Here is a 68,330-nt window from a genome sequence, read left to right as displayed (position 1 = left end):
GCCCCTTTTATCCTGGGTACCCCCCAATACCATCCCTTCTCCATGGGGACACCCCTCTTCTTTTTTTAAAAAAAATTTTTTTAGGCAATTGGGGTTAAGTAACTTGCCCAGGGTCACACAGCTAGTAAGTGTCAAGTGTTTGGTGTGGGGTCACATTTGAACTCAGGTCCTCCTGACTTCAGGGCTGGTGCTCTATCCACTGTGCCACCTAGCTGCCCCAGGACACCTCCTCTTCTTTTACTGACTCCTATGCCCACCTCACCTCCTAAATTCTCTCATCCTTTCCCTGAGGACTTTGCTAAGTTGTCCCCTTACCCCCAGGTTCCAGTCCGTTGCTTCTACCCTCACACTCATACAGTGCTGTAGGTCTCTCTCGGGACCTCTGTAATTTCTCCTTTGGATGAAAAGGGGAGAAAAATAGCAGGAAGCACATATCAGTTGCTAACTGCTTTGAGATCCTGGGTTGTTAGAAGGATCAAATGAGATAAAGTATTGATGTACATCTGGCAATTTGCAATGCTCAAAAAGCTATGTAAAAGTTTATTGTAGCTATTATCACTATTTTTTATTTATCCTCTTGGCCAGGGGCTGGGGTCCGCTAGAAAGTGAGAGGTGAGAAATTAGAGGATACTGGAGAGAGGTAACCTTGAAGTAGGGAGACATTGAGGGGAGAAGAATGGGGGCTGGGAGGAGACCATGGTAGAGGGGAAGGTTTGAAGGGGACAGGGAAGGAAAGAGGAGAGGGCAAGGAGGACATTAAGAAATGGGTAGAAGCTAGTAGGGAGACATTTGGAGAGAGGGAAGCGGTCTAAGATCTTGAGTCCTTTAGGGGCTCAAGAAGAGCCAGGACACAGAGGCCTCAGGTTTTAAGGGCTGATGCAGGCCTCTGGAGCAAGGGATCAAGGACAAGGGTGGAGGGATTTATGATGTTTTTATTGTGTCTCTAACTTTCAGAAAGTCAGGCAGGCTGTAGCGAAGGCCTGGGTCTCCCAGGGTGTGGAGCGAGGGGGGTGGGGGGGCCGTTGGGGGCGGGACCAGTGGCCAGACAATGGAGGTACTGTTGCCATCCAGGGAGCTGGCAGAAGCCAGGACTGCTCTGCTCCCAGGCTCAGCAGGCAAGATTTCCAGCCAGGATAGGCCCCCCTGGGCCTTCCCTGCTGGGGCACTGTGCCAACCTGGGGATCAGAGAGGAGAGAGGGTGTGCCCAAGCAGTGGGGGTTGGGATGGAAAAAGGGAGGAAGCTGGACCTGGCCCACTGAAGAAATACCTGAGCTATGGACTTCCAAAAGAAGTCTACTTCATTTGCATCTTACCCTACATTTTCTTTCCTTGATGCTCATTTAATGCCTAAATGCTTAGAAATCATTCTAGACTTTACCTCCTCCCTTTCTCTCCCCCAGTATCTTCCCCCCCCCCCCCCCTGTATTTTTTAGTCCTGCCCTTTCCCCCTCCCCTAGTGTCCCCTTAATCCTTGCCCCACTCTCCCAGCCCTTTCATCTCCCCCCACTGTCCTTAAAGTTCCTGCCTCTCATTTCCCCACTTCTCTTCCCCAAATAATTCAAGCTGAAATAGCTCCTAGTTGGGCTCCTCCCTGGCTGTAGGCCTGGCTTGGGGAAGTAGGAACCATGCCTGTGCTGTTCCTGTTGTTGAGGTCTGTGCCCAGCCTGCTGTTTGTCAGCCCTATCCAATTGAGACCCGTAATGACTTCTGCTTTCTAGGTCAATGCAGAGGGAGCTGGGAAGGAGGGGATGTGGGTCAAGCCAGCCAGAGGGCTGGGCTGGAAACATTCTGGGTCCCTGGACACTCTGTCTACCTCAATACAACTTGGTATTACCCTCCTTTCATGACTGTGAGCACCCTATGGTACCTGGAGGGAACAGCAAGTACTCACCTGGGGTGGCTGGACTGGTATCCAGCTGGCCTAGTATCAAGGGTAATCAATGACAGAGAAATGGAATTAGGAGCACCCACCAGAGTGGGGGGGGATGCTCACTCCCAGGGCCAACAGGACACATTCCCAGCATGCCAGACTACAGTGGAAACATGAATGGTTCTGGGGAGGACCTGGGTTCAAATTCTACCCTCTGACATTTATTACCTACGTGACCTTGGGCAAGTCATTTAATTTCTCTTGGTCTAGTTCCTTTATCTAGAAAATGAGGGGGTTGAACAAAATGCCTCTGAGGTGCCTTCCAACTCCATATCTATGATCATATGATGATAGGGCAGAGTATCCAGAGGCTCAGACCATTATTGGTCTCTTCTGCCAGGAAGAAAAAAAAAAAAAAAAAAAGAGGTGATTCTGGACCAGCACATGCCAAGCCTGGCAATGGGAACACTGAGAGGTTTCTGTGACACTGGCATATTGTCCTCTGGAAAAAAGCCCTTTTCCCAGGTACCCCTATGTCCTTGGGGAGGGGGGGACAGCTGGGCGTTTCCTCTGTGCCCACTGTCACTCTGGCTCCAGAACATGGCCCACTCTCCAGCTGAATCACAGGCCATATTGGCTGCTGGCTTCCTGGCCAGAGAACGTTGACTCAATACTCTGCCCATTTGGTCTTGCCTGAGCTCTGGCGCCTGGCACAAGGTATTTGGTGGGGAGCTTCTCGTTTGCCAAGATCCTGGGGGCCAGAAACTCTACCTCAGAGCTAACTATGGGCACAGCTGGTGCCAACCAGGCCTCACCCATCAGCCCCTGCCATGCTCTGTTCAGTTTGACTGCTGAAAGCTGACCTGACCCTTTCCATATAATGGGGCACAAGAAAAATTGGTGGCATCCTCCATCTCACAAGTTGGAATGCCATAGTTTCTCACAGCCCTAATTCAGGGGCAAATTCCTTGGTTCATCCTCCCATCTGGTCCTAAGTGACCACATGGGCATGGATGACCCACAATGCCCTCTCTGTGCCAGCTGTCCAGCGCATTGCTGAATCACACCTGCAGTCCATCAGCAACCTGAGTGAGAACCAGCCTTCTGATGAAGAAGAAGAAGAAGGTGAGCAGGGAAGCAGACGCTGTCAGGGAGAGGAGGAGGAAGAAGAAGAGGAGGAGGAAGAAGAGGAGGAAGATGACTCCAGCCAGGCAGAGGTTGTCAAGGGCAGAAATGAGCCTGGTGAGTCAGAAGGTCTGAGATCGTTGGGCCCCTGGGCAGCTTCTTTCTGGCTCCTAGTTTCTCTTACACTTATGAATTGTTTCAAAACTGTGGGAGGATAGCGTCACTGCCTGTGGGATATATTCCAGATCTAAACTCTTTTTTTTTTTTTAATTTGGTTAGGCGATAGGGTTAAGTGACTTGCCCAGGGTCAGACAGCTAATAAGTGTCAAGTGTTTCGTCTGAGGCCGGATTTGAACTCAGGTACTCCTGACTTCAGGGCTGGTGCTCTATCCACTGTACCACCTAGCTGCCCCCCCTTCTTGATTTAAGAGCTTAGATCTGGAGCAGCTAGGGAGCACCAACCCTGGATTCAGGAGGGCCTGAGTTCAAATCCAGCTTCAGACACATAACACTTACTAGCTGTATGACCCTAGGCAAGTCACTTAACCCTATCGCCTAACCAAATTAAAAAAAAAAAATCAAGAAAGGGAACTCAGTTCTAATTCTAATCCAGTTCATCCAGAAGATCTTCTCTAAGATATTTTCTGGCTCTAAATATCATGATCTCCTCTAAGACTAAGACAAGAAGAATAAGCTGCCACAGGGAGGTTTAAGGTTAGAATTAGAAAGGTCTTCCCTACAGGTAAAGGTAGGCCACACAGGATTGAGCGTTCTGGAGAGGTCCCTTCCCTGAGAGCCTCTACCCACAGAGGATGGATGCAGGTCAGTCTAGAAGCAAAGGTCAGGATGAGATGAGCTATCAAGCACCCTATGGTTCTGGGCTGGCCTCCTACGGCTTTTCTCTCAGGACCCCAAACTCAAAGGTGACTCAGGAATCTAACTCACTGCCCTGTGGTGAGGGGAACAATGCCCTCTAGTGTCTGGATGGAGAATTGAAGTATCTCCCAATCTCTTCCTCTCCTATGTTTAGGAATCAGTCAAACAACAAGCATTTATTAAGTGCCTACTTTGTGCCACTGTGCTAGACACAAATGCTGGAGAGACAAATATAAAGAATGTAACACTACATACTCACAAGGACCTTACAAGAAAGGGATGCTATGAGACAGAGGTGAGGAGGGAATATATTCCAGGTACGGGAGACAGCCAATGTGAAGGTCCAAGAAGACCCTAAGCATAGTCTATCAGAGATGGAAGTATGCTTAAAGATCATTTAATCCAATCCCCTAATTTAAAAGAAGTGGAAACCGGAGGCCTAAAAAGTGACAAGGCCATAGGGAATCACAGCTAGGTGCTTGTGTCTATGGATAGAAAGGCATCTAGATACAAGAAGATCCCTTAGAGGGGGTCCCAGACAAAGACAGATGCCACAGAAGGGTGCCCAGAGAGATCCCATAGAGGAATTCTTAACCTAGAGAGATCCCCTAGAGAGGAATTCCCAGATGTAAAGACCCTCCCCAACACACAAGAACCACACAAGGAGGTTACCCTAGACCCAGAAAGAGATCCCAATGGAAGGTCTTCCAGGCCCAGAGAAATACCTCAGAAAGAGTCCCTGGCCCCACAGAGGAATCCTGGACTGGAGATATGCCTTATACAGAAAGTTTCTTAGAACAGTGATATTATTCATTCTCTTAGCTCGTTGCCACATTCATAGTACCTAACCTCTATCCCTTCTGCTGCATTTTAAGCATTATTCCCATAGAGCTTGTCAAACAGAAAAGTAATATTAATAGCCAACATTTATACAGCACTTTAGGGCTTACATTCCCATTTGACTGTGGGAATGAAGAAGTGCTAATAATGTCCTGCCCCCAGGTAAGAAGGTAAACATTTGGTTCTTTGTCTCCTCTTCTTGTGGAAGGGGTGAGTAGGAAAGAGAATGTCTTATTCTGTATGCCAACTAATTGTCTAAACTCTTGCCCCCTAATTAATTGCTTGCATTCATGAGAGGAGAGGGAGAGAGAGAGTGTAGTGTATCCTCTCAAATAGGCAGAACTGGAAAGAGATGAATTATTTGTTTGGAGAGGGCTCTGTACTCTCTTCCCTCCCCCCAAAGACAACAGTGGAGAAAAAATGCAATATGGGATAGGGAGAGGAGTCTGCCTTTCCTCAGGGAAAGTTAGAAAATAGACAAGAAGGGGATCGATTTGTCAAGGAACAAAATACTAAACTGGACCAGCAGAGAGACTGAGACAAGGAGACAAAAGAAAAGAGAGACAGAGACAATGAGGGCACATATACACACACATATATATACACATATACATACACACACATACACACACACACACACACACACACACACACACACACACATATATACACACACACTGAGGAGACAGAATGGGCTGGAGAAAGATGCAGAGACAGGGTCAGATGGATAAACAGAACTACTTGTCTCTGTTCCTTCTTCCACTCTCCCACCTCAAATCCAATAGCTGTGCAGCCAACTTCTTGTGGCCAGGGCCTGGAAGGGCCTTGGGAGCGGCCACCCCCGCTGGATGAGCCCCAGAAGGACGGAACCTCTGAAGGCAAGGGAGAGGAAGAAGAAGCTGCGCAGAATGGTGAGAGACAGAGGGCACTGGAAGAGACAGCACAGGGGTAAAGCGCACAGCAAAGGGACCACGTCCAGTCTTGGGACTCAGGCACGAGGACTGGTTGAGGACCGGGACTGGGGTGGAGGGCCAGATGACACAGGGCAGGCTCAGAGAGAGGGCTGGATACTGAGCCAGTTCACTACTTATCTTGCAGAACCTGGTGAGGGGATCCAGCATCCTGGTCCTCCTGTCCCTGGCACATAGACACTCCTGAATGCTGTTTCCTCCTTCCACCAACAATCCTGGACCCCTGAAGAGGGAGGAAGATGGGGGAACAACACTGTTCCCCAGTCCCTACCCCCTACCTCTCACCTGCCAAGGCTGCAGCTTCTGATACCTAGGAGACCGAGGCTAGTCTATGTGTTTGCTTGTTTGCCTATCCCTTTGCTGATGCCCAGGGCCCCCAGACAATGCCCAATGCCCACCCTTACCATCTTTACTACTCCCCCACCCCCCCCCCCCCCCCTGCCCAGGTGAGGGTGAGTTAGTTTTGAGTCCCATTCCTGTCCTGGCCCATGCCTCATACTGGAGATTCCAAGGCACTGGACTCAATAATTGAACCTTCCACTATTTCTATTTCTTGGAGCCCCCTTCCTCTTAGGCATAGGAGACCCACAGGGCAGGACCCTAAGCCCAGGGGTGGGGAGAAGCAGGGGGAGATGAAAACTTCCCCATTTCTCTGGCTTCAGGAGCTCTCAGCATCTTTCCTCATGAAGGACCCCTTGTAGCCCTTTTCCCCTTATTTAGCTTTCCCTAGGGCATGGGGCCCAAGTGTCCCTCCTGCTTTTTGGAAATTGCCTCCATTCTTACCACTTTTGATGGGGAGCCTAGATGCCTGAGCCCCTGGGAGGCCTTTCTCTCACCCTGAGATGGGCTGGGAGGGGGATTGTGTTTGTTTTGTTTTGCTTCAATGCCAGGAATGCAACCTAGCCTATGTGTGTGGGGATATGTACTTGTTCTGGGTGGGGGGGGGACAAGGTTCCCCTCACCCTCAATCTGCCCTGTCACCCATGTTCCCTTTTCCCTACCTCTATCAATGGGCCTGCTCCCCCCCACCCCTTGCTGGAATAAAGCTTTGTAAATAACTATGCTCTGCTCACAGACTTTGTTTGGGAATAGATGGGGGCAGGGGTGGGGAATCTGTGGCCTCAAGGCCACATGTGGCCAAAGGCTTTGTTCTATAAAACTTGGACTCAGTCAAAAGGCCCCACCCAAGAACCTAGAAGGCCACATGTGGCCTCAAGGCCTCAGGTTTACCACCCCTGGGTTAAGTTATGGGGGAGTGGAAGAAGGCAGGCAGAGCTTAGCACATTGACAGCTGGGATACTGGACTTCAGGGATGAAGAGCAATTTGCCCAGTAACTCATCATAGTAAAGCTGATCCAGGTGTCAGGACCAGAGCTCTTTCCAATTCAAAATGTATTTGGGGGGTTGTGTAATGGGAATTCCTATTACAGAGGTAACATGTGGGAATTGCTGGGAGAGAAGTTCAAACTTTCTATTTCCTGCCTCCCTCCAAAGACCAACCAGAGAGATTAGAAGAATGGCCCTGGGTAGAAGAGTTCTCCTGGGTTATTCTCAGTTATCCACAGGCTCAGTGGATAACACTAGAGGGAAAGTCTCTCCTGTGTGCTCTTTATGCACAGCAATGTGCTATAGAGACATTTTCTCACAGTGGTCTGGCTAGGCAGGGAGATAACAGAAACAAGGCTGTTGAAAAGCACTTTTCTTTTTTTTCCGTGGAAGGAGACAGGAGCTTCCAATTTCACCCAGGCTAGAAGTGCAGCTGCCCTTCAAGACCCAATCCTAACTACTGATCAGCCAAGGAGCCCTGACCCACTCTGTTTCTATCCTGGGTCAGTTCACATCTCCTTAGGCAGATGTTACCTGCCTCCTTACTGGATTTAGTACAATCAACCGATCAGTTTTTAGCACAACACAGCTCAAAACTCCTGAGCTCAAGCGATCCACCAACCTTAGCCGTCCGGATAGCCCGGATCAGAGGTATGTGTGTGCTAACACACACTTTTAAAAAAAAGTTGTCTGTACCTAATGATGCCTCAGCTTCATCACCACTTACTCCTTCCTCTGCAGAAACTCTCCTTTCTAATGTCATGAATTACTTCTTCATTTCCAACTCTAATTCCCTGTTTTCAATCTTTACTCTTCTTGACCTTTCTGAAGGTTTTGATACTAATGTTGTTGTTGTTTTTCTTCTTCTTCAATCATAACTGACTCTCCATGACCCCATGGACTATAGCATGCCAATACTGTCCATGAGGTTTTTTTGGCAATGATAGTGGAGTGGCTTGCCATTTCCTTCTCCAGTGGATCAAGGCAAGGCAAACAGGGGTTAAGTGACTTGCCCAGGGTCATACAGTTATTAAGTGTCTGACTCCAGGCCCTCTATCCACTGAGCCACCTAGCTGCCTCCTTTTGATACTGATAACCACACACTATTACTTTTAGCTACTTTTTCCACACTTGGATTCAGAAACTTTACATTCTTATGGCCCTCTTCTGTTATCTCCCCTTATTTCATACATGAGTGTTCCCCCTCAAGGGTATGTTCTTGGCTCTTCTTTTCTCTCTCTGCTTTCTCTCCCTTGAAAATATCATTCATGCAGCTAGGTGGCGCAGTGGAGTCAGAAGGACCTGAATTCAAATCAGACCTGACACATAACACTCACTAGCAGTGTGACCCTGAGCAAGTCACTTAACCCCAATTGCCTCACAAAAAAAGAAAATCTCATCCATGTCCATAGCTATCATAGTGACGTTACTAAAGCAGAGGTCTGACCATGTCACCATCATTCCCATTCAGTAAACTCCAGTGGTTCCTTGTCACCTTCAGGATCAAATATAAAATCCTTTGTTTAGCTTTTACAACCCTTCATAAACTGGCCCCTTCCTATCTTCCCAGTCTTCTTACACTTTATTTCCATACACGTCCTCTACGACCCAGGGATGCTGCCCTCATTTGCTGTGCCTCATATAAGACATTTAATCTCTTGACTTGTGGCATTTTCAATGGCTGTCCCCTATGCCTAGAATATTCTCCTTCCTTACCTCTGCCTACTGGATGCCCTGGCTTCCTTCAAGTCTCAGCTAAAATCTCACCGTATACAAGAAATTATTCCTTATCCCCTTGAATGCTAGCACCTTCCTTCTGAGATTATCTCCCATTTACGTCATGCATATCTTGTTTATACACAGTTTTGATGTTGTTTCCCCCAACAGAATGTGAATTCCTTGAAGGAAGGGACTGTTTTGGCCATTCTTTGTATCCTCAGCACTTAGCACATTGCCAGGCACATAGGAGGTATTTAATAAATGCTTGTTGACTGACTGACTTAAACGATTATCTTCCCACAGGTGACTCCCAAATCTGTATCTTCAACTCTGACCTTTTTCCTAAGCTCCATATCTGTTTTTTCTAACAATCAACAGGATAGCTCTACATGAATTTCCTACTAGAAGCTCAAATTGAACATACCCCAACCCAAACTCATTATATTTGACTCCATGTCTAAAACCATGGGGTTATCTCTGATATCTCTCATATCCAATGAGTTACTAAGTCAATTCTACTTCTCAGTAAACCCCTGCCAGAATAATCTTTGTTATTCATAAAAAGTGCTCATGCTTACCCTCTTTGAAAAATCTTCACTGGATCCCTATTGCCTCCAGAGTGAAGTCTAGACTTCTTTGCATTCCAGGCATTCAAGGCATTTCACAATCAGGCTCATCTCATATTTTGCTGCTTAGTCATCTCCAACTCTTCTGTGACCCCATTTGGGGTTTTCTTGGCAAAGATACTGGAGTGGTTTGCCATTTCCTTCTCCAGCTCATTTCACAGATGAGGAACTAACGTAAACAGGGTTAAGTGACTTACCCACAGTCATACCAATAGTGTATCTCGTATTACTTTTACTCTTACAGAATTAAGTCAGACTATGTTTGGGACTATACAGAATGGTGCTTAAATTTAAAGATGGAAGGGATATAAAACATCATCTAGTCCAACCTTAATTTACAGATGAGAAAAATGAGGCCCAGAGAGCTTAAGTGATCCAAGGTCAGAAGTAGAAATAATAATAGCTAACATTTATATAGTGCTTACTATGTGCCAGGCAATCTGCTAAACCCTTTATAATTATTATCCCATTTGATCCTCACAACAACCCTGAGGAGATGCTGTTATTATCATCCTCATTTTACAAGTGATGAAACTGAGACAAACAGTAGTTACATGACTTACCCAGGGTCACACAACTAGTAAGTATCTGGGCCCACATTTGAACTCAGATCCTCCTAACTCCAGATGCAGCACTCTGTCCTCTGTACCACCTAGCTGCCCACAGCCAAACCAAGGTCTCCTGACTCCAAACTCAGCACTCATGCCACTGCCTCTCATTGGAACAACTCTCTGCCCACTTAAAGTAATCTCTCTCACCTCTGTTGTTTTGCTCTAGGACTGTGTTCCCTTTCTTTCCTCACCCATCCTTTAACGTACAATTCAAATGGCACCTTCTTCAAGAAGCTTCCCCCATCTTCCATCCTGACATGACTTAAATAACACAGTTAGTTATCTATGTTGGTGTCTTATTCTCTTATTAGATTTATAAGTTCTATGTGAGTAGGAACTGGGTCTTAGCTAACCTTTGGCTTTGCACTGGGACCTGGCAGTTCTCTGTCCTACAACAAATATCTTTGTTAAATGGTTGGTTCCTTAGAGCAGTTAGAGGAGGGGTCTGTACATTTTTTTTTCCCCTTAGTGGGTAGGCTGGGATTTTCCGAGGGGCACCTACCCAGCAGCTACTTACTGTAAGCGCCTCCTTTGGGGGTGGGTTATAACTAACTTTGGTAGGGGTGCAGGGGAGGGGCGTGGCTTGTGATAGAGACAAGCCCCGGGATTGGCTATCTCCTGGAGGGTGGGACGCGACCCATCTTCCCATCCTCTATCGTCCATAGACCATGCACCCGCCCACGGGGGGGGGGACTCTGGCCCCCACTTTGGAGATCACTACTTAGAGGGAAGAAAGTTCTCAGCATCCCCTCTGTTCTTGCCATACCCTTATTCTGGTGTGTCCCCACTCTGGGCAGAAGGGAAGGCTTTCCTAACATTAACTTGTAAATAGCCGTTAGCCCAAGCCTCCCAGTTCTGAGGCTAGCCTGGAGCAAGGGGTGGAAGCGGGGGCAGGACCTGAGCACAAGAGGGAGGGGCATTGCAGAAGGGGCGGGACCTAGCGAGGATTACAGCGGGTGCCCTGGGACCCTGGGGCGGGCTCAACCCCGGAAGAAGCGATTCCAGTAAGACTAGTGACTTCCGGTCTGGTCCGTTGCCGGGACCGGACAACCGGGAACTGGAGGAGAAGGAAGGGCCGGAGCCGCAGGCATCATGGAGCCAGCGGGCTCTGAGGAAGAGAACAGGACCAAGGTAAGTGATGTGCGGGTGGAGATGTTCCATTGGGCCTGCTACCCCCTACTTCCGGCCTGGTGTCCGCGCTCCCTCCTTCCGTCCCTGCCTTCACCCCTCTGCGTCCCAGGTTCCGGCTCTTGCCCACTCTGTCTCTCTCTTGTCCTCCTGGAGCCTGGGAAGGGGGGGGGGGTTTCCTTCCGCGCGTGCGCCATCCCGTAGGTGGAGGGAAGTTGCCCCCCCATCCCACCCACCTAGGATTCTACGGGGGGAGAGGGGAGGGGGCAATCATACCGGGACTGGGCACTGTGGTGACAAGTTGGGGGGGTTTTTTTTCCCCCCCCCCCCCCCCCCCCCCCCCCCCCCCCGAGTTGTTGACACCTTCCTGTCCCAGGGGTCCCCCGTCCCGGTATGTGCGGGGGGGAGGGGGCGGGTCTGTGTATGAGGTTTGGAGCTCTGCACCCTGAAGAGAAGGGGGTATTGGGAGAATAGATGTGGGCTTGGGGCTCAGCAAACTTTCCTTTCCTCCACACCTCCTCTCCCACTTGGGACCCCCTTCCGCCCCCCACTCACTCCTTAAGTCACCTGTAACTTCAGGCCCCCTCCCAGCCCAGGAGTCTCAGGACTGTCATAGGGCATCCTGGACTCTCAGGACTTCCAGGGGTAGGGGTTCCTGGTTCAGGGGCTTGTGCATTTGGGGGTTAGGAAGTGTAACGTTCCGTAAGGCAGCAACAAGGCTCCATCATCAGTGATCTCCCCAGCCCCAACTCTCCTGCTGCCCTAGTGCTTTTATCACCTATAACTCTGCCAGACACACACACCTGCAGAGCAGTGTCATTGGAACCTAGGTTAGAGAGCCATCATCCTCCCCTACTTCCAGTTAAGGAATCTCAGGGACACCTTCCCCCACGCTCCACCTTATGGTGTTAGAATAGGGTTAAACAGAAAGATCTGTGTGTATGGGTTGGGGGGCGTGTCATGATTGTTGTATCCCTAAGCTTGATGTAGGTGGGACCCATCTGGGTAATGGGGAGGACTAAAGCAGCAACAAGGTTCAGCAGCTTCCTTTTCCCCACCTTGGATTAATGATCTTTTCTCAAAATCCTTAAATTACCTCACTGGAAACCTAGCAGACCAGTGAGGTTGGAACCTAGGTTGGAGACCATTAACTTCTTGACCCCCAACCTCTCTTGTGCACAACCCAGGATTCTCAGAAATATTATTCCTTAATTATCTCACCTCATAGGACTTATGGAAAAGGAAGGACCTGGAAAGGACCTTAGGTTTAGTTCAACCCTCTCATTTTATAAAGGAGGAAATCAAGGCTGTGAACAAGTCCTGAAGAGGTTAAGGACTTGTTTTTTCACATGGTAAGTAGCTGGAAGTTGTCTGCTTCTACCAGCCACGGAACAGGAGCATGGAGAAATGGTATCCCCTAGACTGCAGAGCAGCAGGAGACATGCATGCCTTGTTACTCCTTTTCCAAGAAATCAGGGTGCACCCGTAGCCTGAGTTCTTGGACATTTGTCCCAGCAGCCATTTTACTTCAGAGAGTTATGCAACCCCAGAGGAGGAATCAGTGTGAATGAGGTTGAGTTGGAATGGTATTCCAGAATAACGTGACCATCTACAGGACTCTCAGAGTTCCTTCACCTCATGGGCATTCAGGTGGAGAAGCTGCTTAAGGACCCAGCCTAGTTTGTCTTGGAGCTACAGGTAAAAGGGAAACCTTCAGGGAGGAGCCAGTAACAAGGAGCTGGGACCTCAATGAAATTGTGTTTCAGTGTCAAAAATGCAGTCCTTTCTGTAGGAAAGTAATACCCTTGACATACATCCCTGAGAAGCATAGATGCTTTGAGTTGTTTCTCTAGTAGTTATCTCCATTTTAATAGATGGGGAAATTGAGACTGGGGGATATGAAGGGATTTGTCAAGGGGCATGCCGCTAATAGGGGCTAGAATTCTATCTCAGGTGTGCTGACTTCAAAACTAGGGCTCTTTCCCTTTCCCTCTGCTCAGTCAGCCACATGTCATCATTTGGTTCCCCATGTTGGTGGCCCATGGTACACATTTGGGAGGTCTTTGACCCTGGGCAACTTCCTTAGAACATTTTGACCCTGTGTGAAAGGATTTGGCCCTTAGGGCAAAGAAACCCAGGACCTTGGCCTCATTAGTAGTATGTTTAACCAACTGAATTAACGAACTCAGACAGCTGATATTTGGGGGAGGGGGAAAGCCTTACCTACTTACCGGTCCAGGAGCAGGAATAGGTTCACAGGGATGTAGTGGAGAGGAAACTCCCAACCTTTGAGGGAGCCCAGCTTTCCCTTTCTGCTGCCTAAACTTCTCAAGAAAAGCTAAAATCCTTCCTGATTTGGGGGAGGAGGTGCTGACCTTGTAGAGGAATTTGACAGGCTCCTCTCAGCCTCACCTCTGAAGCCCAGATAGCTACCAGATGCCAGGGACCAATGCTGGGCTAGGGTACTTGGTACTTAACTCTCATTCACATACCTTCAGTAGGGGCTGGGCTATTGATGAGGGAACCAGATCCTCAGATCTGGTTTCCGTTCTTATTTTTCTTTTCCAGCTTGCACTTTCCAAACACAGCTGAGAGAGAAAAATGAACAAGGGTTTCAGCTTTTGGTATCTCTGATGCCCCCTTGTCTTTCCTGCCTCTCCACTCCCATCCTTTCACTTTTCTAGTAATCTCCTGCTTACTGGAATGAGCCCTCTGCCCTCCCTCAGTTGGGGGGAAGAGGCAGGAGGCAGCTTTCCTGGGAATAGGTGGCATGGGGGCAGCTAGGTGGTGCAGTGGATAGAGCACCGGCCCTGGAGTCAGGAGGACCTGAGTTCAAATTCAGTCTCACACCAGACACTTGACACTTACTGGCTGTGTGACCCTGGGCAAGTCACTTAACCCCATTGCTTAGCCAAAAAGAAAAAAAGGAATAGGTGGCATGAATTTCTTTGTCCCCTTGTTAAAATTAGATGCAGCAGTGCAGTCCAAAATCAACTTTATGACCTGTTCAGTCTTGAAAGCTGCCTTCCTCAGACACAAAAGGAGGTCTGGTGACAGGTGATTGCTCCGCTACAAGATGGGGAGGATTTTAGATTCTCCAGAGAAGCCTGGGCAGTGGGAAGATGAGATTGGCTCCATCAAAAGTTGGTAGCTTCCCTCTCCACCCCTAACTGCTTCTGATCTGTAGAAGATAGCCTAAAGGGGAAAGTGTTTGTCTCAAACAGGACAGGGCAGGACCCTCTGAGGAACCAGATGGAGCAACGAAGTTTTCCCGAAACCGGCCTTGGTGTTGAGTTGATGGAGGGGGCAAAGGTATCCTGCTGCCTAGCCATTCCCATCCTCAGTTTCATTTTTGAAACTTTGGGGCAAGTGCGATAGATCTTTTCCCCATTAGCACCCCAGCCCAGCATTGGTCCCTGACACCTGGGAGCTCTCTGGGCCTCAGGAGTAAAGCCAAGAAAAACCTCCACTACTAGCCTGTTTTCACCTGACCAGATTGAAGAGACTCTCTCGTGGTTCCCCTGTCCAGGTGGAGATTACAGTCAGATCAGGATGGCTATAAAAAGTGAACTCTGTGTGCATTTGCAGTACAGTTTTCCAGTGTAAACTGACCCCCTCCCATGGAATCATATCAATTTCCTTGTTCTGCCTGTTTCCCAGGAGAATGGCCTGTCTTAGATGTCCTCAGCTGTATCCCATTTGCTTTGCCAACCATCACTGCCCTCATGAAGCAGTGTGGGCTATGTATAGGGTCAGGGCGAGCACCATGGGGAAGAGAAAGGCCCCCAGCAACCTCATCCATGCTGGGTGTCAATGATGTCTCTTTATCTCACCTCCTTTTTATTATTGGAGGCAGGGGGCACTATTTTTTAGGGTGTGGCTTCTCCAGCCTCAAGCCCCTTTCCTCTTTGTCCCAGGGTTATGTTGAAATGAAACAGAAAGAGCAAAGCTCCTCAGTATAGCTCCGTTGTATGTGTTGGGGTGGGGGGGACTGTGGGAGCAAAGTGGTTAAGAAACAAAGTAGCCTGGTCACTGGTGGATCTTCTTCATCCCTGTGGATTGTGGGAACCTCAGCCCCCACCAAGCGTGGAGTAGCTGGCTGATCAGGACCCCTGGAGGGAGGGCTTTAGTTCAGCCTCTTTCTCAGTGTGGGGGACCCAGGGGAAATTGGTTGGCTTGAGGATGTGCTGGTGGAAACATTAGAAAAAAGAGGAGCTTTCAATGAGTAAAGGACTGGGTGATTAGCCTGTGAGACAAAACTTGAAATCTATAGCCAGCTGAGGCAGGGTGGGGGGGTGGAAGTGCCTGACATTTTGGACTGTCGCTACATTATATGAGAGCGGGTCTGAGGTGTGACTTCAGAGAGCATGTATGGTTTTTTTTGGAGGGGGGGGCAGGCTGACTTAGGGTGTGAGCCAGGGGCCTGTGCTGACTCGTGCTAAATCAGCTGCTAATAACTGCTAAAAATATTAATGGGATGGCAGGGGTTGGGGGTAGGCGCTCATAAAATATATGTGGCTCTGACTCCCCCAACTCCCCACAGGGAGGGAAGCACACAGAAGGAGGAGCCTGGGTCATTGGAGTCAGGCTGCTCCTTCTAAGACTTGACTGAATTTGTTCTCAAGCCTCTTGGAGAGCTGGGTATAGTGAATTTTTTGGGTGCTCCTTCCCTTCTCCGCAAAGGAGAGGGTGATGCAGTAAAGACACTCTTCCCCTGCAGCCTCCAGCCCTTATCCAGCTAGTTGGAGAAAGCTTAGTGAGGGCCAGAGCCCAGAGATCAAAACTAGGCACCGAAGGTCATGAATCCACAACCCAGGACATCCCTGACTTCTGTCTTTCCCAGGCATCATTGCCCTATGTAAGGGCAGCATGGTGTAGTAGAAAGAGCATAGGACTCCAAGTTAGGACAGGACTGAGTTTGAATCCCCACTCTGACCTAAGGGTAGCTGTGTGATCTTGGACAAATCACTTAACCTCTCTGTCAGGTTCCTTATTTGTAATATGAGGATAGTGCTCCTACCTTGCAGAATTATTATCAGAAAAAGAGAAATTTAAAGTACTATAGAAGTGTAACGCAGACTACCTAGTTATATTCACTCTTGCCCTTGTCCAGGAAGAGGGCTGTAGACCAGATGGATGGGCATGGAAATGCCCTGGGCCCCCATACCAGCTCACTTCCTCCTCTAGGAGAAACTTCCCCTTCAGGGGTCAGGCAGGCTCTTTGTGGCTTCAGAGGACAGTTGTGACAAGTCAGCTGGTCTGGTGTGTGTCAGGGTGGAATCACACTGTAGGCAAAGATGGGGGAGAATGATCAGAACGGCTTACCTGATGGGAGCAGGGAAGGGCTAGGTTAGGAGCTTCTGACAAGCAGAATAGGGAGTGCTGCAGCGAGATCTCCCCTGCCCCTCTCTGGGCACCCTGCTGTTTACCTCCCACCCAGAAATCTCTTATTAAAAGCCCTGTATGAGGGATTCTGCCTATACTCTTGCATCTTGAACCAGGTTTGAGCTTTTCCTAGGGAGAGAGGGAAGAGAATGGTTTCTGTTTTTCTGTGACTTCTCATCTCTCTCTGGTGAAAGCTAGCTGTCTGTCAAGCTTGGCTCAGACTTCACTGCTCTTCCTCTGTCAATTGAGAGAATTAGCCTCCATCAGGGGTTCCTGACCTAGGGGTCAGTGGCCTCCCATCATTGGGTCCACGAACTCATATGGGGGTGAGGAGGAAGTACATCTTTATTTCAAAGCAATTGATTTTTCTTTGCAATTCCATATATTTTATTTTGTGAATTTCTTTTCTTTTTTCCTTTTTTCTTTTTTTTTTTTTTTGATGAGGCAATTGGGGTTAAGTGACTTGCTCAGAATCACACAGTGAGTGTTATGTTTCTGAGTTCAGATTTGAACTCAGTTTCTCCTGACTCCAGGGCCAGTGCTCTATCCACTGTGCTAACTAGCTGCCCCCATTTTGTGAATTTCAAAATGTTATTGTTAGAAGGGATCCAATGGGATCCATAGGCTCCACCAGACTGCCAAAAGGGGCCTGTGATTTTAAAAAAATTTGATAATCCTTGGCCAAGATAAGCCCCTTGGCCCCTTCCACCTCTAACATTCTATGAGTCTGAAATTCATGGGAACATAGATCTCAAGCTGGGAGGGACCTCAGTTCAAACCTTTCATTTTTCACATGAGAGTACTGAGGCCCAAGAAGGTTAAGTGACTTGCCTGAGGTTGCAGATATCAAAAGCAGAATTTGAACCCAGCTCCTCTGACTCCATTGCTTTTCTCTCCACCCTAGGATGTTAAAACTTCAAACACTCCCCCTTCTTGCCTTAGCAGCTCAATTCCTGCTAACAAATTGAGTGTCAAATCTGTAGCCATCCCAGGCGGACTTGTTCACGCCCTGCAATTCGTTTTATAACACCTCTGCCAGTGCTGGGGAGGGGTGGCAGGCTTGTACCAGAGACTGTCACAGGGACATTAGCAGCAGGCTGGCTGAGCTGGGGGCCAGAGAGCTTACTGCTATGCAGAGGGGGTGAGCAAGGCTGTCTCTAGCACCCCAGCACTCCCCCTTTCCCTTTCCTCTGTTCACGTGTGAAAACACAGATTGAGCTAAGAAGGCTGCTGCAGAAACTAGACTTGTGCCCACTGAGCTGCCTGTGTAACAAATTGGGGCAACTTATATTAAAATTCTAAGGAGTGCCCCAATAATAGAGCAAAGACAGCAGTTAATGGGTTGGCCCTGCCAGCTGCTGCCCTTGCTGTCTTTCTTTTTCCTGCCTTCCTTGCCCTAGTGGAGAGAGTAGAGTAGGCCAGAAGGAAGCCTTAGGGATCTATGAGCTCTGTTGCAGACTGAGAATTCAGTTTTTCTTGACTTCAGAGAACCCTAAAATGTCAGGGCTGGTAGGATCCTTAGTGTCCAAACCTCTTAGTTTACAAAGGAGGGATGACATACCTAAGGACATAGCTAATTAGTGACAGAATCCGAACTAGAACCGTAATCTTCTGAAGAACCCAGATTTCCTGAGTCCCAAGCCAGGTCTCTGCCTTCCTGAAAAGATTGGAACTCAAGACTCAAGAAAGGGAGTCGGGGCCTTGAAATGATAGAGACTCCTTTCTCTGACTTTTGGCAGGCCCTCCCCACCCCCCCATTCTTTCTGCATTTTTTTAGGCACAATATTTGGTTCTCCAGCTTGCTTGCATTTTTTTCCTCCAATCTTTTCTCTGACATCCTCCCCGCTACCTCCCCACTACCCCCTGTTTGTGTCTCCATTCTCCTGGGTTTATCTGGGGGTGTGAATGAGTGTCAATGCTGTACTATCTCATGGCCAAGCTGTTGTCACTTGTATTTACTCTTGAAGGGAGGGGGAGGGAAGGAGAAATGAGGAAGAAAGACTGACTTAGGAAGGAGACATGCAGAGAAAGAGAGACTTAGAGTTAGTTTAGAGGAGAAACTTAGAGATAGAAGAAAAAAACATGGAGACAGTGGAGATAGACAGAAAAAGAGGAGACAGACATACTTAGGGAGGGAACACACAGACGAAGGAGGAGAGAGGGAGGAGAGGAAGGAGACAGATGAAGAGAAACACTATGAGAAGAGGAGGCATGATGGGAGGAGAGACATGAAGGAAATAGAAAGGAGAGGCAGACTTGAGTGAAGACAAAGAGAGATGTTAGGAAATGTCATGAACCCTGGAGCTTCCTCTTTTACAGGAAGTGAGGGATGGGCATTTACCAGTGTTCTAATGCTGCCTGCTGCCGTTGGATGTTGGGGGGGCCTGTCGTCATTGCTTGTCACCATGTCTTCCATCTTAGCTGTTGCATACACACATACCCCTCCCCATAGTAAGGAATTGGGACAGCCCCATGGATGATGGAACCCTAGCTCAGGATGAAATCACCCCCTGGGATGCTTTCTCTGTCAGTGGAGAGAAGCTTTATTCTTTTTCTTTCTTTCTTTCTTTCTGTTTTTTTTTTTTTTGGCTAAGCAGTGGAGTTAAGTGACTTGCTCAGGGTCGCTCAGCTAGTAAGTGTTATGTGTCTGAGGTCAGATTTGAACTCAGGTCCTCCTGAATCCAGGGCTGGTGCTCTATCCACTATGCCACCTAGCTGCCCCGAGAGAAGCATTATTGATCGGGGCACAGATGTTCCCCTTGTTCTCCCTTGGGGACAGGACTCTTGGGTCCCATTCTTAGAAGCCACAGGAACACATACATCCTGACAGCATGACTCTCTTTTGCCTACTCCCACTCCCCCCAATGCTGCCCCATGTATATAGGTTGAGCTTGCCCTTAATGCAAAGAGATGTTTGGAAAGGCGGATAGGAGGAGGAGTTGGCTTCCAGCTTATGGGTTTTTCTGAGGGACTTGGGATGCCATACAGTTCCCCTGATTACCTTGGCAGAGCTTCAGTGGCTTTTAAAATCTGAGATCTTAGGACAGCTAGGTGGCTCTGTGGATAGAGAACCGGCCCTGAAGTCGGGGGGAGCTGAGTTCAAATCCGGCCTCAGACCAAACACTTGACATTTAGTAGCTGTGTGACCCTGGGCAAGTCACTTAACCCCAATTGCCTTTTAAAAAAAAAAAGAAAAGAAATCTGAGATCTTTTAAGAGCAGAATCACTCTTACTGGCTGGGGCAGAGTTAGGTGTGGTCTTGCTCAGAGACCAGGGTACAGACAAACCCACTTCTCCAAAGTCCACCCCACTCTCACCCCCTACCCGACCCAATATCACATGATTGATTATTGAGGGTGAGGGAAATCCAGGGATATGGTAGAGAAAGGGGAGAAACAGACCCTTAATTAACCCCAGGTAGCAGGCCAGTTGCTTGTCTCTCCATTCTCACCTCACCTACGTCGAGTGGCCCTGAGGATGAATGAGCTTTTAGAATAAGTTTGTGTGGATCTTGCACCCTGAGATCAGGAGCAGAAAAGCCAGAGTTTTCCTCTTCTCCTACAAGGAGATCCTCGATGTGGTCATTGTAATCCTTGACTTGTAATTCATCAGACTCCATCCCTTTGGAAATGAGGTGGAACAGAGATGGTTTCAGGAAAAGTGAGGGAGAAATGGAGAGAAGAGGTTGTAGCATGTCTTTCTGGACTGACCACTCACCACAGAGCATTATTTGAATTGAATCCCAGCACCCCTCAGTCTTTGTTTGAGCTTCCCCCTCTATAGCCCCCTTAACCATCCCTGTTTGTGCACTCGACAAAGGGAGAGGAGCCTCAGGCTTCTTTCTGGAGGTGTCAGGGTCCAAGTCTGAGGCCTCATTGCATTCTGGAATCTCTAAGAAGATCATAGACTAGGGGTGGGGAACCTGCAGTCTTGAGGCCACATGTGGCTTTCTAGGCCACAGGTTCCCCATCTGTGTCATAGACACTCTGGGTCAAGCCAGAAGCTAGATATTGAGCTGATGATTCAATCTGTCCAAGTCTCAGGTTCCAAATCTGCAAAATGGGGGTAATAGTACCCAAGAGGCATTGGGGCAGAGCAGATGGAATGCTGGATCTGGAATCAAGAAGACCTGGGCTTGAATCCCCCTCCCTCCAGATGCTTAACAGCTGTGTGACAGGACAGGTCTTTTCACCTCTGTCAACTCAGTTTCCTCCCTTATAAAATGGAGGTAATAATGGTCCCTACCTTACAGAGCTGCCATGTGGCTCTAAGGAGATAATCAAAGGAGTAAAACCATTTGCAAACATAAAAGTGTTACATAAATGTGAGCCATCATTGCCTTCCTCACAATGCAATACTGTATGTGAGAATGCTTGGAAAATATGAAGCGCTAAGAAAATGTTGGTGATATTATCAGTGCCTTGGATTGGGGGCTCCCTGGTAAGCCATGTCCCACACCCTTGATGTTTCACAGGCTAGATCTTGGGGGATGTGTGTGCTGTCTCCATCTCCTTCCTCCCTGTTTGAGAATCAGGGAAACAACTGTGGGTAGTGGGGAAGGAGGCAGTGGTTATCTCCCACTTCTACCCTCACCACCACATGTTAGCAAGCTGGTCCTGCACTTGTGATGATTTTCACTCACATAAAGAATTAAAGAATTCTCTGAGAAGTGTCCTCCCGCCTCCAATCCCCATCTCCACCCCACCCCTAGAGTTGCTAGGAGGGGGGGGGGAAGGGATCCTGGCTTTGTTCTCAGCAAACAAAGAACAGAGCTTGGACTCCCTCCTCCTGGAGGGGGGGGGGCAGGCTGTTGGCAGAGCACAACGGCCCAGCCATTGTTGGGCTGGACTGGACTCTTGGGAGTGCCTCAGGAAGGGATTGGGGATGGTAGGTATGGAGAGGACGAAGCTCAGATCCCAAGGGACAACAGTGGGGGTGAGGATGGGTGTGGGCCAATAGAGTTTACTAAGAAAAAAAAAAGATTCTAAAATTCTAGGGACTCTGCGATCTGATAATTACGCAGTTGCTGTGAATTGGTGGGGGAGGGGGGGACTGTGTGTTTGTTGTCTCTAGAAGACTACAGTGGAGGGAGGGGGTCTGCTGAGCCACTGTGGGGGAAGGGTTGTTGGGTACAGAGGGAATAGAGCTTGGGGCTATTTAATTGAGGAATCAACAGGTGCCAAGGCCCCAGATTTGGATCCCAATCACCGCCCACCCCAGTAGATCAGTCTTGCTCTTTCTAGCATCTCCCCCATTTATGTTCACAGATACATTGCTGAAAGCTCTCCCTCCCCTTCGGTGAGGGGGGAGGAAGTCCCACCAGGATGACCAAGCTGCCTGTCAACTCGTCAAGGGACTTGGAGCAAAGTCTTCCAGCTGTGGCCTCCTTGAGCACCTCACTGCCCAGAAGCCAGAGCTTCCAGCCACCCTTCTTCCCGCCCCTCCCAGAGAAGCGCAGGGCCATTTCAGATGTCCGCCGGACCTTCTGCCTCTTCGTCACCTTCGACCTGCTTTTCATCGCTCTGCTCTGGATCATCGAACTGAATGTGCGTGGGGGTGCCTAGGCCCTGGGACAGACATACCTCTTTAGGCTTCAGCTCGCCCTCTTTAAAATAGGGGCAGGATAGAAGTGGAGACTGTCAATCCCCTCCCTCCCCATGTTCCATCTCTAATGTTCTTTGATTCTAGATTTGAATTCTGATCTAGTTGACAATTTTCTGTGTGACCTTGGAGTCTCTGGATCTTAATCTGTCAACAGTGAGAGATCTTACCCTGCCAACCCCCCCCCCCCCCCCCCCCCCCCCCCCCCCCCGCCTGCCAAGGAACGCTTAATGATAAAATGAAAGATCATAGGCAAAATATCTTAGAAAGTAAAAGGGTGATGTAGCATAGCGAATACTGGACCAGGAGGTGAGCAGTCTAGAAATTGCCTGTGCCCTCTTGTGCATATCATTCTTTCTGCCTTGGTTTCCTCCCTTGTAAAATGAGGGTGTCAGATCTCTGAGGCCCCTTCAGTTCAGTTCTTCTATGGTTCTTTGGTTCCCTGACTCTAAAATCCAATTCTGTGCTCCTCTTCTTCCCACCCCTTTCTGCAGTAATCCTCATCCATCTCCCCAGGGAAACCTCCATCAGTATAGATTTGGTTAGACTCCATCCTCCCCGAGGCAGAGGGATGGGCTAAACTCAGTTCATTTTCATAGTGACCACCGCCTTCAACAGACATTTACAGAGTGCCCTCTGTATGTGCTAGGCTCTGGGAACACAGCATATACACAGACAGGTACACGCCGGAGTCCCGGCCATTCTTTACATACATTAATTACAAAGAGAACTTTCACTGGGAGCCAGTCTAGGAGAGGTGAAGTGTGTGGCCCAGACAATAGAGATCCCCATGGGCGAGGGTAGGCTGGGAAAGGCTTCCCAGAGGAAGCTGGTCTGTGAAAGATGGACAGGTCTTCACCAGGCAGAAGAAGGGGCCAAGCATTTCAGGTAGAGGGAGAAGGGTGATAAGATGGGAAGTCAGGAGTGGACATGCTATGTCTGGCAGACAACAAATAGAGTAATTTTTGATTATTTGCGTAATAGGCTAGAGTTAGGTTAGATGAAACTGGAAAGATAGGTTGGGACCAGATTGTAAAGAGCTGTAAGGACCAAACGGAGTAATTTAGAGAGATCTTGGAGGCAGCAGGGAGGTGTTTGAACACAGGCCAGTTTGCTGAGAGCTGTGCTTTAGTAACATTAGTCTGGCAAGGGTGGATGGTCTGGATTTTCCAAAGGTGAGCCTGGAAGCAGAATGACCTAGGAGGGCAGGGTCCTACAGTCCCCAAGTCTGGGGACAGGTCAAGATTAGAGACAGAGATTTAGGAGTTGGGAAGTTCGAAGAAACTTTGGGGACGCTAGAGGCCAGTTCCCTGATGCTACAGGGGAGGGTGCTGAAGCCCCCAGAAGACAAGTTGGTTCCTCAGAGGTCACAGGTTAGTTAATGGCAGGGCCAGGATCAGAACCCAGGTCCTCTTATTTCAGACCTATCATCAGCACGGAGATGGTAAATAAGTAAAACAGAAAATAAAATGATTTCTCTGAGGGGTCAGCATGCAGAGAGGGCTGAGGACAGAGTCCAGGGAGCAGTCCTAGTTTGTGAGTTTGAGAAGGAAGAAGATTCAGAGAAGTGGGAGAATAAACTTCAGTTCTTATAGCACTTTGCAGTTTTCTGCCAAGCTCTCTACACATGCTTTCATTTGTACCTCACAGCAACCTTATAAGGTGAGCAGGGCAGGTCGTACTCTCATACTTACAGAGGAAACAGGCCTACTTAGGTGAAGTGACTTGTCCAAGGTCATGGAGCTTGTAAGTTGGTTAGAACTCAGGCATCCTAACTCCCAGGCCTTTGCTTCGTCCATTCTGCCACAGAGGGCATTGCTGGCGGGGGCAGCTGCCTTCTTCCTTTCACTAACAGCCTCATTTGGATTGCTCTGAATAAGGTGGGTGGCCAGGCTCTGCCACTCTCAAGCAGTCAGGCCCTAGTCATTCCTTGGTTGCCCTCCATATGCCCCCTCTCTCACACTCACTTTCCAATCCAGTTATCTTAGCCAGAATTGGAGAGGGCTCTGTCTCCCCAAAGTCCTTTCCTAGTGGAAAGGGGGAAACTGACTATATTAAACTACATATATGTGGTTGGAGATAAGGGAGAAGAACAACACATCCATTTATTCCTTCATCCTGGCCAACCAGGCAGAGTGATGGATTCTCCCCATTAGATGCAAATCTAATCAACTTATTTACCACCTGGGGCTCTGTCTGACACCACTACCCAACACCCTTTCTCTCCCCATCCCCTGCCCTCAAGCCCCCTGTGACTCCCTAGATGGATTGTTGGCTGGGAAGGTGGAGGGATATTAAGTTATGCAGATGTTGTGTTCTCTGAGATCCGATCCATGCCCTTCTGTATGAAAGCCAGGCCTAAGAATCATACCTCCTACATCCTCATGGGGGGGGGTGCCCTTTCCAGATCTCTTCATCCCTATCTCTCTTCTGTCTCCACACCAGTCTTACATATTTCTCACACATACAAACTCAGAGGTTGCTTAAACTTACTTCTGCCAGTTGGGGTTGCCTTGGAAACCAAAGTCCCCAGCCTGTCACCAGACTCCCCTTCCACTCCCCCTCCCTTCGAGCTAAGTGACCCTGAAACCGTAAGTTCTTGGATCTGAGTTGTCCAGGACTGCTTACCTAGTCCACGACCCTGCTTCATGCTTCAGAAATATATGGGTCTAGGTCAAGGGTGGGGAACCTGCAACCTCAAGGTCACATGTGGCCCTCTGGATCCTCAAGTATGGCCCTATGCCTGAGTCCAAACTTCAAAGAACAAATCGCCTTAATAAAAGGATTTGTTCTGTAAAACTCGACTTGGTCAAAAGGCTGCACCCAAGAACCTAGAAGGTCACATGTGGCCTCGAGCCTGCAGGTTCCCCACCCCTGGTCTAGATATTATGTCAGAGGGCATGGAGAGGATTTAGAATTTGCCACCAACCTGCTCACACCACGAGTTTCTTTTCCCCATTGACATTTTTGTCAGAAGAGAAAGCATGGCGGGGTTGGGGGACGAGTAGCCCAGGGCAGTGGGGGTTCAGGGAACCAGTTCCCTATGTCTTTCTCTGTCTTCCCCACTTGCAGACAAAGACGGGCATCAAGAAGAATCTAGAGGAAGAGATCATCAACTACAACTTCAAAACCTCCTTCTTCGATATTTTTGTGAGTGACCCAAGCATGGAGGAAGCAGCCAGTTGGTGGCTTTCAGATCATTTCCTGGGTTTTTCTTCTCCTGCTCCCTTTGTACCCTTTCATTCGGTCTAATGGGGGGAAACACCTAGCTCCTGCCCCTAGGAATCTCCCAGTCTCCTGGGGAAGACACACAGAGCCTCCCCCAAGCATGTAAACAGACAGTGGTTGGGTGAGGCATGCTCTTTAAGAGCTCTCCTGGAGTGGACAGGATTTATTTGGGAAAGCTGCTTGGAGGAAGTATGTGTCCCATGTGGGGATGAAGTCAATCAAATTTACCTGCTGATAGTAAAGGAGCCTGGGAAGTGAGAAAGGGGACGGATTCATTTCCAGTTTGAGTGTAAGCCCCGGTGGTTGGGGATGGGCACCATGTCCGATTCTGTGTCGCCTGAAACACCAAGTACAGGACTGAGATCCACGTTGCCCGCTCATCTAATCCATGAATGCTTCTTGAATTGCCTCCACCCATGGCCCCTTCCCCCAGCTTCTAGCCTTCTTTCGGTTTTCTGGGCTGCTGATGGGCTACGCCGTGCTGAGGCTTCGACACTGGTGGGTGATTGCGGTAAGATGCCAAGACTTATGCCCAATTGACGTTGGAGGGCCCCTTCATGGAATACGTCGGCCCCAATACGTCGGCATTGGGAGAGTGGGATTGGGGGAACAGGAAGAAGAGGGGCCTGAACTCCTGGCTTCTTTTCTCCCTGCTCCGGCCAGATTACCACACTTGTGTCCAGTGCCTTCCTCATTGTCAAGGTCATCCTCTCTCAGGTCAGTGATCCTAGATGGGATTTATGGGGAAAGGGATGAGAATCTTGGAGAGGAAGAGGCTTGGAAATGTGCCCTTTATTGTCACGGGTGCTATATTAGGGGCTGTGGTGGAAGATTGACAAAGGATGCTCTCCTGTGCTTCCCTCCAACTGGACTCACTCCCTCCTTTCTCTTTGTGTAGTCATATCTGGGTAAATTGGGGTTGGGGTTCTGTCCCAATGATCTCCAGAGAAGGAAACTCCTCTTCTGTCCCCTGTCCCTTTCAGGAGCTCCCGCCACTTTGATAATTGGGAAGTTCTCCCTTAGGTCTAACCTCAGTCACTCCTGCTGTAGTGCCAGCCCATCTCCCTCTGTGGAGAGGAAGCAGAGGGCTCCTGAGCTGTTGAGGTCAGGGAATGGGCCCATCCTCACACACACTCACAGCTGGCCAGGTTTGGCCTTCCTAGGGGTGGAGCTTTGGGGGTGGGGCGGTACACCCCCTCACCCAGCCCAGCTGACTCTCCCCAGCTGCTCAGCAAAGGCGCCTTCGGCTACGTGCTCCCCATCGTTTCCTTCGTCATCGCCTGGCTGGAGACCTGGTTTTTTGACTTCAAGGTCTTGACACAGGAGGCAGAGGAGGAGCGATGTGAGTTCCAGAAGGAGGAAGCAAAATGGACTGGGAGGAATCCTAGATTGAAGTCACAAGGCCTGGACTTGAAGCTTAGTTCTGCCCCTTTCTACCTGGGTCATCTTGGCCTAGTCATTTTACATTTCCAGGCCTCAGTTTCCTCATCTTTAAATAAGGAGATTCAACTAGACTATCTGTAAGGCTGCCTTGCTTTAAATTCTATGATCCAGTGATTGGCAGGGCCAGGGGAAGGTGTCGTGGGTGGGAGAGAGAGTAAGCTTGGGAAGAGTGCCGTGCCAATGGAGGAAATACTTCTGGTGCTCTTGAGAAGTCCAGGGATGACTGGAGAAGTCTTGGGATTTTTCTCCCAAGTGTCTCAGATGATGGCCACTCACCTGTGGCTGCCAGACTCCCAGTTTGACTTTTGTCTGGAGTCTTTTTCACTTGCCATTTTGCCTGTCGCTGTCACCCACATAGCCTGAGATAGGTAAAAAAAAAAATATGACAAGTGTGGGCCCCGGGCCAGCTCTGTAAATCCCAGGAGACATGCTTTTCCATGGATAGATTTGGGACTAGCACTGTACTGAAGGGAGGATGGGGAGGGTACTCCAGGAAAGGGAACAAAGCATCTTGGATCTGTCCCCCAGGGTACCTGGCTGCCCAAGCTGCTGCTGCCCGGGGCCCCCTGCTCTTCCCTGGGGCCTTGTCTGAAGGCCAGTTCTATTCTCCTCCAGAGTCATTTGCAGGTGAGACATGTAGCTTCTCCTCCCTTCCTTCCCCTGCCCTCCTGTTTCCACATGGATCCAATGACTGAAGGCCACCTCTCTTCTCACCCAATCTCCAGGAGGGCTAGAGGAGGAAGGGAGGCAATTTTAGTGTTCCTCTTTTATATCTGGTTCCAAAAGGAGAATATTCGTACCCCCCCCAACACATACACACATATGGAAACCCTCTTCCCCCCATTACACTGATCCCTCTCTCCACTTGGCTTCTTTAGGATCTGATAATGAATCTGATGATGAAGGAGCTGGGAAGAAAGGCATCTCCAGCCAGGTATTTGCCATTCCCCTACCCAAGGACCCCAGACCTGGCACCCCCAGAGCAGTGACCTTAAGGAAAGGGTCACTTGTCTTTGAGAGGAACAGATTAAGAAGGGACTTTAGACAAGAGGCCTTGGGTCAAAAGTATTTTGATAGTCAAATGGCTGTTCCTTCTCAGCCTGAGCAGTGCTAGGAGTAGGGAGGGATTCAGACAAAAGAGGTTGCATGTTCCGTATCATCACTGGACTCTGTAGTCATTGAAGTCTAATGGGGGAAACGGGGGGGAAAAAATGAAGAGAACCAAGGTGGGTGGGATCTGTCCTCAAGAGGGAGGATGAGGAGTACTGCTGAGGGCAGATGGAACAGCTTGGGAGAGAGGGAACTATGCTTCCTGGTAGATCTAAGCCTTCTTCCTCCCTTTCTCCTCTCTGCCCCACCTCCACTACTCCTCTGCCTACCACCTGCCTCTTCTGGGAAGGGAGTGGGGAGGGAAAACATCGTATGCACCTGTTTGAGTAATGCACACATGGATTGTCCTAGGATCGGGAGTATATCCAGCAGGGGAAGGAAGCCATGGAGGTGGTGGACCAGATCCTGGCTCAAGAGGAGAATTGGAAGTTTGAGAAGAATAATGTGAGCCCAAAGCTAGCCCTGGCATTGGGAGGTGGGAGCGATGGGGGAGTTGGAAGGCTCTATCTGGCCCTGAAAGGATTGCTGGGTTAAGGCTGAATTCTTGCCCCAGAAAATCAGATCCCTGCCTCCCATTTGGGTCTTGGAGGACCTTGGTGCTTTCTGTAATCCCCAGATTGGATTCCAGCCTTCCCTCCCTTCCCTCTCTGATGTCATAGGAATAGGCAGAGCAATCCTCTGCTGACTCTTGTGGAGGGTCCCAGCTGGTCTTGTCACTGGGCCAGGGATGCTCTCTCCCTGCCAGTTCCTTACCCAACCAGCCTTGCCATCACCCCAGACCCCCTCTGCCTTCCCTTCCATCTTTCAGCCCCATGACAATCATCCTCAGCTACCCTGCCCCTCATTGCTGCCTCCTCTCTCCAACTTCCTTTCTCCTCTCTCTCCACCAGGAGTATGGGGACACAGTGTACACCATTGAAATTCCTTTCCACGGCAAGACATTCATCCTCAAGGTGAGAGGTGACAGGAGTCATAGAGGGGATCCCAGTTGCAGCCCCACCCACAAAGACACACCTGCCACGCATCTAGCACCTGCCAGACCAGCCAGCGGCCCAGAGACCATCTGATCCCCACAGGATCCCCACAGAGGGTCCTTAGCTGTACTCAAATATTTGAGGGGCTGTCATGTGGAAGGGGGCTTCGCTTTGTTCTGCTTGGCCCCAGAAAGCATAGCCAGGATCAGTGGGTAGATGGTGCAGAGAGATAGATTTCAGTCTACTTAAGAGAAAACTTCCTCACAATAAGAGTTGTCTAGAAGTGACTGTTTTGGGAGGTAGTGAGCTTCCCATCCCCTAGAGGTTTTCAGGCAGACACTGGGTGACCACTTAGAGGTTGGAAGGGTGGGGGGGTAACAGGGATTTCCACTTAGCTATAGATTGGGCTCAATGACCTCCCAAGTCTTTCCCAGTTCTGAAATCCTATCAAGAAGAAAGTATATAGGAAGTTAGGGGGGCTTTGAGGTTCACACATAGGAGGGATCAAGAGACAGGCCAAGGGGCTGCTTAAGCCCAGCCTCACCCTTCTTGTCCCCTGGGCTGAGAGGGAGGTTACCAAGCTTCGTGCTCACCTCTGCCTCCCCCATCAGGCGTTCCTGCAGTGTCCAGCAGAGCTGGTGTACCAGGAAGTCATCCTGCAGCCTGAGAAAATGGTCCTGTGGAACAAGACCGTGAACGCTTGCCAGGTCAGTCTGCCAGGGAGCCCATCTCCCCCAGACCCCCAACTCTCCCCACCCTACCTTGCCCCGGCAGGGGGGGACCTTAGGCTGCTCGCCTGTTTCCCCTGATTAGTGGAGGGGAGCATTGAAGTCCTGGGGTAGGAATGGAAGGATCCGCCATGGAGCCAGAGGCGCCGGGACCCCCATCCCTCCCTCCACAGCCTCCTCTCAGCACTGAAATGCTGAGCCCAGACATCGTGGTTGGTAGAGGGTCAAATTGATTGTCTCCTGAACCTCAGATCCTTCATCGAGTAGAAGACAACACTCTCATCACCTATGATGTGTCTTCAGGGGCTGCAGGAGGTGTGGTTTCGCCCAGGTAAAGGCTGCCTCCCTGCCTTTCTCTTCTGAATGCCTCCTTATTGGACAGAATCGTAAAACCTGAGTTGGAGGAACCAGGGACTGGTCCAATTCTATCCTTCCCTCTCCAATCAAGTCACTTTCCTAATTCTCATATTTTCTCCCTTCCCCCTCCTCCCTCCCCTATCTCCCTTCTCTCCCTCCCCCCGTCCCATCACCACCCCATCCCCAATTCTGATTGCTCCCCTTCCAGCCATTATCTTCCTTGCTTTCTTGGGGCCAGCCAGGAATGTGACCTCCTGATCTTAAACTTATCCGTTCCTTTATTTTCCCAGGGACTTTGTGAATGTCCGGCGAATTGAGAGGCGGAGGGACAGATACCTCTCCTCAGGCATCGCTACCACCCACTTTGCCAAGCCCCCATTGCACAAATATGTCAGGTAAGGCCCTTAGGGTCCTTTCAGCCAGTCCCTTCTCTGAACAGAATGGCTCTGTCCACAGGCGTGTCTCAGCAGGAACTTCAGGGCAGCTTGTATGGTGTTAATGTCCTTTAAACGCCCCCCAATCCCCACCCTATGTTTATGTTCCCTAATCCTCTGGACGTCACTTGATAAACCACTAACCCACTTAATGCCCCTGGGTGCTCTCCACTGGTCACTGTGGGCAGTTACTGGAGCCCAGCAGCGAGGGGGGTGGTTGGGGGAAGTCAGGAATCCTGAGTGTGGAGTCTCGAGCTGGCAGCCCCCTGGGGAGGGCAGGAGAGGGAGAACAGACACTGCCATGAGGCACCCAGGGTGGGCTAGAGGAAGAGGAGCATCTGTCTGGGGGAAGGCCTGTTCTCAGCTGGACTACTTCATAGTCTTGGGCATCTCTGTCCCTCTTTATGAAGAGGCTCAGAACCCCACCAGAAGAGAGGAGAGGCAGGCATAATCTTCCGCGGGCTGTCCTCCCAGTTTTCCTTAGGTGCCCCTCCTGCACATTAAGCCCTAGTCGTTACCCTCTCTTACCTCAGTCCCTGCAGCAAGGGAGCAAACAGCTCATGTTTGGACTCTGTCTGCTCCTTCCAGGGTCTCTGCCTCAGGGAGGACAGAAAGGTTTTTCCTTGGGCCTTGTCCTTATAAAACCCTTATGGCAGTCTTGCTGCTGAGGTTCCTCAGAAAGCCAGGCTGATGGGAGGAGGCCCCTGACCTCACAGGAGGGTCACCGAGAATGCCTGTCCCTTTGGGGCTGGGATTGAGTCACCCAGGAACAGAGACGGGGGTGAGCTAGGCTTGAGTGAAGGAACCAAGAGTGGGGACTCCCACCTCCACCCCCTGCCAAGGGCCTCCTGGGTTCACCCCCGGATTAGGGATCTTTGGGCGCTCCCCCACAGCACCTCACCGCCTCTCCCCTCATCCCCAGCTCAGGTTCAGGAATGAGGCAAGAAGGAAGGGGGCGGGTTGTTCAGGGTGCCTAGACTGTGCCTTACTCTTACCTGCCTGCTCCCCAGGGGTGAGAATGGACCTGGTGGCTTCATTGTTCTCAAGTCACCCAACAACCCTCGAGTCTGCACCTTTGTCTGGGTCCTCAACACAGATCTCAAGGTACCTAGAAGTGGGACTGTGTGAATGTTGCCCAGACCCCCCGGCCCACAGAAGCACACTATGCCGCCCTCCACACCATTTCCCCACCCCTCTGAGACTGGGGGTGCTCTTTCTCCTTCATCCCACCCCCTTCCCAGCTCTGGGGCTGTTCATGGGGCTTCAGCCAGGGCTGCACAAACACCGTGTTCTCAGAGCCTGGCCCCTTCCTGAGCTACCTAACCCCTCCCCCTGTTGTCAGGTCAGAAGGGGCCCCCTGCTGGTGACCAGGTACCCCAGCCCATGCTGCCTGAGCCCAGGCTCCGCATCCTCTGCTAGAGGACTTACAAGGACCGCTTCTCTCTCCCTCTCTAAACCTGGAGGGAGGAGGGGAACAAGAAAGACATTTAACTCCTTCTGGTCTAGTGACTCTCTTCCCCCCAAACTAGGGCCGACTACCCCGATACCTCATTCACCAGAGCCTGGCCGCCACCATGTTTGAATTTGCCTTCCACCTCCGGCAGCGGGTCGGGGAGTTATGTGCTCAAGCATAGCAGCCTTCAGCCATCACCATCAACAAGGCAACAGGGCCATCCATCACTCCTGGAGACATCCTCCTCTTCAGCCTGGACTACAAGCCCGCCCTGGCCAAGGGCTTTGGGGGCTGTAGGGCTCCTCCCTTCCCCCGCCCCCCAGAGCCGGACTGTTCCTTGGGAGCCCCTGGCCCTCAAAGACCAGCTCTCAAAAGTGTTATGGGGCAGGGGGTGGACAGACTTGGGCTCACTCTGCTGGTTAGGGGTGTGTCTGTCTTGTTGGTATTTACATGTCCTACCACAGGGGGGCAGGACATAATTGAGGGGAGAGCAACCACCATGTGACTCCTTGGCGGTGTCAGGGTGTGATAGGTGTCTGGGCTTGGGGTGACAGGCAGAGGTGTCCCTAGGCCTGTGTTACAGGACCAGGCACTCCCTATAACCAGTGGGTGGGAAAGGGAATCATTGGTCCCCCAGATTTCCCATCAGTTTTTTTTATAGTGATTATTTAAAGAGTCTGGGACTCTTTTTTTTTCCACAAAAACTGGTGGAGGGAGGGGATATGACCTTGCCTGCCTGGGTGCTATGTCTGCCTCCCTTTCCCTCCCCCCCACTAGTGCTTCCTTGGGGGCTTTTGCCCCAGCTCATTAAAAACCTGATTAGAACAAGCCTGTCTGGCCTTTTGTTGTGGTGACCTTTGGGGAAGGGGCAGTCAGCTGGGTGGGACCAGGAAGCCAGGGAAGGGGATCTGGGGAGGGGGGCAGAACTTCAGCCACTGTTCACTCTTGTCCCTGGAATCCCCTCAGTCTCCGAGCTCAGGGTCCAGGAAGAATGTCTGCCGTTCCTCTACCCTATGTACTTGCACAAGCTACCCCATTTGAGCATGGGTGGAGGGGGGGGAGGTCTGGTTATGGGTCTAGATTTATTCCTGTTTTTCTCTAGCCACTGAAGTTGGGGAGGGTATGACCTGTGACCAGGCAGGCAAGTACAACTAACAGTGGGACGTGGGGGGGGGGGCTGGAGGGAGACAGTAAGAGAGGAGAGAATGCATAACAGGCCTTCGAAACAGCCTGGGCAAAGGCATGGAGATAAGAGGTCCGTGTGCTGGGTTAGAGAAACAGGCCAGTCTGGCCAGAGTTCAGGGAAGGGTGTAATAGAGAATAAGATAGGAAATATAAGATAGGGCTGAGGGCAGAGCACTCTGCAGTTGATCCTAGAGGGACTGGGGAGCCAGGGGCATTTTTCCAGCTCTACTCTCTTTGTAAATGAGAGGATTGGATTTTGTGATCTTTAAGACCCCTTCCTGCTCTATGATCTGTGCTCTTTTCCACCCATAAAGCCTTGCTATGGATATCCACCACCACCCCAGTTAGTCCTTGTGCTGGGAACTGCTCAAGGCATTAATTAGCACAGACAGCTAGCTAGTGCAGTAGATAGAGTGCTGGTCTTGCAGTCAGGAAGACTCATCTTTTCCTATGTTCAAAGCTGGCCTCAGACGCTAGCTGTGTGACCCTGGACAAGTCACTTAACCCTGTTTGCCTCAGTTTCTTCATTTGTAAAATGAACTAGAGAAGGAAATGGTAAACCACTCCAGTATCTTTGCCAAGAAAACTCCAAATGGAACCACAGACAGTTGGACACAACTGAAACAGAACAACAATTAATTAACACCTGCTGTAAGGAGCAGATTTCAAGGTTGGAGGGGACCTAAGAAAGGTCCAACCCTCTTATTTTCACAAAGGAGAAAAGTGAGGTCCTAAGAGGGAAAAGGACTTGCCTAGGTTGTAGTAAGAACTCAGCAGAGATAGGACGAGAACCTAGGCCTGACCTTTCGTCCAAGGCCAGGCTACCCCACCTCCCCATTCTCAAGTGAGTGGAGCTGAGGGGACCCTGCCTTTCCCAGAGACTGCCACTCTCCAGTGCTGGCACCACCTTGGGGAGCAGCTGCTTTGGTCCAGCTTGGCCTTAGGAAAGACAAACAACAAACAAAGGTCATCGGTGCCCAGGAGACCAGAAAGGGGATTAACACCACCACCACCACCACCCTCCCCCACCTCTCTAAGGAAGGGATGGGCATATGAACACTGAACTAAACTGGTTACTGTTCTCTAGAGGGAACTGTTGGGCAACAGGGGAGTGTGCCCTTTTTCTTACAGTCCCAATGGTTTGTGAACGCAGAGCTGTTTACCCCTTTAGATAACCCAGAGGGCAGACAATATGTCAGGGCCAGGGGGGCCAGCACGCCCAGGAGAAAGGACAAAGGATGATTTTGGGGGCGTGAAGCCTGCCAACCCCTGGAGGTGAGACTGGGCACTGGAGCCTCACACGTGCTGATCTGTTTACAAATGTCCCCAAACTTTCCTCTGCAGAGAGAGTTGAGCTGGAGTAGGGAGGGCAAGATTATTGTTCCCAGCAGTTCTGGGCACGGATCCCGGTGACTCATACATGAGGCTGGCCTCTGAAGGTGCAGCGGGAGTGCTGAGGGCTCCAGAAGTGTCTGTCTCCTGCCTCACTCCCCAGAAGGAGACTGGGCAATCAATACCAAGCCAAGTCTATGATTTCTGTCCCATCCTCTAGCCCTGGGGTGTCCTAGGGAAGTCAGTCAGAGGGAGCAGTGTTTAATCCTGTCCCACCCTCTCACCCCCCCCAGGAATTGAAAGTAGACAATCTCTGTCCCTCCTTTGCCCCGCTTAAATAAAATGCACACTCTACCCACTGTGCCCCCCCCCCTTCCTTCCCTGAGTCTGGGCTCCAGATATAGTTCCTTCGCAATGGGCCTGAAAATAGATTGGGGGTGGGGGGGAGGTGGGGGTTATATAAAGCATCAGAGAGAAGACCAGATTGAGAGAGAGAGCTGACCCAGAGTGACCATGGCTGCATTCAAGTTGAGCTGCGAGGTATCAGAAGAGAATGGAGACCGCAGGGAGACTTTCTGGGCTGAATGGAAGGATCTGACACTGTCTTCCCGGCCAGAGGAGGGGTAAGTGTCCCTTCACTCCCACCCGAAGACCAAACCAAGGGAACCTCCTCTCCCTGGGCCAGGTGGAGAATAAGCGCCGATGCTGTTAAGGCAGGGATGCCCATAAGCAGAAATAGGCACCACTCACCCTTGGGAACAAGGGATGTGGGGAGCGGCTCTTCCCTAGGGTTCTCCTTTCCCAATACAATGCTCTTTTCCCAGTTGTTCTGTGCATGAAGAAGATAGCCAACACCGAGAGACATACCACCGGCAGGGGCAGTGCCAGGCGCTGGTGCAGCAGTCACCCTTGCTGGTGATGAGGATGGGTATCCTTGGCCAGAGGCTGCAGGAGTACCAGCTGCCGTATTCGAGGACACTGCCTCTGCCCATCTTCACACCCTCGAAGGTGGGCTTGAAGGAAGATCGCGAGGCCACCCCCATCCAGCTTCGGGAGCTCCTGGCTCTGGAAACAGCTCTGGGGGGGCAGTGCCTGGACCGGCGAGAGGTGGTTGAGATCAAAAAGGAGCTGCCTCCTGTGGTGGCTGCCAGCCATCCCCAGTTTGGCAAACCGGGTGCTCCCCGCCGCTCTCTATCCCGATCCCTGTCCCAGGAAGCACAGAGAGGCTGAAGGGGACTCTGGGGGTGAAATCCCTTCTCCCCTGACTCCTGTGCCCACCCTGCTGTGGGCATTACCCAGCTAAGAACGGGGGGGGGGAGGGGAGGACTGGTCACTAAAGCTTTGTAGTTAGCCCAGACCTGCGTTGGGGAAGTGGGAGCTGAAAAGTGGAACATGTGGGTCTTCTGAGCTCCCAGAGGGAGGACAGAATAGTAAAAAGATGAGGAGCTAGGGTATATCAACATCATCTGAAAATTGCAGACAAGAATTAGATGACAGACTAGATGGCTGAACACCAGGATCTAGAGAAAAAAGGAGAGATGTGAATGGGGGATTAGAAAGCCCCCTGAAAGAGACCAGATGGAAGGGGGATGTAAGACTGGCGGTGGCAGGAGCCCCAATGGGAGAAGACAGGGATGGGGGAGTAGTGTCAGGGTCCCACCCAAGCATCATCTGTTAGTGCTACAATAAAAGTGAAAACTAGCTCTGCATTTGTCTGCCTTTCCCTCTGGCCCCCTGGGCATGGGGTTACATCTGCCCAGCCCCCTAATGCCCACACTCTTTTGATGTCCAGATCTGCAAATGGCCCTCCAGCTCCTGCCAAGGTCCTAGGTTAAATATAGTGTGGCTTCTGGGCAATGCTCAGGCTAGGGTACAAGGACAAAGCTGTAAATAGGGGCAGCTGCCTGCTTCCCCCCCCTCCCCCAACACTGGACACAGGCAGAGAGTTCCAAGAACCTGGAAAAATGGGTGGAAAGATTGATCCCTAAGACCTAATGTTAGGACTGTCCATGGTTAAGCTGGGTAGAGACAGGGCGGCAGGCAGAGGTCAATGACACTAATTCCTCCCTCCAATTTCCAGTTCTTGTTCTTAAGGAATGCCTCAGGAAGATGGAGTCAGATATTTGGGTCTCCTCTGGAAACCCAGTTATGTCCTGTTCCCACAAATGCAGGGAACTTGAGGGCACAGGGGATGCGGGGTGCTCAGATGTCATGGTGACTCATGTCCCAACCATGGAGGGCAGGCAAGAAGATAATGTTCTCACTACTATTTCCTCCCCCCCCTCCACCAGCAAATATTCCTCCTACCCCCAAGCAATCACTGTTCTAGCCCCTACACACTGCAGGTTGGCAGGGTGGTAGGAGGGAGACAGAAAGTCCAGGCCCTTGGGAAAGAATCTAAGGCTAATGGGAGGCTCTGGGCACAAGGCAGGGCAGGAAAGGCTAATCTGGATGCTTAGGAGGGTCCAACTCAGAGAAGGGAGTGAGTAAAAGGGAAAGAATACTAGATTCAAAGTCCAAAAATCTGGGTTCAGATCCCAACTCTCGACCTCAGTTATCCCATTTGGAAAACTGAGAGGGTTTAGACTACATCTATCTCTAAGGTCCCTTCTCAATTCTATGATCCTGCCTAGCCAAAATATGCCTTCCCTCTCTCCTGGGTATAAGGGAAATTGAGTTGTGATTAGTGGAAGACATTGGGTAGCCCTTCTCCCTGCAGGAGGAGGAGTCCAGAAAAACCAAGGAGACCAGAAGCCTCAGAGAAAGGATCTGGGCATCCAGGCCCCTACTGGCTTTAAGAAAGAAAACCCTTAAGAACAGAAGAGTTTATCCACAAATTCCCATAAGACCGTAGCATATCTCCCATCTTCTTTCCTCTCAAAAGGTACTCTCATTTCTGCCAGAGTCTCTCTCTTCATGGTAGTTATTACCTCTATTCCTCCTTCCCCTAGAGAATGGGAGAATCCCAGGACAGCAACTTTTTCTATTCTTATCACTTGTGTCGATAGAATCCTCTTGTCCTCCATCTCCCCAGTTGGCTACTGATGAATTGGAGTTGCCAGGGTCCCACCCTCCTGTTCCCCAGTCTGGAACAGAACCTTCTGCCCTCAGTTCCACCCCTATGCCCCTTCCAACCCATGTTCAGGACTAGATAAGTGGATCTGAGCAGAGGGGCCCGGAGGCCTGCTAACTTCATTAACTCTCAATTCTCCACTTTTGCAGGCCCTGGTCGCCCTGCTCACTCCCCTATCATAATAGCCATCGAAGGGTAGGGGGGAGGCTGAGGCGCATAAGGTAGACACCACTTGGCCAGCTTTGGGGCCCAGGGCAACAGAGGCCAGGATACAGAAGGCATTAAGGAACGGACTGTCCTGGGGGACGGAGTGGGAGGGGTGGAGGGAAAGATTAGAGGGAGAAGGGAGGGAGGGAGCAGCCCAGGGACGCTTGAAGGCAGAAGAAATTAAAAGGGCTGTGGGGTACAATGCAATCAGAGGGGAAACTGAGGCTTAGCAGTGAGATTCTGAGGGAAGAGGAACAGGAGGAACTGAAGAAGAAGTAGGATGAACGGGAAGAAGTCTTAGAAACTTACTGACAGGTTCTGAGGACTTTGAGCTGGAAGATACCCCTAATTAAGGACCACAACCACCCCCACCATCCCACCCCAGCATTCTACAGATGAGGAAAGCTAATGTATCGGGAACTGGATGTGGGGTCAAGACCTCAGACACTTACTAGCTGTGTGTCCCAAGCAAGTCACCAAATCTCTGAGCCTCAGTTTCTTCATCTCTACAGAAAATTGGGCAGGTACGTCACAGTGGATAGAATGCCAGACCTGGAGTCAGGAAGATTCATCTTCCTGAGTTCAAATTTGGTTTCAGACACTTACTAGCTGTGTGACCCTGGGCAAGTCACTTAACCCTATTTGTCTCAATTTCCTTATCTGTAAAATGAGCTGGAGAAGGAAATGGCAAATCAATCCAGTACCTTTGCCAAGAAAATGCCAAATGGGGTCAGGAAGAGTCAGACACAACTGAAAAAGACTAAACAACAATAGACAATTGGAGATAGTAAAAATACCTAAAGCATAGAATTGTATTGAGGATGAAGTGAAGGGTATGTCTGAACGGTCTTGGATTTCTTAAAGTGCAATTATTACTTAAAAAACAGTACTCTTGGGGCAGCTAGGTGGAGCAGTGGATAGAGCACCGGTCCTGTAGTCAGGAGGATGAGTTCAAATCCGACCTCAGACACATAACACTTACTAGCTGTGTGACTCTGGGCAAGTCACTTAACCCCAGTTGCCTTAAAAAAAAAAAAAAAGAGCAGTGCTCTTTCCACAGCACCAGAGAGAGGGTAAGGCTTCAGCACTGGAGAACAGACAGTAGCCTGTAAGAGAATTGCGGGGGGTGGGGGTGGGGGGTGAAGAATGTAAACTCCTTCAGGGCAGAGACCGATGGATTTTTTAGTCTTTGTATTCCAAGTGCCTAGTACCGTGATCGGCGTATAGTAAGAGTTTAATAAATATTGGTTGAATTGAATTGGAAAGAACTGGAGAGTAAGCACCCAGGAGGTGGGCTTTGGAGGGGAGGGAGCAGTGGAGCTGGACATGAAGATGCAGCAGAAGCGTGGTTGGGACCTGGAGCCGGTGTTTAAGCCTCGGGCGTGCATAGTCCCTTCCTCTCCCTACCCGCGCCCCCCCAACCCCCCCCAACCTGGACGCTGTGCTCCGGCGGCCGCTGACACTAAGCGAGATGGATGGGATTACAAGCACAGGGACTGTCGCCTGGGGCAGCCCATCTTTCCAGTCCAGCGTGGTGGGGGGCGGTGAGGTGGGGGGGGCGTTGTTCCGCAGTTCTTGCACTGGGTCTGGTTAGGTGGGGGGAGAGATGGATGGGGCCGCGGTGGGGAGATCCAGCAGGAGATATATAGCCCTGACCCGGGCGAGAGATCAAGCAGCAGGTTGCAGGATGAGCAGCGAGGGTAAGGACGCGGTGACCGGGGCATCTTCGGACCCAGGTAGGGAGGCGGTGGCGGCCAGTTACCAGCGCTTCGAGCCTCGCTCCTATCTCCGAAACAATTATGGACCCCCTCGAGGGGACTTGAGCCAACCAGACGGCGTGGGACCCTGGAAACTGCGATGTCTAGCTGAAACCTTTGCCACGGGTGAGCAGCAAGGGCCGGGGGAAACTGAGGCATGGCATGAAAAGGGAAGGGGAGCCGCAAACCGAAGCAGGCAGAATTGGAGAAAGATGAGATTGTAACTCAGATGGGTACAGACTAATAGAGATGACCAAAAAAAGAGACAGGATAGGGGGACAGGGACAGAAAAAGAGAGAGGATAGGGTGAGAGAGACAGAAACTGAGATACAGAGAGACAGAGACAAATATATGAGGTAGAGAGAGAACAAAAATCGAGAGACAGGGAATAGAGAAGATGGGGACAGACAGAGAGAGAAGGTCTGCACAGGTGAAGAACGAAGCAGAGGTCAAGGAGGGGGATACTATGACTGAAAAGTTGACTGTTGGTCCCACAGGTGAGGTGACTGGTCACAGCCTCATTGATATTGGCTCTGGCCCCACCGTGTACCAGGTGCTCAGTGCTAGCGCCCACTTTGAGGACATCACTATGACTGACTTCTTGGAGGTGAATCGCCAGGAGCTGGGAGTCTGGCTGCGACAGGACCATGGTGCCTTTGACTGGAGCCTCTACAGTCAACACGTGTGCTTCATTGAGGGCAAAGGGTGAGTGAGATACCATAGGTGGAGTCGACATGAGTGAGGAGCCTGAGACAGGAGGGGAGGAGACAGATGTGAGCTGAAGGGAGGAAGTAAAGCAGAGAACAGATGTAAGGAGATGTTGGTGGATCTATTTGTTGCAGTTACATGAGCATAGTAGGTAGAACATGAGAAATTCACCATGGGTAGTCACCAGGTACGGAGAACTAGAAAGAAGTCAGTAACTGGGTATAACTGGCATGGTGAAAAGCAAGCATCTCATATGGAGAAATGGACATGAGGTGGAACCCAAGAAAGCTGGGTATGAACAGTAAAGCCCATCATACAGGAAAGGGCTAAGCATCAGATCAGGACAGGGCTGAAGGGAAAAAGCTTGTTGGTAATAGGCAAAGCTAGAATTTGGACATCCATGGATCTTACTGGGAGATTGAGGCACTGAGGAGTTTGAAAGGGTTGTATCCCACTAGTCTGGGTCCTCATTCCACCCTTGTCTCCCTGCACAGAGAGTCTTGGCAGGAGAAGGAGCGTCAGCTTCGTTCCAAAGTGAAGAGGATCCTGCCCATTGATGTGCACCAGCCCCAGCCACTGGGTCCTGGGAGCCCAGCTCCTTTGCCCACGGATGCCCTGGTCTCAGCCTTCTGCTTGGAGGCAGTGAGCCCTGACCATGCCAGCTTCCAGAGGGCTCTGGACCACATCACAACCCTGCTAAGACCCAGTGGGCACCTCCTGCTCATAGGAGCCCTGGAGGAGTCCTGGTACCTGGCAGGGGAGGCAAAGCTATCTGTGGTACCCATTCAGGAGGGGGAGGTGAGAGAAGCTTTGAGTCAAAGTGGGTACCAGATCCGAGATTTCCGAACATATACCATGCCTGCATACCTGCAGACTGATGTGGATGATGTCAAAGGCATCTTCTTTGTTTGGGCACAGAAGACAGTGGCATGAAGGGCCTGAGATATCCGATGTCTGGTGCCCATTCATTTCAGAGTCCATACTGTGCCTGAGCTGGCACAATAAAAAATATAATCCCCATTTCTTAGGTGTTGTAGTTGCTGTGATTCTCACAGAAAATGCACGTGTCTGGAAGCCTCTCTTTTTGCTAGGCATGGGGGAGGAGGGAGGAAGGACACAAAAATCCAGTACTCTTATTCAATAAAGTTTTCTTTTTTCATGCTGTCTGCATAACATTGGGTCAGCCTCCTTACTGACTGTTTCTAAGCTGAAGGGGTCTGAGGAGGGAGGTGAGGAAAGAAAGGAAAAGGAGACTGAAGGAGACAGGTTAGGGAAAATCATGGAATTGAAGAAGAACCTTGGGGGTAGGGAAGATGAAAATGAGGGACACAGGGCACCCTCCCCTTTCCCCTACTTTGGTCAAATACTCAACAGTCATCGAACCTCACTTGGTTCTAGGTATATCTCCCTTTGTTTCTAGTTCCCCTTATGTCCAAGGTTCTACATGTTTCCCCTGGTTCTCAGTTCCTTTCTTTCCTTTCCTTCCCTCTTCTCGCACATTTAGTAATGGCTAGGAAAGCAAGGCTCTGAATTGGTCTATTAGAGGCATTCCTCCCCCCTTCCCTCATACATTTTCATTGTCACAGGCACCAAATACAGGACCCCCCCCCCCCAGTCCTCAAACTGGAGGTGGGAGGGGTAGGAGAAAGAGCCCCAACTCCCTCCAATCACTAGGCCTTCCTTTGGGATGGAAAGTCTCTGCAACCTACAAAGTGCCACTCTGTGCCACTGTACAGCAGGAATGTGCCAGGGCTGCCAGCAACTGGCAGGGGTCCCCTGCACTCAGGCCCTGCTGTGCTGGCACAGCCCCTAGGCATGACCTTGGGGGAGAGCAGGAAGACTCCCCTCCCTGAAAGACGATTGTCTTTCCCCCCTCTCTTTGATGCCCCTCTTCTCCCCTAAAACACAAAGATAATACACAGAGCAGCTTAAGGTTTGCAAAGCATTTTACATACATGATTTTGTTGAGGCCTCACAACAGCCCTGTGAGGTGGGTACTAGAGGTACCATTCCCCCCATTTTACAGATGAAGAAATGGGGCCTCACAAAGGTTGAGTGACTTGGGAGTCAGAGACATGACGGTGTCTGGCGCTGGTGCTAGCAAGCAGGCTGTGGATCAGATGGCACCCAAGCGAGGGCTCCCTGATGGGACTAGGGTCATCCCTGCACAAACTAAGGGATGGAGAGGGGAAGCAAGGCGCTGCGCTTTGGGTGGAAATAAAGGATAACGACAGAGAGGAGGGTTGCGGAGAGGATATACAAACACACCCCTCCATTCAAAAACCTTCATCCACTTCCATCCTCAACCGCAGGGCTTTCTTTGCCTAGCAGGGTGCCTTGCTAGAAAGCCCAAGACATGTTTTGCTGAGTTTGACTGAATCCCCACAAACGTGCCCACACTCACATCTATACTCAGGCACACACTCACACCCCGTTTTTCCCTGAGAAGCAAGAGAATGCGCCAGTCTGACAACGAGCCAAACAGTGGCTGGGCTTCTCTGGCTTTTTGCCTGGCTAGGGGATGGAGATGGGCTTGGGGCCCTGAAAGAGGAAGGTGGTGACTCCTCCTGAGTGTGTGGACAAAGCAAGGGCCTGCTTCTTCTAGGACCACTCTATGGGTCCTCTGTACCTCTCCTGAGGGGGTGAGACCAGTAGCCCCAACCTGGGTATGCCAGATAACTAGCATCCATCGCCACCTAGTGGTGCCATGGGGGAGGGCATCTGTTGGGGAAAAAAAAGAAGGAAAGCCCCCTTCTCACTTCCCATCAGAACAGAGGAAGTGGATGCAGGGAAGCCCACCGAGAATGGAGGCGAAGCAGGCATTTTGAGGGGTAGAAGGAAGCTCCCCTTGAGCACCTGGGCTAGGTGCACATTCACTGTCTTTCAATTTCTGTGGGTCAGTGAGGGAGTGTTCCATCCGCTCGTCAGGCTCAGCCACTAACCCCACTCAATGTCTGAAGAACGGAGGTGGGGTGACGGAACGGGAAATAGCACTTTGAAGGCAGTTAGAGGGCAACGGAGTGGAGGAAGGGGCAGAGTCCTGGAGCCACTTCTCCACCCCTGACCAGAGTCCAAGTTTAAGGAGTAAAGGGAAAAAAATCACACTACCCTGTGGGCTGTAGCTTCCAACATCCAGAGCTGAGGCTGGGCAAAGTAGAACTGTCCCCCACCTCTTCAATCCATCTTTAGTGGGACTGAGATGTCCTTGAGAAGGTAGAGACTGTCGTCCATCAGGAAACTGCGGAAATGAAAGAAGGAAGGGCAGTGGTACCTGGGCCCCCAACCCCACCTACCCTTCTGCCTAGGGTAGAAAAATGGGGGCTGAGGCCCTCCTTAGTAGCCCAAGAGGAAAAGATGGGGTCCTCTAGAAAGTGGGAGGTGGGGAGTGGCAGACATCATGAACCTCTAAGGATGGAACTGAAAGACCTCTCCCATCCTCCAACCTGGGCAAGGTGAGGAGAGTGGCTGAAAGGGCATGGTGGTCAGTGTCTTCTCTGGGAGGTGGAGTCAGTTGGTACATGAGAGATACAAATGGGGAGTGGGCTAAGGGGGCACCCATGGGGCTGGAGCATAGGAGCCTAACAAAGGCAGATGGGCATATCTCCTGTGGGGGGTAAGTATGGGGCATGAGTTTGGGACAGGGGGGAGATAGGCATGGTGGGTACCAACCTGAAGAAGAGGAAGTGAATGGGGATGGTGCTGATATGCCAGATGGCATGGGCATCCAAGACCCAGAAGATGGGAGGGAAGTCCAGCAGCTCAAGGAAAGCCAGCCCCTGCAGCAGAAGCATCACCACAGCGCACTTCCACACATGGGGCAGCCGAGGCTGGTTCCAGAGACACCAGCCCAGCCACCACACCAGATTTACCAAGCCTTGGGGAAGGAGGACCACAAGGGAATGGTGAGGGTGTCTAGGAGCCCTTCACCCCTCCTGGATTTCTTCTTGGACTCTGGCCCTAGGGCCTCCAAGTCCTTCTTGTTCTCTAATCCCAGCTCCCCTGATTTTCCTGGGTGACTTCCTTTTCTAGTCAAACTTCTCTGCAGACTCCCTTTGTTCTATACCCCATTCCTCTCCTGTCCTGTCCCATGACCATTATCCCCCCACCACACACGTTACTGCTCAGAACACCCCCCACAACTTCCACCAGGCCTACTCTTTGTCTTCTTTCCAAATCCACCTCATTAATCACATCCCCAGCAGAAGTACAACCCTCTACTTGCCCCGCTTCAGTGGGTCTCTGCCACTGCCACTGAAGCCCAACTGGTTATTTCTACAGGTTGGAAGAACATAATCCAAACCAGGGTCTTGCTCTGTCTCTCTAGACTCTTCCTATGCCACTACTACCTCTCTTATCCCAACACCCCACTTCCTTCCACATGATTTCCCACTTCACCCTCAGCCCAGCCTCACCCATGGCTACGTTGGCCACCATGTTGTAGCCGTAGTCGAAGTGCACCAGGCTCAGGTAGGAGATGTGGGCAGCTAGCAGCAGCAGCAGGAACCCCCCGAAGGCACTGGCCACGGCTGGGCGCTGTAGCCCCAGAGTCCTGTGACACCCCCCGCCACCACCACCAAAGAGCCACTCAGGTCCAGTCATCCATTTTCTTGGAAGCCACTGGACTGAGTGCCACTAATGCCTCTGACACAGAAAAAAGCCACAAAAGGGAGTCTCACACCCATTCCCCTGGTGCCTGCTTCATATGAGTCTCTACTCTACTATCCCTTCTCCTGTATCCATTCCAGGATGACAATCTAGATGTAAAGCGGGGGGCCCAGAAAATGGAGTGGGGATGCCAGACAGCTTGCCAAATGAACCAACTCAGGGAAGATGGTGGATGGAGAATCACGAGAAGCCTTTTTCAGCACTTTACCTGTACCCATCTGAACTCACTCCCAGACCAGCTGGGTGGGCCTTCCTGGTGGTAGAGGGGGGACTCACCTCACACAGCACAGATAGATGGAATGCAGAATCACCGTGGAGGCACAGAAGTAGTCCATTTTCTGGGGGATGTGGCAAGATCAGTGAGAGTTTATACCTGCTTCTCTTACTCATGAGAGGGTAGAATGGGGGTAGGGAGCAGGCAGACAAGATTCTGAAGAAAGTGAATGTGTTTTTCCCAGTCAGCTGAGGAATGAACCCCACTCCCCTAACCCAGAGCGGGAAACACATGGGGACCTGAGAATGTAAGCCTGGGACAGGAGGACAGAAGAGCTTGGGAAGGATGCCCAGCCCCAGCCCCTACCTTGGTACCTCAGGCTCCCTTGGCACAAGAAGGGTACTCACCTCAGTGAGGCTTGTGTCCCTTGTGTGAAAGACTGTGGACCAGAACCAGGCATTGAGCGAGACCTGAGGATTGGGGTAAGTGCAGTGGGCAGGGGATTAGAGTTGGCCCGGCTAACAGAAGAGCCTCCGGGGGTCTCCAGCCTAGCCTCCCACTGCTCAGGTGGTGTCTCTGTCTCAGGGGCCTCCTCACCTCCACACACAACCTCCTATTCTGGCTTTTAATTCTACATCCTCACATTTTAGAAAAAATGTTTTTATTGATAGCCTTTGTTTTTACATCACTTTCATTTCAGAGTCCCCCCCCCCACCCAGTGAGCTATCCCTACAAAAAACGGGGGGGGGGGAGCCCAGTGGGGAGGGGGAGGAGACCGTTCAACAGAACTGCCACCCCCCAAGTCTGACAGTATGAGTAATGTTCCACACCCAGAGACTCCCATACCGGCACAGAAAGGAGGAGGGAGGGGGCCTCTTCTTATCTCCTTGTACTCAGCTCTCAGTTTCAGGTTTTGGGGGTGGGGGGTTGTTCTTTTCATTTACATTATTGTAGTCACAGTCTTCCATCTGCCCACAACCCTCTATTCCAAACATTTAGCTTTTCATTTCCTGGCCTAGGGAAAGTTAGTTGTTTTCCAAACGGCTAAGGAAAACTCAGAACCAATTCTTGGACCTACTAGAGAAATCCCTCGCCCCAAATCGTGGTTCTTTTCCATCATCTTCTCCCCTAGCCAGGGATATACCAGCGGCAGCTCTAGCATGGTCCTTCGCAGGCCTGGGAACCTGTTTCTTCAGGACTGCCAAGTTACCTAATCTCTAAAACAACAGCCCCCAGGGGCCACACCTCCCCCCCCCCCCAGCAGTGGTCGATGACAGCTCCCTCCACCCAAAGACAACAGTTTAGGGGGAGACTGTGACCTCAGCTTCTGGGCTGGGGGTGAGAAGCCGGATCCTGGGGTGGAGTTTGTTTTTTGGTTTTTTTTTTTTTTTGGAGGGGGGCAGCCAGTGTGGGGTGTGTCAGGCTTTAAGATCAAGCTGATCCCACCACAAAAGATACCGAAGAGCCCAACCAGGCTTGGCCAGCCCAACCTGATAGACCAGAGCCCAGGCTGGAGACCATAGGGAGGAGTGAAGGGGCACTGACAAAAGAGAGCAGAGGGCTGACTGGGGGAGGGGGGAAAAAGACGAAGATGGTTTCTGTGCCTTCGGATAGAAAATTAATTACATGGAACTAGATGCTAAACATCATGCAAATGAGACCCTGATTATTTTAGAGTTAACAGTACAGAATTACTTTATAAGGAGACAACAGTGGAAAAGCAGGACCTTGGATTGGGGAGGGGACACACAAAAATCAGGTTGGAAAGGAAAGTGAGTGGGGCCTGAGAATACCCTAGAAATGGGGAGATGGGGCAGGGCTGGGGAAAAGGCAGATGGTCTAAACTAAGGCAGAATAGACACAAGTGAGGGTGGGGGGAGAGAAAGGGGTGATAAGAGTTACTTCACATAAGAAACGGCAGAAAGGATGGACGACACACCAGGGACACAGAGCTGAATTATGGGAGTTTGGGAGGTCTTGGAGTGGGAAACCTAGAGACATTGCTGATGGAGTGGGAGTGGGGAGACCTCCCCAAAGACAGCCAGGCATGGCCCTGTGATGCCAACTTACTGAGGTCGTGTCTAAGGGGGCTCAAGACAACATGCTGTGACAGGATGAGCGCTAGATGTGAGAACGGATCCCTAGTGCCTGGCACATAGCAGGTACTTCATAAATGGTCACTGACTGACAGACGGGACTTGGAGATCGTTTCAGGCCTCAGCTATTGTCCTGGGTAACCCTGGGTAGGTAGAACACTTGGCCTCTTGGGTCTCATTTTTCCAGAAGGGATGGACTAGATGGTCCCAAAAGTTCCCTTCAGCTCAGATCTTCAATGACTCTAAGTCACTATTTTTCCCTCACCACAGGGTAGATCCCTACCATCCCCTGAGCCACTAGAGCACATATCTCATGCCCTCTTCCTCCCAGGTTTATTTTCTCTTTCCTCCACCTCAGCCTGCCTCTTCTGGGATGGTTAGGAAAGAGGACAAAGTTCTATTAGTGAGGATTTTGATGGCATCTTGTCTGGAACTAGGTGGGTGACTGAGGAGGCTGATCAGATTGGGGGGGGGGTTGTCTCCCAAGCTGTACTTCTAAGGATGATGGGGATGGAGGGGGGTAGGCGGAGTTACTAGATGACAAGTGACTGGGGCTGGGCCTTGAAGGTGGAAGGAAGAGGACAGACACTGAAAGTCAGGTAGGGCAGGTTTCCCAAAGCAGACGAGGTGTAATTTGGAAGGAGAACAGAGGACCTGGTGCCAACGATGCCTGAGAGCCAAGAAGGGAGCCAGCCGGCAGGGATTGGGCTGGCAGTCACCCAGCTGCCTTGTTAACCACTACAGGAAGGGGGAGGCGTGAAATGGGCTGAGTTAAGTAGTAGTTGAGAATGAAGAAGAAGCCTGTCTCCTCTCTAATTTGGACTTAGGATCTCCCAGGGTGAAATGTTCACCTTGGGGAGTAGTGCAGGAAGGGTAAGAGCCTGAGAGAACACCTCTCCTAGCCCCACTCCTCTTCCTATGTTCCTCTCATTTACAACGACCTCCTACTCTGCCGTGCCTCATTGTGACTGTCTGAAAAGCCAGACACCTCTCTACTTGGTGGGAGGACTGGTCTGGTTTTTTCCTCTTCTGACTCCAACTTACTGACTTACTGGGGCCCCTTACAGGACCCAAATGAGCTGGTCTTGGGGTTCAAAGACACTAAGGTTCAATTCCTGGCTCTGACCACGTCACTTGGACTCTCTGAATATCAATTTCCCCAATCTTACAGGCTTGTAGTCTAACCCCCTCATTTTACAGATGAGGAAACCAAGGCCCCCAGAAGTGAAGGTGATGTCCAATTAGGGGCAGGCTTTGAACCACAACACCTCTCCCTACTCCACACCCATTCATTTTTATTTCTGAGTCCCCATCATCAAACACAACTGTGAGTACAGAGTAGGGGCTTCACAGGTGCTGGCTGAATAGCATTTAATAACCTGAAAGCACTGTTGAATTGGGGACTTTCAGGATGACCTTAGCTCCTCCTACCTACTCAGCAGAAAGAAGAGTCCTATTCTCTTCCTGTTTCCTGGGGCATCACAAGTCAAATCCCGCGCTAGCTCCCCTTCACTGGTGTGGCCTGGACACCCTGCTAAGAGGCAATCCTGCCGAGGGGCAGGATTGGGCACACGGGCCATTGCTGCTCCCCTGGCTCCTCTCAGGTCCCAAGGCCCTAGGGCCCACTGCCCTCTAGTGGGAAACACTCCCTTGTTGCTGCCTCAGGAGGAGGAGATGCTCACGTTCTGGGTGGATCCTTACCATGAATAAGGTTCCATTCTTATGAGGAAGTGACAAGAGCACTGGCCTGGGCATCAAAAGACCCGGGTTCTAGTCCTGACTCTGCCACAGACTCTTTCTGACCTTGGACAAGTCACGCCACCTCTGGCTGGTTCCACTTAAACTGTAAAATGGACTAGACTAGATGCTCTCTAAGATCTTTTCAGCTCTAAAAATTCTCCAGGGCTGTAACTCTAGCTCATGTCTGGGTGACCAAGAGGCCTCCCGGAGTCCAGCATTTGGGTAGTTAAGGGTGTGGGACCAAACATTCATACCCTCCCCCTCCCTAACACCCCACCCCTACCCCTAGTCTGGGAGAAACAGATTCTATTTCACTTTGCTTGGAGAGTCTTCAGAGAGGGGGTCATTGGCACTGGCTAGTTTCCCCTTCAGGGCAGGGAGGGGCAGCAAAGAGGGGCCAAGTGAGAGTCCCAAAGCCCCCAGTCCAAACCAAAGCTCCTACATTACCAGCCCTGCCCCACCCCTAAAATGGGGAGGGATGGGAAGGGGGGGATCAGGAGTAGGGGCTGGGGACGAGGTGACTCTGTCAATAATACGTAACTGCTGGAGGAGATCAAATAACAGGGGGCCCAGCAGGCGCCAATAGCTCTGCATAAACACCACGGAGAAGAGACCTCAGAGCCACCAGCATCAAGGGGTACTGAGCTGCAGGGCAACAGGGAGGGCAGGACAGGGGTGGGCAGCCTGTTTCAGTCATCTGCAAAATAAGGCCATTAAGGAAAAAAAATAGAATAATGAAATAAACTGCCGGGTGAAAATCGTGCTCAATGCCATAAAGAATCATGAAACCCTGGTGTTAAGACCTAGTGCTCAGGACTGTCACCAACACTCCCTTCGAGACAAGCAGATCTTTAAATAGCTCTGTGCCTGGGAAGTGGGGAGAGTCAGAATGTTAAATATGAAGGCTGCTGTCATCTGGAATGCCTTCCTCCAAGAGGCCACTGCATCTCACCCCCTGATCTGGCGGGGGGGGGGGGGGGGGAGAGGTCACACCTCCCACACAGGACAGCTGGGAAGTCCTTTCTGAAGTCTAACCTCCATCCTTCCTGCTGAACCCTCAGCCCATCACTGCCTCTGGTTCTTGTCCCCGCAGAGGTCTGACCTCTGTAGACCCATTCAGAGAAAGTCAATAAGTCTTCACCTTAACTTTCTTTTTTCCAGGCTAAATAAAAGGGAGGATTGTACTGGCTGCGAGAAAAGAAGGCAGGGAAGGTGAAGGCAGTACTATGCCTCTGGGCCCCTTTCTTGGTCTCCCGGCTCCAGAATGGGGCAGGGATGCCTGCCATGCCTGGCCTCAGTCCCTGGGGACAGAGGGAGTTCCCAATCCCATCAGACCAAAGAGCAGCTCTGTCTGAGCTATGAATGGCCTACTGCTGCTCAGCTCCCTGCCTAAGGGTGTAGATTTACCCAGCCTCAAGAACAAGGAGATAACAACACAGGAGTTGCCATCTTTCCAAGACAGGATATGCCTCAGCCCTGGTGGGTAGATTCCCCAGCAGAGGAGACCAAGGTTCACAAAAGTCTGGTAATACAGGATTCTACAGTCTAGAAGAGGACTGAATTCCTTTGTACTAAACTTCCCAGTACCCCCTTAAGTCAGTAACCCCCTGGTCCTTCCAGAAGTCCCAGCCTACAAATAAATCTGTTCAGATGACACTCTACACTGAATAAAATCTCTTATTCTTCCAGAAATCAACCAAAGGCCTTAAAGACCAAGATAAAAATGGAAGGTGAATTACGAAACCCATTTAAATGACAGGTCTCTCTGGGTTCTATGGGTTCCAGTCTTAGAAATCTACATAAAGCATTTAGCAAATTGAGACAAGCCAATTTGAAGGCTGTGGCCCTGCTGAATGGAGGCCCCACTTTTCTTTCTCATCATCCCTGGAGAGCCCAGGGTCATCACCAAGAAGTCAGGGTTCATTCTCCTGGAAGGCCTGGTCTCTTTTAAAAAGAGAATGTTCAAGGTCAGGAAGAGGAATATCTGAGTCTCGGCAGAGGGGGCGTCCCAATACATTAAAGCCAGGAGGAAAGCCTCAACAGTGTCCAGGTATCCAATATCTGGAATATTTAGTCACTGGCCTCCCTGAAGACAAGGACCCCAGGAGTTCCTTCTTATCCTATGATTCATGTGGAAAAGAACTGGGTTGAGAGAACTCAAGCAGGAATGCTTTGTTCTCATGTGACAAGTGAAGGTGTGAGAAGCTAAGACAGAACCCAGGCAGAAACATAATGAGGTGTATGTACGTAGAGAGACCTGCAGCCTCTCTAAGGGGACCTAAAAGCAGGGAAGGAGCAGAGGAGGGCAAAGATGAAGCCTTCTGCAAGGTTTCATCTACCTGCCCTCTTTCTCCCCCCACCCTTGGCCATCAAGCTAAAAGAGAAGTTAAAATGTCCTAACATATACCAATCTCCTTATGTCCTGTGAGATAAGGCTTCCCTCATTTTCCCGATTATCATTCAAAACTTAGTCTGGATTTCTCAGCTGCTATCAGCCCTTTGCCCTGGTGGGATTAAGAACTCTCTAACCCCAGGGACCCTGCTGGACACAGTGGGCCTGGAGAACCTCTCTGCTCAGCCCCAGAGCCAGGAGAACAAGGAAGGGGTGTGGAAGGGACAGGGAGATTTGGTCTTTGTTCTGTTGCAGTGGCTAGGGTGCTGGGCCTGGAGTCAGGAAGACCTGGGTTGAAATCCTGCCTCAGACACTCAGTAGCTGTGTGACCCTGGGCAAGTCACTTAATATCTCTGATCCTCAGTTTCCTCATCTGTTAAATGAGGATAAAGATGGCACCTACTCACAGGGTTACTGAAAGAATCCAATCTGATGATTTAACATACTTTGGAAAATTCAAAGTGTATAAATGTGAGCTCTTATTACTCTTATCCTATTTCTCTTTCCATTGGCTCCATCCTATGTCACTTCACACGTGGTCAGACCTCTCCAAGTCTTTTCCTTGACTCTTCTACCAGCTGCAGGTCCTATCCTATCTGGCCTCCCCTTCAACAAACTTCAAAAAATTTGATTCCACTTGTTCAATTCAACAAGCATCTACAGAGTACCTACTGTGTACAAGGCACCACCCACCCTTTCCTCAACCCCTTGCTGTCTGGCTTTTGTCCCCACAGCTCCCCTGACAACTGTTTTGTTTTTTTTCCCAAATCTAATCATCTTTAAAGTCCTCATTCTTGGGGAGCGCAGAGGGGAGAGAGAAAAAATTTTGGAACTCAAAATCTTATAAAAGTGAATGTTGAAAAAAAAATAAGAAAAAAAAAGGAAAAAGGGAAAAAAATAAAGCCCTCATTCCTTCTGACCTCCTGAGAGCACTTAATCCTGTTACTCATCTCCATCTACAGTCGGTCCTCCCTCCCTTGTGAGGCATTCTGAGACATCGTAGGCACCCATTAAGTGGACCCTCCTTTCCTCAATGGCTTCTCTTCTTCAGAAGACTTTGGGAAGGAGGTTCTCCCAGATTCTGCCATTGGCTCTCTCTCGCCCTCGGCAGTCTTACCCACTCCCACAGCTTGAACTATCATCTCTCTTCAGGTGACTTTCAAATGTAGCCCCCCAGTTCTGTACCACTTTCTCAGGCTTGAGGCCCACATCTTCAACTACATATGGGCTATTATCATCTGGCTGTCCCATCCATACCTCAAACTCAATATATCAAAAAGCAAGCTTTTTAATCTTAAAACTTGCCATCCCTTCTGATCTCACATGTCAGTGGGGTTATAATTCACCATGTTTGATACCTTGGTCCTTCCTCTGATGGCTCCTCTCATGCCAGTAACCAAGCCCCATTAATTCTTTTGTCAATAACAGTTCTTGTAACCATACTGTCCTCTCTGTTCCCACTGCTATCATCTTAATACAGACCTTTGCTACTACCCACATGGATCACTGCAACCACTTAACTTTCTCTCTCTACTCAGTGTCCTTTCCAATTCATCCTGCATCCTGCCTCCAGAAGGATCTGCCCTGTGCATTGATCTGTCCATGTCATTCTTCTGCTCAAAACCCTGCAAGGGCTCCAGACTGATTACTGAGAAAAATTCAGAATCTTTTGCCTGGCACATAGTAGGCACTGTAGTGAACACATTCAGTGACTGATTCCAGACCTCACAGCCCCTGGCATCCCTACCTCCTCAGGTTTCCAGACTTATCTTGTTCTATTCCCCCCAGGCACTCTTGTTCCAGACTCTGATATACAAAGGTAAAAAGCAAAACTGCCAATACCCTCAAGAAACTTACATGCTGTTGGGGAAAACAATGCATACACACAAAAGTAAATGCAAAATATACATCAGATAAACAGAAAACAATTTGCGGGGATGGGGAGACATAAACAACTGGAAGGATCAGAAAAGACCTCACGTAGGAGGAAGTGGCATTTGTGCTGAGTTTTGAAGGAAACCAGGGATTCTGAAAAGAGGGGGGGGGGAGGGGAGAGGAGAGAATTCCAGGCATAGGACACAGCCTGGGCAAAGGCATAGTGACAGGATATAGAAAGTGGCATATAAGATTTAGATAGCACGTAGACCAGTCTGGCTAAAATAATGAATATATTAAAGGGAGTAATGTATAATAAATCTGGAAAGGTTGGCTAGAGTAAGACAATGAAGGAATTTAAATGCCAAATAGGAGTTTGTATTTTATCTTAAAGAAAATAGGTGACTGCTAAAATTTTTTGAACAGGGGAGTGACACGGTCAGACCTGTGCTTTTGGAATGTCACTTTGGCAGCTGTGTGGAAGGAACATGGAAAAAGGAGACCAGTTAGGAAGAAGGTGAGCTAACAGTCTAGGTGGTGAGAGCCTAAAATAGAGAAGTGAACATATGAATAGAGAGAAGGAAAAAGATATAAGAGGTGGTGCAGAAAGAAAGAACAAGATTTGGCAGCTATGGCTATGGGGGAGGAGGGTGAGAGAGAATGAAGAGTCACGGATGGGTCACAGGTTGTGATCCTGAGCACTTCCAAGGATGGCAGTGACCTAGAAAGGCAGAGGGATGGGTTGAGGGTGAGGGAAAGATAATGTTTGGGGCATGTCGAGTTTAAGATAACTAAGGCACATCGGGTGGGAGATGTCTAGGAAGAAGCTGGTAATGTGGGACTAGAGAATTTAGGAAACATTAGGACTGTACAACACATAGAGCCTAGCTAGACAACATGTTACCTCCCACCTCTCCTCACCAGATCCTCTGTGCTCGGAATGCCTTCTCCCCTCTGCCTACTGACACTACAGATCTCTGTGGGCCTATGGCTTCAAAACCTTCCCCCCACCCTGGGCCTTACAGACCATTTTGTTTTTACTCGCTTATAATAAGAGTGTGAGAAGTGATTTGCATTCAGGGCTTTGTAGTTCTCAGAAGGGCATGTGTTCCATCCCAGCTCTGAGAGAGATAATGGACTAGAAGGATGTTGGGTAAATTGAATCACACCCAGAATTGTGAAAAAAGGAACACAAAATCTTTGAGAGAATGAGACAGACAGGATTCTTTGTCCTTCTGAACTACAAATCTTAGAGTGCCAATTCTCATACCCCTACGGATTATTTTGTATTATGGTATTTTTGAATGGGTTTCATCCTTCTTACATGTCAGTATCATGAGGGCAAGAAGCCTGTCTTACCTAAAATTTGTACCTTTCCCAGTACCTAGCAATCAGGACTTGCACACAACAGGGAGGGGAAATGGACCTATGATTTCATTAATACAGTACAGGGAACTCCCTCAATGAAAGCAGGCCAGAACCTTCTCTGTAACTTATAATCCCAGATTCTAAGTATTAGACGGGTAAGGGCCACACAGCTAGTATGTGTCAGAGGGAGAACCTGAACCCAGGTTGTCCCAGCACTGAGCCCAGCTCTTAGTCCACTATGTCATGCTTTCCTGGCACCAAATGCAATTCAACAAGCAATTACTAAGGTCCTCCTAGGTGCTCTGTATCGTGCCTCAAATCCAGAACAACAGTCCTTGCTGACAAGGAGCTAATATCCTGCTGGAACAATAAAACATTCAAACAGAGGAATACACATAGTAAAATTTGAGAAGGGAGAGTGTACTAAGCAGGGAGATCAGAGAAGGCTTCCTGGAGGATGTTGCCTGAGTTCATTAAGCCTTGGAGGAAGCTGAAAATTCTAAGAAGTGGGAGAGGAGAAGGAATACATTCCAGGCATGCGAGACAGCCGGCTCAGGGCAGAGACAAGAGGCAGGGGATGGAATTCAGAGAAGGGTAAGGAGGCGAGGATGCATCGACGTTAGTAGGTGCAGGGGACAGGAAGCCTGGAAAGGTAGGCTGGAGACAAACTGCTCAGGGAGGGCCTTGAAAGTGTCCGTCTCCTTCTCCTCCTTCCAAACAGCTACCCTCAGTCCCAGCAAGCTTTTCCTAATCAACCCTACCTTCCTTTCACTAGGTATCAGTCCTCTAGGTGCTCAGATTCATTTGCAGTTGTTTGGACCTACAAAAAAGTGTTTCAGTTCTATTCAATCAAGGTGAATTTTTTGGTGTTTTTTTTGCATATTTGCATTTGTTGGTATTTCCTCCCATCTAGAAACAGGGCTCCTACACAGCAGGAGATGAGTTTCCTTTCTTCAGCATTCTTTGGGGCATCTGGAACTCCAGCCTGCAAAGGCGTTCCCTACTGTCTCCAACACCCTCAACCCTACCCCCAATGCTGCTGCTACCTGGCTGCCAGGAGTTCTCAGTTCCTCTTTGAGGAATCAAGCCCCAGGGTGGATTAGTGCCCAGTTACCTACCCAGGCAAAGGCCACACAGGTGTGGTACATAGGGGAGGAAGCTGGGACAGAGGTCCGATACCGGCTGAGCATGACCAGGTTGGCTAAACCATTGAGGAAGGAGGCCACGGCTGAGGCTGGCTCTTGGAAGAAAAGGAACCGAGAGAAGGGCCACTGAAAAGGAAGAAGCAGCTCAGAGTCATGCATCACCTGGGTGCCACAACATACATCCACAGCTCTAAGTGACAGCTGCCGCAATCATCAGGAAAGCAGGAGGCTTCTCTTCTATGTTTCTGCCTCTCTTACTCAGCCTCAGTCCTGAATGCTCATGCGTTCTCTTGCAGTGCTTTGGGCCTGGTTTATAGATGAGAAACCTGCAATGTTGCTTTGCACCTACAAACAGGCCTGGGAATTCTATGCAATTAATTTGCATCACAAGCAAGTATACATCTGTGGGTATTTCTTCCCACTTGGAGAGTTCCATTGGGTGATGGGGTGGGAGGATAAAACGTCTGACCAGATTCACAGCTTCAGTCCTCGCTCCTTCCTGTGAGCTGTACAAGATCCTGTCTGGAGCTGCAGACTGTTCTCCTCGGAATACCAGGGGTGAGCAATGGAAAGAATAGGAACTATGAGCCAGGTGACTGGCCCAGGGTCGCACAGCTAGTAACTGGAAGTGCTCAGATGGGAACACAGCTCTCCTGGCTCTCAGTTCCTTCTTGCGCCTCTGTTTCCCCACAGATCCATACTGTACTGTATTTGTAAAATGGGCCTCACGTTACAGCATCTACCTGGTTACCTCACGTGGTTTTACTGAGGATCAAATGAAAGGTTTTATTGGTGAGACCATTTTAGAAGCTATTTCACATTTCTCAAATTATCATTAACATAAATGTTTATTATCACCAGTCATGATGATGACCCACCTCCACTGTTGGAGAAACAGTTCAAAGCATGATGGCAAGTCTAGAAAGTCATATTCACTTATGATGTCTTTTTCTTATTATTAAAAAAAAAATGACAAACTCTGCCTGAAAGGTCCATGTTCCTAAAGTGCTAATGAGCCTCATGCCTGGCTCATCCATCTGATCTCCCCAGGTCTGGGACAGGACACAGAGTTCCCACTGGACCATCAGAAATAAGAACAAGGTCAAAAAGAAACACAGCCTAGGGCCCACTTCCTGGCACTGCAGCCTCCGAAACCATGCTACTCCATCCCATCCTCCAACTCCTACCACCCTCCCCTTGGCTCATCAGAAGCCTCCCCCCCCCCAATACACCCATCACCATCCTTTCTTCTGCTGACTCACCTTCCCATGAAACTGAGGAACTTTGTAACCTTCTCGGAGGTAGAGGCCCACGGTGACCCACATGCATTCATACTTACAGTCATCTTTGCAGGTCCAGCCTGAAAAAGACAAAAAGTTTCTTAGTAACCCTAATCCTACTCTCTGTCTTAAAAAATCTGGATATGGAATTAGAGAAATTTCACTTGCAGATCAGTGAGAAGTAAAATGGAACTAAACACTCTGTCCTCCATCCCTATGGGAGAAGGATGAGATAACACCTATGAGAAGGATACTGAAAGCAGGGTTTGTTGGGCAGAATCAATTGGGCAAATATAGAGATTTTCTGATTCTCTAAAGGAGATGAAACCCATCTGAGCTGAGGTCTTCCCCAGCCAACCAACCACACATCTCCTCCCAACTTTGTTTTCATTTCATGCAGGAGAGAAGGCCTTGATGCAGGACGTCCTCCTCCGCCCCCTCCCCCGCTTTTGTCTCTTCACCTCCACAGGGAAGATTTCCCTTGTTCTGTAATGTGAATGGAGAAAAACTAGGTCATCTCCCCATCTCCCAATATGGCTCAAAACTCCTGGCTCCCACACACTGCAGCGAGTAAGTATCACAGAGCTCTGTATGTACATATGTGGGCCATTTGGGGGAAAAGACAGCTAACAATGGTGGGAAGAGTCTTGTGTTGGCAGTTAAGGGATATGGGCTCTAGTCTTGGATGCTTCTAACTGGTTTTGTGACCCTGGGGAAGTAAGTTCACGCCTCTGGGTTGTCATTTCCCCATCTGTAAAATGAAGTTGATTAGATGGTCCCCAAGGCCCCTCTCGGCAGTAAGATTCTAGAATTCTAGCTCTGGACCAGAGGTAGCCAGAATTCCTTAGCCCTACCCTAGCCCCATCCACCACTTAACTTAATCCAACTAAATGCAGCGTTTTCAAAATGACAACAACGTGCAAAGCACAGAGGCATGGAGATAACAAAGATGAAAAACAACACAGTCCCCTTAGTTAATCTATTGACAATTTAACTAGGGCAATTGTGAATAATGTACACAAATGCCCATTATACAAGATAGAATAGGGTAAGGATGAGGAAAGGCCTAGAAAAATGCTAAGAGAAATTTGGAGGAGAGAGCAATTTCAGCTTGGGTGGGCCAGGAAGGCTTCATGGAGGAGGTGGTACCTGAGCTGGGCCTTGAAGGAAGTTGAAGGCAGAGATATGGAAGACAGCCTGCTCCTATAAGAATATATAAGGCAAGACTAGGGAACAGGTGACTAGGATGCAGGGTTTCTGATGGGGCATAAATTGAAAATGAAATAAAACTGAAAAGGCAAGATACACCAGATTCTGAGGGCTTTACATGTTAAACTAAAGAGTCCGCATTTTAGGTGACAGGTAATGGAAGGCCAGCAAAGAATCTAAGGAAGGGGAATGATGTAGTCAGAGCTTTATACTAAGATTAGTTTGGTAACCGTGTAAAGATTAGATTGCAAAGGAGAGAGGTTGGTTCAGAAGTCCAGGTTAAGAGGTGATAAGGACCTGTACCGATACCGCTGTCTATTTCACCTTCACAAAACATCTTCTCATCTCTACACCTCTCCAGTGCCCCCTTCTCTCCTCTGACACTGCCACCACTCTAAAGTGAGTTCTCATCCCCTCACGCTGGGGATTACTTTAACCACCTGCTGGTGGGTCTGCCTGTCTCAAGGCTCTCCCTACGTCAATCCATCCTCCATTCAGCCACTAACTCGATTTTCCTAAAGCACAACTCTGATCACATCACCCCTCTATTCAATAAAAGTCCTGTTTGTTGAGTCCTTCATAACCTAGTGCCCCAGCCCTCTCTTGTTGTGTTATACCTTACCCCTCCCCCCACTTTCCCCATGGGCTCTTCTATTCAGCCACACTGGCTTCCTTCTTGTTCCAAGCACAAGATTCTCTACCTCTCAGCTCCAGGCATCTTCTCTGGCTGTCCCCTGTGCCCAGGATGCTCTCCGTCCTCTTCTCTGCCTCTTGATTTCCCTGGCTTCCTTCAAGTCACAACTAATCCCACCTTCTACAGGAAAAGTCTTCTAATCCCCCCTAATTCCAATGCCCTCCCTCTGTTGATGACCTTCTATTTATGCTTGTTTGTACATAGTTGTTTAGTTGTTTGTAGGTTGTATGGAAACTCCTCAAGATTAGGGGCTGTCTTTTGTGTTTCTTAGTACCTTTAGTATTTAGAACAGTGCCTGGCATATAGTAGGCGCTTAACAAGTGTTTACTGACTGACTGAAGAAAGGAAGCAGCAATGAGAGTAGGGAAGCGGGCATGGATGCAACAATATGCTGAAGGTAGAATAGGCTGGCACCACCATAGTTCTCAGAAGGCTCCCCATTAAGCAAGTAGTTGGATATAGAATAAGATGGAAAGGAAACAGTCAAAAATGTCTCCAAGTTTTGAGCCCAAGTGGCTCAGAGAAGGACTGTGCGCCATCAGTAGAAAAAGGGAAGCCAGAAGCAGAATCAAATAATCACAGATTAGAGCTGGAAAGGCCCTTGGACACCTCCTTTCCAAAATTCTCATTATATAGGTGAGGAACCATAGCCCAGAGAGGTCACAACTTGTTTAAAAGCAGAGCCAGAGCCGGAATAGATGCCCTCTAATTTTACTTTATTTCAAACCCAATGCACTGTCTCTCTCTCTCTCTCTACACTGCACTACACTGCAGTTTTTTGGGGGAAGATGAATTTAGTTTGGGACATGTTTAGCTGGAGGTGTGGGTGTGACATCCAGGTGGAGAAATCCAGCAGGCAGATGGAAATTCAAGATTGTGGCTCAGGGGAGAGATTAGAGCTGGAGATCTACATTTTGGAGTCATCTGCAAGAGGTGATAATTGAAACCATGGGAATGGATGAGATCACCACAGGAGAAATTCTACTGAAAGAAGACGTTTGAGAGCAGGACCCTAGAAGACATTTAGAGGGCAGGAAGAGGAAGATGAATCAGCAAAAGAGGCAGAGAAGGAGTGATTAGAGAAGAGAATCAGTTCTAACAGTATCACTGAAGACAAAACAGGGGTGAATAACAGAAGGAAGAGGTTAAGTGGCCCTAAACTGCAGAATGTCAAGGGGGGTGAGGACAGGAAAGAGGCAGCTAATAGTCATGAAGAGGTCACTGGTGATTCTGAGATTCTGAACAGTTTTAGGGGGTCATAGGATCATAAAGCTAGAGCTCTTCTGAAACTCTTGTCACCAGTGACCTCCCCATTGCCAGATCCAGTGACCCGTTTACTGTGCTCATCCTCTTGGGCATTTCTTCAGCATCTGACACTGCTGACCAAGCCCTCTTCTTCCTTGGTTTCTGGAACACTAAGTTTTCTGGGTTCTCCTGATACCTCTTTAATAACTCTTTCTTAGTCTCCACTGGTTCCTTTTTTTCCTTTAAAAAAATGTTCTCTTGATGTGTGTGTATACATACATACATGCATATGTATACACATGTTCATACATATGTACACACATATATATGTATATATACATACATACACACACACAGTTGTTCAGTTGTTTCAGTCATATCTGACTCTTCGTGACTCCATTTGGGGTTTTCTTGGCAATGATATTGAAGTGGTTTGTCATTTTTTTCTCCAGCTCTTTTTACAGATAGGACAACTGAGGCAAACAGGGTGAAATGACTTCCCCAGGTCACACTGTGGTAAGTGTCTGAGGTCAGATCGTAACTGCAGTCTTTGTGATTCTAGACCTGGCACTCTATCCACTGTGCAACCGAGCTGCAACGTGTGTGTGTGTGTGTGTGTGTGTCTGTGTGTCTGTGTGTGTTTCCCTAGGGCTCACCTGTTTCTCTCCCTGCTCAGAACCCTAGTGTCAAGTCAACAAGCATTTATTAAGGACTAACTGTGTCCCAGGCATTGTGCCAAGTGCTGAGAGAGTATAAAGGCAAAAACAAGCCCTGCTCCCAAGGACTCCATAGTCTAATAGGGAAGACAACATATAAACAACTATGTACAAACAAGCTATATACAGCATAAATTGGAGGTGATCTGTGAGGCAAGGCACAAGCATTAATGGAATTGTGAAAGGCTTCTTGCAAAAGGTGGGATTTTAGTTGAGATTTGAAGGAAGCCAAAGAAGCCAGAAGGTAATTAGGAGGAAAACATTTCATACAAAGAAGACAGCCAGGGAAAAGGCACAGAGTCAGGCAATAAAGTATTTTGTTAAAAAAAAACAGCAAGAAGGCCGGATGTCATTGCATAGTAGAGTATGTGAAGGGAAGTTAAGGTATAAGATGACTGGGAAAGTAGGAAGGAGCCAAGTTACAAAGGATTTTAAAAGCCAAACAGGATTTTTACATTTGATCCCGGTGTTAATAAGGAGCCACTGGAGTTTATTAAATAGGGGAGGTTACATGGTTAGACCTCCATGTTAGGAAAATTATCTTGATGGCTGAGTAAAGGATGTACTGAAAGGAGGAAACCTGAGGCAGGGAGGCCGATAAAGCTATTGCAGACCATGCAAATCAATAGTCTAAGCAGGGAGTGATGAGGGTATGCACAAGGGTGGTGTAGCAGTGTTAAAGAAGATAAGGGAGCACATACTAGTGATATTTCAAAGGTAGAATTGACAGGATCTGGTAACAGATTCAATCCTATTTTAAAGATGAGAAGACCACCTTCAGCAAGAGACCCTTCCCACTACCCCCCAGGGGCTAACTTCTTACCCTCTAAAGGTTATCTTCCATCTACTTGGTATGCATCTTGTCCATATCTATTTATGTATATGTTATCAATCCCATTAGAGTGTAACCTTCTTGAGGACAGGGACTATCTTTCTTTCTACTAAATATATCCTCATCCAGGGCCTACATACTTAATAAATATTTATTGGATTTATTGGATTAGGGATTGTTCTGGATTTTTCTTTGCAACATTGGCCTTATTATGGTGCCTGGTCCATAGTTAGCAATGCTTGAGGACCAAAAGAGGGACATTTCTTGGCCAACACTACCGAGCTAATTAAGATCAGAACCTAGACTAGAACCTAGATCTCCTGACAAAAGAACCCAGGCTCTTCTACACTGTACTCCTCTACCTCAGGGAGTTTCTTCAGAGAATTCCATGGGTAGCTCTCCATTCTGCCTGTTTGTGCATTATTACCTCTCTGAGGGATCATTAGCTCCAGGTGAGCAAGGATAAACTCTGCATCGCTCTGCACACAGGAACTTTAATCAATGTTTGTGCACTAGAACTAAATGCAACTGAACAGAATCTAATAATAATAATGATGATAATGGTTAATATTTATATAGTGCCTATTATATAAGCACTATTACCTGCCCGTTTTACAATCATTATCTCATCTGATCCTCAACAACCCTGGGAGGTAAATGCTCTTATTATGCCCATTTCACATATGAGGAAACCGAGGCTGAGAGAAGTTAGATGACTTGCTGAGGGTCATATAACCGGTTAGGAGTCTGAGGCCACATTTGAACTCAGGTCTTCCTAACTCCAGGCCCAGCATTCTAACTACTGCGACCCTTGCTTCTATCCCCAGGATTTGCCAAACATGGAGGAGGGCTGAGGATCCAGGCTGGGTGACCCAGGACCTCTGCGGTCACTACTGGGCTGTCACTCACTTCCCCAACCCTACCCGTGGGGAAACCGAGGCACAGATGCTGAAGAGGAAGAGGGGAAAGGGAGGGGACTACAAGGTGGGTGAGGGGGCGTGAGCGTGGTCTGGCTACTGGGCGGGGCCTCTATGTGGGCGGGGCTTACCTGCCAGACTCATGTAGATTGGCTGGTGGGAGCGGAAGTGCTGCAGACCGGCCCCGGAGCAGTTCCACTCGTCGCAGCGGAGGACGCAGTCACGGTACACGGGCTCCCGGTCACCCTGGGAGGCGTCCGCTAGCGCTGCGGCTCCGGCCAGCAGGGCCAGCAGGGTCGTCCGCCCAGCCATCCCCGTAGCCTGGGCCCGTGGCCGCCTCCCTCACCTCCGCTTCCGGTGTCGCCGGAAGTGTTGTGTGTTCATGCTTTACCAAACCACACCCCTCCGCTCCTCACCCTTTCGCTCCCCCCAGTCTCCGTCGCGACTGCTCGAGGGTTCCGAGGCTCCTCGGGTCGCCTCCCGAACCTGGAGGAACGTTTGTGCAGGGAGCCACTCCCCGCCCTCTCCTTGCCAGTTCTAGGGTCGAAGTCGAACTGTTAAAGCATCTGTGTTTTGTTTTTTAGCTGGACCGGTTGAGGCAGTTTGCTGCTGGGGCATGTCGCGATAGTACATTTGCTATTGCTACAAAAAGAGTTGGGACCCGAATTCTGAGACTTCCAGGCCACCTGGGAGGAAGTTCAGCCGAGGGAAAAAAGAGCCTGGGGAGAGCATGTGGATGGGTGGAGAGAAGGAAATGGGGAGGTTGGGCTGTAACCCCCAGAATGAGAGCTGGAAAGGACTTGGAAAGCATCTAATCCTAGGGTTCCTGGTTTGGTGTAAGAGGCGCTTGCCCAGGTGGTACTCGTATTTGGCTAACCACGTGAGCATCCTTTTGAAAGTAATCTAATTAATCTCTTTATTTCTTATGCACATATGCATGATAAATTCCAGAATGTGCTTGCCGCCCCACTGAATAAGGGGTTTTTCTAATGTGCATATGCGCAGGAAATTCCAGCATCTTTTGCCGTTCATATTGAACTGGGGATGCTGGAGAGGTTCACTGAAAGCCAAGGAGCAGGTGGACCAGAAAACGGTTTGGAAGTCACCCCTCCCCCCAAAGTATCTAGTTCAACCTTCTCTTACAGAAGAGGAAACTGAGGTTCAGAAAGGGAAGTGACTGGACAAGGGGCACACAGCAAATTACTGGCAGAACTGGGACAAGGTCTCCTGACTTCGAATTCAGTGCACTTTCCACCACAGCTGTCTCTGAATCTTAATAAAGGAGGGAACTGAGACACAAAGGGAAAAATGACAACAAAGGTCACACAGCAAATTACTGGCAGAACTGGAACAAGAATCCCGATCCCTGAGTTAGTGCTCTTTCCGCCACAGCTGGCTTCCTTTCTTACTCAGTCCTCCCACACACACATACACACATACCCAGGAGGGCTTTAAAGCACTCAACAAATACTTGTTTATTGATTGATTTAAATCTCTTACCACTCTGCTCCTCCTCGCTTATTTTTCATATTTGTTTACCAGGAAAAACCTGAAGGAAAAGTTGAGTGGTTCCACACTCACCCTCCTGTAGCCCCTGGGTATAAGCAGAACTGTTGCAATGAACATTTCTGGTCAGGCCCCACTTTTTTGCATGTTGTAGAGTGTTAGTTAGCCTGGGAGTCGGGAAACCTGAATTTAGGTCCTGGATCTGGAAGTGACTCATTCTGTGTGGTTGAAAAAGTTACTTTACCACTCTAGGCCCAGTGTCCCCATTTATAAAATGAGGTTAGACTAGATTGATCTTTTGAGGTCTTTTGCTGCTCTGACATTTTGTGTTCTATGGTCTAAGGTCCCTTCCAGCTCTGACTTTCTGATTACATGACTGTTTAACGTCAGTGAAGTGCAGAGTTAAACCCAATTTTTTTCTGAACATGGAATGGAGGACATTGGAAAGAGACAAGTTTGGAGGTGTCCTTATCCTTTTTGACATTTCTTCAGCATCTGACATTTTCAGCATCTAATCTCAGAAATTCTTCCTTGGCTTCCATGGAGAATAGAGGAAAGGAGGAGAGAAGGCAAGGGGTTTGGGATAAGGTAATATGAGGATCTGGTTACTTCTCATTCTACTTTGTTGAATGATAATGCATATCCCATCCACTATCTGTGGATGTACCCCAAAGCTCTGACCTGGTCCCTCTTCTTTCTCCTGTCTGTCTTTCTCTTTTTGATCTCATCAGTTCTAATGGGTTCAGTTATCTCTAACCAGATATTTCCCAGATTTACTACATATCCAACCCTACTCTCTCTGTCTCCCCATTAGAATATAAGCTCCTGTCTAATAGGTATTGTTTTATTCTTTGTACTTCTGTCCTCAGTGCCTGGATCATAGTAGATGCTTAATAAATACTGTTGAATGATTGAGTTCTAGTCTCGTCACAAACTACTTACTGGACATATCCACCTAGATATCCCATAGGCACCTCAAACTCAACACATCCAAAAAAAATTTATTATTTTTCTCCTCAAACCCTCCCATCTTCCAAACTTCCTAATTGTGTTGAGAGCACTTTCCAGTCACTCAGGTTCACAACCTCAGTCATCTTCTAGTCTTTATTCTCTCTCCCTTCCCTCCCTTACCCTATCCCCTCACATACAAAAAATTGCCAAATCTTGTCAATTTTGCTCCTACAGCTCTTGAATTCATCTCTCTCTCCATCTCTCAAACATTTATTAAACACCTACTATGTGCTAGATCCTGTGCTAAAGTGCTGAGGATACAAAAAGTGTCCAAAGACAGTCCTTACCCTCAATTACAGGCATTTCTGGTTTGGTGTTTTTGTTTGTACTATGGAATGTGTGTGTTCGTGTGTGTGTGTGTGTGTGTGTGTGTCTGGGAAGGGGCTCGCTTGTTGGCATGCATTTATGTGTCCTTCTGGATGTGCTTGTGTGGGGCCTTGCACAAGCAGGGACAGGCCTGACCTATAGGTGGTCACCCTGCCCTGGGGCTGTGCTTTTTTCTTTACAGAATGAAGTCTTAGTTCAGGCCTTCATCACCTCTTACCTAGACTAGTGCAAGAGGCTCTTCAAATTGGTCTTCCTGCTTCTAGACTCTTCCCTCCTACAGCTTATTCTGTAGACAGTTGCCAAAGGGATGTTCCTAGAGCATAGGTCTGATCGTGTCATGTCACTTCCCAGTTTCATCCCCTTGTATACCCTCTCCTGCTCTGCTGATTCCTTCTTTTCAATCTACAAAAATACTTAGTTCTCCACAATCCTAAAATAAAAAACAATCATGCCCCCCCAATCTTCCCAAGACTCTGCTACCTAATCAAGCAGTAGTCCTTTTTCTCCCTTTCCCTTCACTGCTAAACTTCTAGAAAGAATTGTTCAGGTGTTTATACTCTAATGGGGGTACAGATGCTAGCTCCATACCATTACCCACTCACCAAGTCCCCAGCAGTCTGGATTCTGTCACTAGAACTCGACTGAATATGCTTTCTCAGATCACTTTCAAGACATCAATAACCTCTTAATGGCTAACTTCTCTGGCCCATATTCAGGCTTCATCATCCTTAACAACTCTGTAGAATTTAATACTGTTGACCACTTTGTCATTCTAGATACTCCCTTCATAGTTTACCCTTTGTTGTTCAGTCATTTCAGTCATGCCCAACTCTTCCTGACCCTATTTGGGGTTTTCTTGGCAAAGATACTGGAGTGGTTTGCTATTTCCTTCTCCAGCTCATTTTACAGATGAAGCAAGGTTAAGTGACTTGCCCAGGGTCATTCAGCTGGAAAGTGTCCAAGGCCAGATTTGAACTCAAGAAGGTGAATCTTCCTGACTCTAGGCCCGGCACTCTATACGCTGCACTACCTACCTGCCCAGTTTTTCTTTTGCTGGTCTATTTCTTCTCTGTCTCCTTCACTGGTTTTTCTTCCTACCTCCTAGGTATTAGTGTCTTATAAGGTTCTTCCCTAGGCCCTTTTTCATTTCCCTTTAATTGTCCCCCAGAGTCTTCAGTCACCTTTACTCTGCACCCTCTCCCTTGGTGAGTTCATCTACTCCCTTGGCTTTAGTTATCTGCTCTAGGCAAAAGACTCCCAAATCTATCAATCCTGAGTTTCAGTTCCCTATTTCCAACTGTCTGCTGCATTCCTCCACCTGGATGTCCCACTGGTACCTCAAAGTCAACTTGTCTGACATTGAATCATCCTCTTCCCCTCCGAAGATGTATTCTTCCCAATTTAAGTCAATTCAATGTTTTTAAAAAAAAAAGTCTAGGGGCAGCTAGGTGGCGCAGTAAATAGAGCTCTGGCCTTGGAGTCAGGAGGACCTGAGTTCAAATTCAGCCTCAGACACTTGACACTAGTTGTGTGACCCTGGACAAGTCACTTAACCCCAACTGCCTCACCAAAAAGCAAAAAAAAAAAGTCTAGCATGTGTTATGTTTAAGACACCACGCTCAGCCTTGGGGACACAAAAATACACAGCCCTGGCCTTTGAGGAGCTTATCAGCTGACAGAGGGTGGCAGAACACAAGGGATATATTCATCTTTTTAATTTGGGTTTGACAGTACCACTCCAGTCACCCTGGTTCAAAGACCTCCATGTCACCTACAATTCTTCCCTCTCCCTCACTCTCTACATCTAATCAGCTGTCAAGTACCATCAGTCTTGCCTTCCTCTTTCTTTCTCATCCATTCTGTGTTTTCTGCTCATGCTACCTACCCCTCAATTCAAGCTCTCATGCCTTCTTGTCAGTAATAGCCTCCTAAACGGTCTTCCTCCTCCCATCTCTTATCTATTTTTCAATCTATCCTATTAAGATAATCTTCTAATAATACAGCGTTCTCATTTTATCACTTAGTATTCAAAAGTTGCCTGTAGGCTAGAATACAAGCTCCTTAGCCTGGCCTTTCTAGACTTATCTGACTACATATCCCTTCACCCAGACTTCATTTTAACTACACTGTATGGAGAGAAAGAATTATTTCTCATATTAACAGCCAATTACTAAAATCGGGGAGACCCCAGCTTTTTTTTTTACCTGTCCTATTTCCTTGTCCAATTTCTCTAGGACAGGGCTGATGGAAGATAGGATGAACATTCTCCTCGTTCTGAGCATTGCTACTCTACCAAACTAGCTCAGGCTTGTGTAGGGGAATATAGATTCTTTGCCACAGGCTGAGGGTGGTCTGAGTATGGGGAGAGTCTCTCTGGCCAAGAGTGACATATGTCACTCTCAGCCCCTCATTGGAGTGAGCTTGCTTCTCTTCGTGAAGTCTACCTCTCCTTAATTGTTAACCAGTCAGAGCTGATTGCCACCCTCAGGAACACTCCTCTTCCAAAGGGCATATACGCTGTGAACCCCCTGCCATGATTGCATTTGGCAATCGAGAGTGCCACCAACCTGTTAATAAAATTACTAATTACCCAGAATTATGTCTCTCGAACTTAAGTGTCACCATACTTATTTTTACTTGTTTCCTCATCATCTTGCTGTCTTCCTAGTCTGTATATTTACATAGATCATCCCTTGTAATACTCTTCCTCCACATCTCCAACCATTCATTCATTCATTCTACAAACATTATGTTGTATGTGTCAAACACTGTAGATGCTAGGGATGAAGGACTCAGCTGAAATCCTTTCCTTTCTTTAAGCCCTAGCTCAGTGTCACCTCCTCCATGCAGACTTCAAAGTCTTCACAGATCTGTTCCTTCTTAAATGTTTTTTCTAGTTCTCTACTTTGTCTTTATTACATACTACCTCATATCATTCTTATTTGTGTATATACCTAATTCCTCCCTGCTCTCCTCTTCCCGTCAGCTGTAAGTTCCTTGAAAGCAGAGATTGTCACTTTTTAATCTTAGA

At 49.2% G+C, this 68,330-nt stretch overlaps 5 protein-coding genes and 1 long non-coding RNA gene across 11 annotated transcripts in view; 4 read left to right on the top strand and 2 right to left on the bottom strand.

Moving 5' to 3' along the window:
* The window catches only part of PPP1R1B (protein phosphatase 1 regulatory inhibitor subunit 1B), a 13,299-nt gene extending 7,168 nt beyond the window's left edge, over positions 1–6,131 (top strand). For all 4 annotated transcript variants that reach the window (XM_027873161.1, XM_027873163.1, XM_027873162.1 and 1 more), the window contains 3 exons: positions 2,912–3,112; positions 5,497–5,622; positions 5,810–6,131. In XM_027873161.1, coding sequence (XP_027728962.1) covers positions 2,912–3,112; positions 5,497–5,622; positions 5,810–5,859 — 377 coding nt within the window. In that variant the 3' untranslated portion in view covers positions 5,860–6,131. The remainder of the gene's footprint in view (positions 1–2,911; positions 3,113–5,496; positions 5,623–5,809) is intronic.
* Positions 6,132–10,914: 4,783 nt separating this feature from the next.
* STARD3 (StAR related lipid transfer domain containing 3) lies at positions 10,915–32,633 on the top strand. Of its 2 annotated transcripts, XM_027872892.1 has the most exons (15): positions 10,915–11,095; positions 21,745–22,023; positions 25,151–25,228; positions 25,740–25,817; positions 25,970–26,023; positions 26,531–26,648; positions 27,278–27,376; positions 27,628–27,683; positions 28,211–28,303; positions 28,750–28,812; positions 29,445–29,540; positions 29,813–29,892; positions 30,209–30,313; positions 31,363–31,456; positions 31,882–32,633. In XM_027872892.1, the coding sequence occupies exons 2-15, from the start codon at positions 21,802–21,804 to the stop codon at positions 31,984–31,986; spliced, it is 1,341 nt and encodes a 446-aa protein (XP_027728693.1). In that variant the 5' UTR covers positions 10,915–11,095; positions 21,745–21,801; the 3' UTR covers positions 31,987–32,633. The 2 variants fall into 2 exon arrangements, with proteins under 2 accessions (XP_027728693.1, XP_027728694.1); XM_027872893.1 differs by lacking the exons at positions 10,915–11,095; positions 21,745–22,023; positions 25,151–25,228 and having other exon boundaries at positions 25,235–25,804.
* Positions 26,620–29,512, bottom strand: LOC114050866. Its single transcript, XR_003570094.1, has 3 exons — positions 29,427–29,512; positions 27,026–27,108; positions 26,620–26,710 (listed from the first exon to the last, which is right to left on the bottom strand). It is a non-coding gene; the product is annotated as an uncharacterized LOC114050866 (long non-coding RNA).
* Positions 32,634–33,586: 953 nt separating the features above from the next.
* On the top strand, positions 33,587–36,025 carry TCAP (titin-cap). The gene is made up of 2 exons (XM_027873150.1): positions 33,587–34,945; positions 35,147–36,025. Exons 1-2 carry the CDS (start codon positions 34,836–34,838, stop codon positions 35,550–35,552), a joined length of 516 nt encoding a protein of 171 aa, XP_027728951.1. The 5' UTR covers positions 33,587–34,835; the 3' UTR covers positions 35,553–36,025.
* Positions 36,026–39,289: 3,264 nt separating this feature from the next.
* Positions 39,290–41,137, top strand: PNMT (phenylethanolamine N-methyltransferase). Its single transcript, XM_027872602.1, has 3 exons — positions 39,290–39,485; positions 39,857–40,064; positions 40,562–41,137. Exons 1-3 carry the CDS (start codon positions 39,290–39,292, stop codon positions 40,998–41,000), a joined length of 843 nt encoding a protein of 280 aa, XP_027728403.1. The 3' UTR covers positions 41,001–41,137.
* Positions 41,138–42,063: 926 nt separating this feature from the next.
* PGAP3 (post-GPI attachment to proteins 3) lies at positions 42,064–62,802 on the bottom strand. 2 transcript variants are annotated; one of them, XM_027872912.1, is made up of 8 exons: positions 62,587–62,802; positions 56,825–56,922; positions 55,536–55,688; positions 45,354–45,416; positions 45,009–45,070; positions 44,480–44,616; positions 43,737–43,941; positions 42,064–43,305 (listed from the first exon to the last, which is right to left on the bottom strand). In XM_027872912.1, exons 1-8 carry the CDS (start codon positions 62,765–62,767, stop codon positions 43,242–43,244), a joined length of 963 nt encoding a protein of 320 aa, XP_027728713.1. In that variant the 5' UTR covers positions 62,768–62,802; the 3' UTR covers positions 42,064–43,241. The 2 variants fall into 2 exon arrangements, with proteins under 2 accessions (XP_027728713.1, XP_027728714.1); XM_027872913.1 differs by lacking the exon at positions 55,536–55,688.
* Positions 62,803–68,330: the final 5,528 nt, after the last annotated feature.

Source organism: Vombatus ursinus, unplaced genomic scaffold (genome assembly GCF_900497805.2).
Source record: "Vombatus ursinus unplaced genomic scaffold, bare-nosed wombat genome assembly UNPS02014801.1, whole genome shotgun sequence".
Lineage (NCBI taxonomy): Eukaryota > Metazoa > Chordata > Mammalia > Diprotodontia > Vombatidae > Vombatus > Vombatus ursinus.
The sequence above is the reverse complement of the archived record's forward strand: the minus strand, read 5'-3'. Positions and strand labels throughout refer to the sequence as shown.

Coding starts and splice junctions, on each gene's coding strand:
- STARD3 (XM_027872892.1), top strand. CDS start 21,802: ATGACCAAGCTGCCTGTCAACTCGTCAAGGGACTTGGAGCAAAGTCTT. Junction 25,229..25,739: donor CCTCCTTCTTCGATATTTTT/GTGAGTGACCCA, acceptor CCCTTCCCCCAG/CTTCTAGCCTTCTTTCGGTT. Junction 27,684..28,210: donor AGAAAGGCATCTCCAGCCAG/GTATTTGCCATT, acceptor GGATTGTCCTAG/GATCGGGAGTATATCCAGCA.
- TCAP (XM_027873150.1), top strand. CDS start 34,836: ATGGCTGCATTCAAGTTGAGCTGCGAGGTATCAGAAGAGAATGGAGAC. Junction 34,946..35,146: donor TCTTCCCGGCCAGAGGAGGG/GTAAGTGTCCCT, acceptor CTCTTTTCCCAG/TTGTTCTGTGCATGAAGAAG.
- PNMT (XM_027872602.1), top strand. CDS start 39,290: ATGAGCAGCGAGGGTAAGGACGCGGTGACCGGGGCATCTTCGGACCCA. Junction 39,486..39,856: donor AGCTGAAACCTTTGCCACGG/GTGAGCAGCAAG, acceptor TTGGTCCCACAG/GTGAGGTGACTGGTCACAGC. Junction 40,065..40,561: donor TGCTTCATTGAGGGCAAAGG/GTGAGTGAGATA, acceptor CTCCCTGCACAG/AGAGTCTTGGCAGGAGAAGG.
- PGAP3 (XM_027872912.1), bottom strand. CDS start 62,767: ATGGCTGGGCGGACGACCCTGCTGGCCCTGCTGGCCGGAGCCGCAGCG. Junction 44,617..45,008: donor ATCTATCTGTGCTGTGTGAG/GTGAGTCCCCCC, acceptor GGGGTGTCACAG/GACTCTGGGGCTACAGCGCC. Junction 43,942..44,479: donor GGTGGCCAACGTAGCCATGG/GTGAGGCTGGGC, acceptor TCCTTCCCCAAG/GCTTGGTAAATCTGGTGTGG.